Consider the following 72,089-nt stretch of genomic DNA (forward strand, 5'->3'; position numbering starts at 1 on the left):
GACGTCGCGGCTCGAGCTGAGCAGAAACCACCTTGAGAGCCCTGCTGATTGGATCGCGGCTCTCCACGAACTATACGCCAGAGCTCTGCGGACGCCGTCGCGGCTCGACCCCTCCGAGATCCGGAGGTCCTCCAGCTTGAGGATAAGAACTGGGCCCCAGGTACCCTCGTACCACACCCCTGCCAAAGACTGTCCCGCTACCCCTACCCTTCCAAAGAGACACTGAGACTTTTGGTGGATCCCTCGATCCCTTCGTGTAAATATTGACCTCGTAACCTTTTTATTGCTGATAAAGAATTGCTTGTCTGAGACAACCTCCTTGAGTCCTGTGTGGTGGGGTTACTGTGCTAGTACGTGATAGGAGAAGGATCTCTCAGGAGACTTCTCGGCAGCGCTCGGCTACTTCGTACAGTGTGAGGGCCCCCCTTGGTGGTCTCGCCGACTCCTCGGGGTCCGCCTTCCAACAGAAATTGTAATGTATAAGTTTTTTTTAGGTGATAGTTTAATTCTTTTAAAAAAAATAATTCTGTAAATATGTTTCTCTTTTTATTCAAAATTTGTACTGCTTTTATGATATTTCAATATCGAATAAAGCTTATACTACTACTACACTACTACTACTACTACTCTAGGGACCCACCTATGGGAGGGTTTGGAAAGAGGGGTGGTTACACCCATTTCCTTTGTCCAGTTTCATGCCAGAGCAGGGGCAGGTCGCCCCTGCAACTGGTTTGAACTGGACTATGCACAGGGACACCAAGTGTGCCCACAGTGCAGGACTTCAAAGCACCAGAAAGTGATCCCACCCAGCCCCAATACACATCTGCCTGTCTGGGGAGATGGTTACACCTCCCTGGGACAGGAAACCTTTTGTCCAGGCCTCCCCTGCCGGAGTTCTGGTCAGCAGCAGAAGGCCAGACCCGTGTCTGTGGTAGTGGCATCCATTTTGTGATGCCAGGGCTGTAGAAAGTCCTACCGGGTTAGACCAGTGTGAACATGTCTCTCTCTCTAGAAGGGTGGAATGCTACCCCCGCCGCCAGAACTGGCGGGGGTAGTATTCCAAAGCGTTTGACACCAAACATAACATGTTTCCGTGCAGCCATCCCAAAGTTAGCATTTACCGCGAGGTTATAATGCACTTAAGAGTATATGGTCTGGCTGCACCACAAACAGCATCAGAGGAGGCACTCCGAACGCTGCAGAGGGGCTCTGCTCATGCAGGGGCACCCTCTCACATAAAAACCAAGCACTCTGCCTTCAGAATTGTTAAGGCCTGCCATAGGAGTGACTTATAGGTTTTATATGTGTGTGCAATGGTATTGGTAGCCTATACCACTGTAAGGGGTGCAAGCACCACCTTACCCAGGCTGCTGTAGCAGACCCGTGGTGTCATTTTGGAGTTCTTCCCAGGGGTGGCATAATATACATGCTTCAGCCCCTGGTAGGCCTCTGAGGTACCTATGCCCTAGGTACATAGTATACCATATACTAGGGGCTGATAATGCACTCCAGAATCCAATTAGAAATGTACCTAATGTACATGGAAACCATTTTAGAGAGGAATCAGATAGGCTGGGGTCCTGACTAGCAGGGCCGCAGCCAGCCCACCAGCAAAAAGTGGGGGTACCCATGTGAAGCAGATCCTACTCTCCTACAACAGTCACTACCTTTGCACTCATCCGTTGACTCAGGCAGTACCCTTGTACTCATCCAATCACTCAGACACTACCTGTGCACTCACGCAATCACCCAGGTACTTTCCTTGCTCTCATACACTCACCCAGGCACAATCTATGCAATCATTTGTTTACCCAGCCATTATCAAGGCACTAAGGCACTAGCCTTGCACACATCCATTCACTCTGGCACTACACCTGCACTCATCCATTCACTCAGGCACTACCCTTGCACTCAACCATTCACTCAGGCACTTCCCTTGCACTCATCCATTAACTCAGTCACTATGCATGAGCTCATCTATTCACTCAGGAACTACCAATTTGCTCATTCAATCACTCAGGTACTACCCTTGCACTCATCCATTCACTCAGGCACTACCCATGCAGTCATCCATTCACTCAGGCACTACCCATGTGCACATACAATCACCTAGTTACTACCTTTGCACTCATGCATCCACTCACTCATGCAATGCCCATGCACTCATCCAATTACAAAAGGCACTATCATTGTACTCATTCATTCAATGATGTGCTACCAATGCACTCATTCAATCATCCAGGTGCTGCTCTTGCACTCAACCATTCACTAACCGGCAATACTCATGTACTCATCCAATGACCCGACCGCTACCCTTGCACTCATCTATTCACCCAGGCTCTACCCATGCACTCCTCCATTCAGTCAGGCACTACTCATGCACCGATCCATGTACCCAGGCAACACCCAGGCACACATCCACTCACCCAGGCACTGCCCTTGCACTCATCCATTCACTCAAGACAATGCATGCGCTCAATCATTCACTCAGGCACTACCCACATGCTCATCCAATGACCCAGGCACTAACGTTGCCCTCATCCATTCAGTCACGCACTACACATGTACTCATCCTTTTACTCGGGCAATACCCATTAACTCATCTATTCATCCAGGCCTTAACAATGCACATATCCTATCACCCAGGCACTAACCTTGCACCCATTCATTCACCCAGGCACTCCCCAATCACACAGGCACTATACTTGCACTCATCTGATTACCCAGGCACTACCTTGCACTAATCCAATCCCTCAGATACTATCCTTGCACACATCCATTCACTCAGGCACTATCCTTGCACTCATCCATTCACTCAAGCAGTATCCTTGCACTCATCCATTTACTCAGGCACTGCCCATTAACTCGTCCATTCACCCAGGCACTACCTATGCACACATACAATCACCCAGGTGCTACCCTTGCACTCATCCATTCACTCAGGCACAAAGTATGCGCTCTTCCATTCACTCAGGCACTACCCATGCGCTCATCCAATGAGCCAGGCACTACTCTTGTGCTCATCCATTTACTCAGGCACTACCAATGCACTCATCCTTTTACTCAGGCACTACCCATTCACTCAGCCATTCATCCAGGCACTACCTATGCATACATCCATTCACCAAGGCACTGCCCATGGAACACATTCAATCACCCAGGCACTACCCTTGCACTCACCCATTCACTCACTCACCATCTATGTGCTCATCCATTTACCCAGTAAATAGCCATGCACTTCCCAATCACCCAGGCATTACACGTGCACTCTTCTGATTACACAGGCACTGCCATGCTCTCATCTAATCACTCAGGTACCACCCTTGTACTCATCCATTACCCCAAGCACTTTCCATGAACACATCCAGTCACCCAGGCACTAGACATGCACTCATTCGTTCCCCCAGCCTCAATCCATGCACTCATGCGTTCACTTAGGCATTACCTTTGCAAACATTCATTCACTCAGGCACTACCAATGCACTCATCCAATTATACAGGCACTACCCTTGCACTCATCCAATCACCCAGGCACTAACCTTGCTCTCATTCATTCAATGAGGTGGTATCCATGCAATCATCCAATACCCAGGCACTACTCTTGCTCTCATGCAGTCACCCAGGCAGCACCTATGCACTCATCCAATCAGTACTACACTATGAATGCACTCACCCAATCGCCCAGGCACTTCCCTTGCACTCATCCACTCACCTAGGCACAACAAATGCAGTCATTCATTTACCCAGCCATTATCAATACACTCATCAATGCACTCACGCACTAGCCTTGTACACATTCATCTACTCTGGCAGTACACCTGCACTCATCCATTCACTCAAGAACTACCCTTGCACTCATCCATTACACAGGCACTACCCATGTTCACATCCAATCACCCAGGCATAACACTTGTGCACATCCTTCAACTCAGTAACTATGCATGCGCTCATCCATTCACTCAGGGACTACCCATTTGCTCATTCAATCACCCAGGCACTACCCATGCACTCATCCATTCACTCAGGCACTACCCATGCACGCATCCAATCAACAGATCACTACCTTTACACTCATCCATCCACTCACTCATGCAATGCACATGCACTCATCCAATTACCCAAGCACTATCCATGCACTCATTCATTCAATGATTTGCTACCCATGCACTCACTCAATCATCCAGGTGCTGTGCTTGCACTCAACCTTTCACTAAACGACAATACCCATGCACTCATCCAATGACCCAGGCACTACCCTTGCACTCATCCATTTACCCAGGCTCTACCCATGCACTCCTCCATTTAGTCAGGCATAACTCATGCACTCATCCATTCACCTGGGCACTACGTAGGCACACATCCAATCACCCAGGCACTGGCTTGCACTCATTCCTTCACTTAAGAACAATGCATGTGCTCATCCATTCACTCAGGCACTACCCATGCACTCATTCAATGACCCAGGCACTAACGTTGCACTCATCCATCCATCCACTCAAGCACTACCCATGTACTCATCCATTTACCCAGGCACAATCTATTTACTCATCTATTCATCCATGCACTGTCAATGAGCACATCTTATCACCCAGGCACTAACTTTGCACGCATCCATTCACCCAGGCACTGCCTATGCACTCATCCAATCAGCCAGGCTCTACCCATCTGTTGGAGCCGGCCTCGTGGCGTGGTCCTGTTCCCCCTCGCTAAGCCGCACGAGGTCCCATGCACCTCGGGGCTCCTCCATTTTGGATTATACGTCACTCCACGTGACCACCTACATGACTCTGCTCTACCCGGCCTCGGTCCCAGCGAGGCCCGACATCGAGGCGCCAACCCCTGGCCTGGGGGATACCACGTGAGCCCTTCCCACTCCCGGCAGAGGGCAGTATCGATGGGACCCCCAACCGTCCTCCCACACCTAGGTGCGATCGCCCCACAGCTCTCTGGGGCCTGGCGCCTCTCCTGCTGGGCGTCTGGCCGCACCCTACCCGGCCTCTCCGCCCTCCTGGGCGCAAGGGTCCGGACATCAAAGGGCTCCAGACCTATATCTGGGGCGACCCGGCAACAAGACGACAGTTGTATCCCGGAGTCAAGAGCCCTGCTGATCGGATCGCGGCTGACCCTACGGTGAAAGACTCTTCCTGAACCGACACTCTGAGCCCTGCTGACGACGTCGCGGCTCCATCGTGCTTACAAGACCTTCACGAACCTTTGGGGCCCTGCTGACGCTGTCGCGGCCCGACCTTGTTGAAACGTACCACCAGAGCCCAGCTGACCTCGTCGCGGCTCGACCGAAGCGGACCTACCACGGAGCCCTGCTGACTGTGTCGCGGCTCGACCCAAGCGGAACTACCACCTGAGCCTGCAGACGCCGTCGCGGCTCTCCACGTCCGAGCCGCTCTGAGACCAGCACCCAAGGTCCGGTGCAGAGCCTTCCCGTACCTGGCTGGTACTAAGACTGTCCCGCTACCCTATCCCTCCAAGAACATTGAGACTCTTACCGGATCACTCGATCCCATTGTAAATATTGAACCGTGCTCCTTTTTATATAAAGAACCAAGATAAGCAACTGATACGGAGTCCTGTGTGGTGGTGTTACTGGGCCTAGTACGATCATAGGAGAAGGACCTCTCCTAGGAGGCTTCTCAGCGGCGCTCGGCTATAACCTTGCGGTAGGAAGGTGCCCCGGAGTAGTCCCCCCGACTCCCCGGTGACCCTCCCGCCAACATTTGGTGGCCAGCGACAGGATCCGAGCCAGACGCAATCGTACAGGCAAGTAACGCACCCACTACCTAACCAGACGGAAAAAGAAAAAGGGAACCATGGATGGCCAAGAAGCAACCGTAGCCGCAACCTTCCTGCTGGAAAAACTAGAAGAATACACCCACAAAGAACTCAAACAATTCTGCAAGGACAAAGGGATCCCAACCAAGGGATTGGGCACCAAGGAGGAAATGCAGAAAGCCCTGAAAGCCTGGGCAGAAGCCGAGGCCACTCCACCCCGCACCGAAGGGACCTCGGCCCGGGACGAAAACCTGCCGACCACAACCCCGACAGATGGGGGGCGAGGCATTCCCGAAGCAAGCCTATCCCACGAAGAAATGCGAGAACGAGAGAGGGTCCGGGCACACAAAATGGACCTCGCACGACTCCGGCTGGACGGCGAGCTCCAACTGGCGGAGAAGAAAATTGCCCTGGAGCAACTACGGCTGCAAGAGGAAATTGAAGAAAAAAACGGCATCGGGAACTCGAAGAGAGACGGCTAACCCTCGAGCACGAGAGGAGCCTCAAAGAACTCGAACTGAAAGCCAAAATGGGGGAGACCAGCACCCCCGGGACCCGGGACGCTCCGCCACTGACCGAGCCAAAGGTTCATATCCCCAAGGATGTCGTCAAAGAATACTACAAGAACGACGACATCCAGCAGTGGTTCCGAGCCTACGAGGTAGCCATGACCTCCCATCGGGTACCCCGGAAGGATTGGGGTGCCGGCCTATGGGGGAGGTTCCTCAGTGAGGGCTGTGATACCCTGCTGCAACTCCCCGACGCAGTGATGACCTCCTACGACCACATGAAAGAAGCCCTACTCACCCGCTACGGACTATCCGCCGAGATGTACCGGCAGCGCTTCCGAGACTGCAAGAAGCTCCCCGGTACCACATGAGTCGAGTACGTGGACTTCTTCAGCCGGGCCTTTGAAGGGTGGATAAAAGGGAGCAAGGTCACATCGTACAATGAACTGTTCGACCTCATTGTCTGGGAGCACCTCGCCAACAACTGCTTTGTGGAACTAAGGCAACACCTCCTGGACAGTAAACTGACCGAGCCCCGTAAGCTCGCCGCCGAAGCAGACCGATGGGTCAACACCCGGGTCCCCCGGAACCCCGTGGGGGACTACCAACGGAGTACCACGGGTCCTCCTTGCCAGCAGGGCGGAGGAGGGGGGTCCCACCGCGGTCGAGAATTCCCGACCGGACCGCCCAGAAATCCGCCACGAGGCCAAGCCGCCAACCACACGTCCCCGACCATGGGCCGAAGGGGGACCCCCATCGCCCGGCCTGGACCCCGACCACCAGTGACCTGCTTCGGCTGCCAGCAGACCGGCCACTATGCCAGCGACCCGGCCTGCCCCGTGAACCAACGGAACGGGACCGCTGGGCCCCCTCCCCGACAAATAGCAGCCGCAGCCCTGGGGGAAGGAGAGGACGTGGAGGAAAACCGCGACGACAGATCCCCCGAGTGGGAACCCGCTGCCATGTCGCTCGTATGCCTGGGCTCCCGAGAAATGGTGCCCCGAGCGGCCATCCCCAGCAACACCCAGAAGTACCAGCAGTGGGTCACCATCAATGGACGACGGGCCGAAGCCCTCCGGGACACTGGGGCCAGCGTGACCGCTGTCCGCTGCCACCTGGTGACCCCCGAACAAATCCTGCCACATGTCCTATGCCCTGTCCGGACCGCGGACAACACCGAGAGCATGTGCCGGATGGCCAGGATCCCCTTCGAGTGGGGAGGAGTGTCCGGCACCCTAAAAGTGACTGTCCGCGACGACGCCCCCGTGGACTGCCTCCTGGGGAATGACCTAGAGAGCTCCCCCTAGGCCCAGGTGGAGCGCCGCGAGCATCTGGGGATGCTAGGGCTGCCCGAGTGGGCCTGCGCCACCACCCGGTCCATGACCGCCCAACGAGCCGCTGCCGCGGCCACCGACAAGCCTACGGGCCCAGAGCTATCACCATCCTCCGGCACGGAGGAACCCGACGATGAGGCCGGGCCATCCGAACTTTCTCCCGACGAGGCCGCCTCCCTCAGCAAGATCCCCAAGCTGGCCCAGTGGCGCCACGATGGGGGCCCCACCCGCGAACAATTCCAGCAAGAACAGAAGGCCTGCCCGTCCCTCGAGGGGGCCCGACAGCAAGCGGCCGCCCAGGCCTCGGGGGACCCCACGGGAACCCACTGGGTCTATTGGGACAATGACTTACTATACAGCGAGCAGAAAATCGCCGAACTGGGAGCCGGCCGGGTGTTGGTGGTTCCCCTCCGGTTCCGGGAGTTCCTCCTGAACCTGGCGTATGACGTGCCCCTCGCCGGACACCTCGGGCGGGACAAGACTTACAGCCGCCTAGTGACCCATTTCTATTGGCCCCGAATGCGGAGAGACGTGGACCACCACTGCCGGTCCTGCCAGACCTGCCAGGCTAGCGGAAAGACTGGGGGTCGAGTTAAAGCCCCCCTCCAACCATTACCAGCCGTCCACACCCCGTTCGAACGAGTGGGGATCGACATCGTGGGGCCCCTCGACCCCCGAACCGCCCTGGGACACCGCTTCATCCTGGTACTGGTCGACCACGCCACCCGATACCCCGAGGCCATCCCACTCCGCACTGTGACAGCTCCAGTGGTGGGCCGGGCCCTGATGGGCATCTTCTCCAGGGTGGGGTTCCCCCGAGAAGTGGTGAGCGACAGGGGTACGAAATTTATTTCAAAGTACATGAAATCCCTCTGGCAACAATGTGGGGTCACCTACAGATTCACCACCCCTTACCACCCCCAGGGGAACGGACTGATCGAGCGGTTCAACAGAACCCTAAAAGGGATGATCCAGGGCCTGGAAGAGCCCCTGAGGAGGAGGTGGGATGTCCTGCTACCCTGCCTCCTGTTCGCCTATCTGGAGGTACCACAGAAATCCCTGGGCTTCAGCCCCTTCGAACTATTGTATGGGCACCCCGTCCGAGGGCCCCTCAGCCTGGTCAAGGAGTGCTGGGAGGCGAACGTCCAAGATGCCCCCCCCCCCCGATGTCTACCGGTACCCCCTGACCCTGCGGAACCAGACTCGGAAGTTCCGGGCCCTGGCAGAAGCCAACCTCGAAGCCAGCCAAGAGGACATGAAGCGCTGGTATGACGCAAATGCCTCGACCATCGAGTTCGGGCCGGGCCAGCAAGTCTGGGTCATGTCACCCGTGGACCCCTGCGCCCTGCAGGACAAGTGGACTGGGCCCTTCAAGGTGGTTGAGAAGAAGAGCCCCGTCACCTACCTGGTCGACATGGAGTCCCCGAGGAACCCCCTCCGGGTCCTACACGCCAACCGGCTCAAGCCCCACTTTGCCCGAACTGAACTAAGCCTGCTGCTGGCTACTGACGATGGGGGCGAAAGCGACTCCGAGCCCCTACCAGACCTCCTGGGGTCCTCGGGCCAAGACGGCTCCTTGTAGGGCGTCCACCTTTCCGCCACACTGACCCCGGAACAGCGCCATGACTGCCGGAGGCTGCTGCAACCCTTCGCTGCCCTCTTCTCTCTCACGCCCGGGGTGACCCCCTGGTGCGTCCACGACGTGGATACCGGGGACAGCCCCCCTGTGCGACACCGAGCCTACAAAGTACCTGACCGAGTCCGAGCCTGCATACAGACCGAGGTCGCCAAGATGCTCGCCCTCGGAGTCATCGAGCCCTCCGACAGTCCGTGGGCCAGCCCGGTGGTCTTGGTGCCGAAGGCCGCCGCCCCCGGCACCTCTCCGGAACTCAGATTTTGTGTAGAGTACCGGTGCCTGAACGCAGTCACCAAGACCGATGCCCACCCCCTGCCACGGGCAGACGAGCTGATCGACCGCTTAGGGGCCGCCCGCTACCTAAGCACCTTTGATCTTACCGCTGGGTACTGGCAGATCAAGCTCACTCCCGGCGCCCAGGAACGATCCGCCTTTTCCACCCGCGATGGGCACTACCACTTTCGGGTGATGCCCTTCGGTATGAAGAACGCCCCAGCGACCTTTCAGAGGCTGGTGAACAAGGTCCTGGCCGGGCTAGAAGCCTTCAGCGCGGCCTACCTCGATGACATTGCAGTCTTCAGCGACCAGTGGGCCGCGCACCTAGGGCACCTCGGAGAAGTCCTGGCCGCTCTCCAAAGGGCCGGGCTCACAATTAAGGCCAGCAAGTGCCAGATCGGTCAAAGATCTGTGACCTATCTGGGCCACCAGGTGGGGAGTGGCCAGGTAGCGCCCCTCCAGTTGAAGGTCGATGCCATCCAGGCGTGGGAGCCCCCAGCAACCCAAACCGCTGTCCGGGCCTTCTTGGGCCTCACCGGCTACTACGGCGTTTTATTAAAAATTATGGCAGCATTGTGGGCCCCCTTACGGAGCTCACTTCCAAGAAACAGCCCAAAGTAGTGCACTGGACGCCCCGCTGTCAGACCGCTTTTGAAGCCCTCAAGGCGGCCATGTGTGCTGCCCCGGTGCTACAGGCCCCTGACTACAGCAAGGAATTGTGGTGCAGACCGACGCATCAGAGTACGGGGTCGGGGCGGTCCTCTCCCAGATGGACGCCGAGGGCCTCGACCGACCTGTGGCCTTTATCAGCCGCCGACTGCTGCCCCGAGAACAGAGGTGGAGCACCATCGAGCGGGAGGCTTTCGCTGTGGTATGGACTCTCAAGAAGCTCCGGCCCTACCTTTTCGGCGCCCACTTCAGGGTCCAGACTGACCATCGGCCCTTGCGGTGGCTCATGCAAATGCGGGGCGAGAACTCCAAGTTGTTGCGATGGTCCATCTCGCTGCAAGGGATGGACTTCACCGTGGAACACCGGCCCGGCAACGACCACGCCAATGCTGACGGCCTGTCCAGATTCTTCCGCCTCGGCGAGGAGAACCCCCAAGGAGATGGGTGACTCTCCCTGCCTTCAGCTGGGGGGGACGCGTGTTGGAGCCAGCCTCGTGGCGTGGTCCTGTTCCCCCTCGCTAAGCCGCACGAGGTCCCATGCACCTCGGGGCTCCTCCATTTTGGATTATACGTCACTCCACGTGACCACCTACATGACCCTGCTCTACCCGGCCTCGGTCCCAGCGAGGCCTGACATCGAGGTGCCAACCCCTGGCCTGGGGGATACCACGTGAGCCCTTCCCACTCCCGGCGGAGGGCAGTATCGATGGGACTCCCAACCGTCCTCCCACACCTAGGTGCGATCGCCCCACAGCTCTCTGGGGCCTGGCGCCTCTCCTGCTGGGCGTCTGGCCGCGCCCTACCCGGCCTCTCCGCCCTCCTGGGCGCAAGGGTCTGGACATCAAAGGGCTCCAGACCTATATCTGGGGCGACCCGGCAACAAGACGACAGTTGTATCCCGGAGTCAAGAGCCCTGCTGATCGGATCGCGGCTGACCCTACGGAGAAAGACTCTTCCTGAACCGACACTCTGAGCCCTGCTGACGACGTCGCGGCTCCATCGTGCTTACAAGACCTTCACGAACCTTTGGGGCCCTGCTGATGCTGTCGTGGCCCGACCTTGTTGAAACGTACCACCAGAGCCCAGCTGACCTCGTCGCGGCTCGACCGAAGCGGACCTACCACCGGAGCCCTGCTGACTGTGTCGCGGCTCGACCCAAGCGGAACTACCACCTGAGCCTGCAGACGCCGTCGCGGCTCTCCACGTCCGAGCCGCTCTGAGACCAGCACCCAAGGTCCGGCGCAGAGCCTTCCCGTACCTGGCTGGTACTAAGACTGTCCCGCTACCCTATCCCTCCAAGAACATTGAGACTCTTACCGGATCACTCGATCCCATTGTAAATATTGAACCGTGCTCCTTTTTATATAAAGAACCAAGATAAGCAACTGATACGGAGTCCTGTGTGGTGGTGTTACTGGGCCTAGTACGATCATAGGAGAAGGACCTCTCCTAGGAGGCTTCTCAGCGGCGCTCGGCTATAACCTTGCGGTAGGAAGGTGCCCCGGAGTAGTCCCCCCGACTCCCCGGTGATCCTCCCTCCAACACCATCACTCTCTCATTCACCCAGGCACTATCTATGCACTCCTAATCACACAGACACTACGCTTGCACTCATCTGATTACCCAGGCACTGCCTACGCACGCATCAAATCACCCAGGTGCTATTTTTGCACTCATCCATTCACCCAAGCACACATCAAATCACCCTTGCACTCATCCATTCGCTCCGGCATGACACATGTGCTCTTCTATTAACATAGGCACTACCGATGCGCTCATCTAATGACCCAGGCACTACCATTGCACTCATCCTTTTACTCAGGCACTACCCATTCACTTATCCATTCACCCTGGCACTACCTTTGCACACAACCATTCAACAAGGCACTGCCCATTGAACACATTCAATCACCCAGGCACTACCCTTGCACTCATCCATTTACTCACACACTTCCTATGCACTCATGCCTTCATCCAGTTAATAGCCACGCACTCCCCAATCACCCCGGCACTACACTTGCACTCATCTGATTACCCAGGCTCTACCATTCAGTCATCCAATCACTCAGGTACTACCCTTGCACTCATCCATACACTCAGGCACTATCCATTCACTCATCCATTCACCAAACATTACCCATGAACACATCCAGTCACCCAGGCACTACCCATGCACTCATTCATTTCCATAGCCTCTATCCATGCACTCATCCATTAACTCAGGCCCCAACTGTGCAAACATTTATTCACTCAGTGTTGGACCCGGCCTCGTGGCGTGGTCCTTACCCCCGTGGATTGTGCCCGTTCCCCGGCCCGGCCTTCACGGGCCACCCTTCTGAACTGCACCGAGGCCCTTCATCCTGAGCTGCACGAGGTCGCATACCCCTCGTGGCTCCGCCATCTTGTTGGCATCCACGTGACTCTGTGCACCAGCCCGCGCGACCCCGCTCAACCCGGCCTCAACCCCAGCGAAGCCCCGACATCGAGGCACCACGAACTGGCCAGGGGGTGCCGCAGGACCCATTCATCGCCCCCGGCGGAGGACAGTATCGATGGGACCCCCAACTGTCCTCCCCTCTCGAGGTGTGATCGCCCTGCAACTCCCTTGGGCCTGGCGCCTCTCCTGCTGGGCGTCTGGGCACCTCCACCCGGCCTCTCCGCCCCCCCCGGGCGCCTGGGTCCGGACATCAAAGGGCTCCAGACCTATATCTGGGGCGACCCCGCCACAGATCGGCAGTTGTATCCCGGAGTCGAGAGCCCTGCTGATTGAATCGCGGCTGACCCTACGGAGAAGAACTCTTGTCGGAACCATCACGAGCCCTGCGGACTGCGTCGCGGCTCCTTCTTGTGAACACTTTGAAACCACCTGGAACATCGGAGCCCTGCTGACGCTGTCGCGGCCCAACCTCGCTGAAACCTCCCTCGGAGCCCTGCGGACGACGTCGCGGCTCGAGCTGAGCAGAAAACATCTTGAGAGCCCTGCTAATTGGATCGCGGCTCTCCACGAACTGTACGCCGGAGCCCTGCTGACGCCGTCGCGGCTCGACCCCTCCGAGATCCGGAGGTCCTCCAGCTTGAGGATAAGAACTGGGCCCAGGTACTCTCGTACCGCACTCCTGCCAAAGACTGTCCCGCTACCCCTACCCTTCCGAAGAGACACTGAGACTTTTGGTGGATCCCTCGATCCCTTCGTGTAAATATTGACCTCGTAACCTTTTTATTGCTGATAAAGAATTGCTTGTCTTGAGACAACCTCCTTGAGTCCTGTGTGGTGGTGTTACTGTGCTAGTACGTGATAGGAGAAGGATCTCTCAGGAGACTTCTCGGCAGCGCTCGGCTACTTCGTACAGTGTGAGGGCCCCCCTTGGTGGTCTCGCCGACTCCTCGGGGTCCGCCTTCCAACATTTGGTGGCCAGCGGCGGGATCCGAGCCGAACGCAGTACGTACCAGCCAGTTCCCACTAGCTACCCATCCAAACGAACAGTAATCATGAGCAGCCAGGAAAACAACGCGACAATGGAGTTCCAGCCCGAACGGCTGGAAGAATATACGCACAAAGAGTTAAAACAGTTCTGCAAAGACAAAGGCATTGCAACCACCGGCCTAGGTACCAAAGAGGAGATGCAGAAAGCTCTGAGGACATGGCTGGAGGCCGGGGCGGGCCCCTCCCAGGAAGAAGGTCCCTTGCCCCTGACTGAGACCACACCAACCGCACTGACTCCGGCAACCGGAGGAAGAAAGAGCCTAGAAACCGGCCTCTCCGAAGAAGAAATACGAGAGCGGGAGAAGGTCCGGAACCACGAGCTAGAGCTCGCACGACTGCGGCTGGACGGCGAACTCCAGCTGGCGGAAAAGAAACTGGCCCTAGAGCAGCTACGGCTTCAAGAGGAGATAGAGGAGAAGAGACGACACCGGGAGTTGGAGGAAAAGAAACTGACCCTTGAGCACGAGCGCAGTCTCAAGGAACTGGAAATCAAGGCCAAGAACGGAGGGACCAACGCCCCCGGTACTAGAGACACTCTACCGCCTCCCAAGACCAAGGTACATATCCCGAAAGAGGTCGTCAAGGAGTACTACAAGAATGACGACATCCAACAATGGTTCAAGGCCTACGAGGTGGCCATGACCTCTCATCGGGTGCCCCGAAAAGACTGGGGCGCGGGCCTATGGGGGCGGTTCCTGAGTGAGGGTCGAGACACACTGCTCCAGCTGCCGGAGGAGGTGATGACCTCCTACGATCACATGAAGGAGGCCCTGCTCACCCGCTACGGGCTAACCGTGGAAATGTACTGCCAGCGGTTCAGAGACTGCAAGAAAATCCCGGGTACCACCTGGGTGGAGTATGTGGACTTTTTCAGTCGGGCCCTAGAAGGATGGATCAAAGGTAGCAAAGTAACCACCTACAGGCAGCTGGTCGACCTCATCGTGTGGGAACATCTCTCCAACAATTGCTTCGTGGAACTGAGACAGCACCTCCTCGACAGCAAAATGACCGACCCGCGAAAACTCGCCGTCGAGGCCGATCGATGGGTCAACTCCCGGGTCCCCCGGAACTCAATGGGGGAGTACCAGAGGAACACCACCGGACCCCCCCGCCAACGCGGGGGAGGGGGAGGGCCGAACAGGAACCAAGACCCTCCCGCCGGGGCCCCCAGGAGCCCCCCTCGAGGGCCACCGCAGCAACAACTCTCCCCGAGCCTAGCCCGAAGGGGGGCGCCCCCGGCCAGACCCGGACCACGGCCACCAGTAACGTGCTACGGCTGCCAACAAACCGGACACTATGCCAGCGATCTGGTCTGCCCCCTGAACCAAAGAAACGGGGCCGGCGGGCCCCCGCCCCGACAGCTGGCGGCCGCCGCCCTGGGAGAAGGAGAAGAGGAAGAGGAGACACTCGACCGAGGGACCACTGAATGGGAGCCGGCAGCCATGTCCCTGGTCTGCCTGGGTAGCCGAGAAATGGTACCTTGCACCCCCATCCCAAGCAACACCCAGAAGTACCGGCAGCAGGTCACGGTCAATGGACAACGGGCCGAAGCCCTTCGTGACACCGGCGCCAGTGTCACCGCTGTCCGCTGCCACCTGGTGACCCCCGAACAGATCCTACCGAATGTGCTGTGCCCCGTCCGGACGGCCGACAACAGCGAAAGCCTGTGCCAGATGGCCCTGGTCCCCTTCGAGTGGGGAGGGGTGAAGGGCCTGCTGAAGGTGACGGTACGCAACGACGCCCCCGTCGACTGCCTCCTGGGGAACGACTTGGAGAGCTCCCCCTGGGCTCAGGTAGAGCGTCGAGAGCACCTCCGAATGCTGGGACTATCTGACTGGGCCTGCGCCATCACCCGGTCCATGACCGCCCGCTCATCCTCGGCCTCCGGGGCCGCCCAGCCCGAGGGGCTCGCACCCCCTCCCGCCAGCAGCGAGGGGGAGGCGGACACCGACCCTGGACCTAGTGAATCCTCCCCCGAAGAGATGGTTTCCCGGTGCGCCCTACCAGAGCTGACACAATGGCGACACGAAGGGGGCCCCACCCGGGAGCAGTTCCAACAAGAGCAGCAGTCCTGCCCCACTCTCGAAGGGGTCCGCCAACAAGCGTCCGCCCAAGCCAACGGGGACCAGACCGGCACCCACTGGGTCTACTGGTCCGAGGGCCTGCTGTACAGTGAGCAAAAAGTGGCAGAACTCGGGGCCAGCCGAGTGTTGGTGGTCCCCCTCTGCTTCCGGGAGTTCCTGCTCAACCTGGCACATGATGTGCCCCTCGCCGGACACTTGGGGCAAGACAAAACGTACAGCCGTCTGGTGATCCACTTCTACTGGCCCCGGATGCGGAGAGACGTGGACAACCACTGCCGGTCCTGCCAGACCTGCCAAGCCAGTGGGAAGATGGGGGGTCGGGTCAAGGCCCCCCTCCAACCCTTTCCAGCCGTCAGCACCCCGTTCGAACGGGTCGGAATCGATATCGTGGGGCTCCTGGACCCCCAGACCGCCCTGGGCCACCGCTTCATCCTGGTCCTCGTGGACCACGCCACTAGGTACCCGGAGGCGGTCCCGCTAAGAACTATAACGGCCCCCGTGGTAGGCCGGGCCTTAATGGGGATCTTCTCCCGAGTGGGATTTCCCCGCGAAGTGGTGAGCGACAGAGGCACAAACTTTATTTCCAGGTACATGCGGTCCCTGTGGCAGCAGTGCGGGGTCACATACAAGTTCACGACCCCCTATCACCCTCAGGGGAACGGACTGGTTGAGCGGTTCAACAGAACATTAAAGGGAAGGATCCAGGGCCTGGAAGAGCCCCTCAGGCGGAGATGGGATGTCCTGCTGCCGTGCCTCCTGTTTGCCTATCGGGAGGTCCCGCAGAAGTCCCTGGGGTTCAGCCCGTTTGAACTATTGTACGGACACCCGGTCCGCGGACCGCTCAGCCTGGTCAAGGAGGGCTGGGAGACGAAGCCCCAAGGCGCCCCTCCTGACGTCTACCGATACCTCCTGACCCTCCGAAACCAGACCCGCAAGTTCCGAGCCATGGCCGAGGCCAACCTCGAGGCCAGCCAGGAGGACATGAAGCGGTGGTACGATCGGAACTCCTCTACCATAGAATTCGAGCCAGGTCAGAAAGTATGGGTCACGGCCCCGGTCGAACCCGGCACCCTCCAGGACAAGTGGACCGGGCCCTTCAAGGTAGTGGAGAAGAAAAGTCTCGTCACCTACCTGGTCGACCTGGAGTCCCCCCGGAACCCCCTCCGGGTCCTACATGCTAACAGGCTAAAACCCCACTTTGCCTGGACCGAACTGAGCCTGCTACTGGCGACCGACGAGGGGGGCGAGGACGACTCCGAGCCCCTGCCCGACCTCTTGCAGTCCAACGTCCATGATGGATCAATAAAAGGTGTCCAACTCGCCTCTTCCCTGACTCCGGAACAGCGCAACGACTGCCAGCAACTGCTGCAGGACTACGCAGCCCTCTTCTCCCTCACCCCGGGGGTGACCCACTGGTGCGTCCACAACGTCGACACCGGGGAGAGCCCCCCCGTGCGACACAGAGCCTACCGGGTACCCGACCGAGTGCGGGCGTGCATCCAGGCCGAAGTAACGAAGATGCTGGCCCTGGGGGTCATCGAGCCCTCCGACAGCCCGTGGGCCAGCCCTGTCGTCCTGGTGCCAAAGGCCGCAGCTCCCGGCCACCCCCCGGAGTTACGATTCTGCGTGGACTACCGAGCTCTGAATGCAGTGACCAAGACGGACGCCCACCCTATACCCCGGGCCGACGAACTCATCGACCGCTTAGGGGCCGCTCGCTACTTGAGCACGCTGGACCTCACCGCCGGGTACTGGCAGATCCAGCTCACCCCCGGCGCCCAAGAAAGATCCGCCTTTTCGACCCCGGATGGGCATTACCACTTTCGGGTGATGCCCTTCGGAATGAAGAACGCCCCGGCCACGTTCCAAAGACTGGTGAACAAGGTTTTGGCCGGGCTTGAGGCCTTCAGCGCGGCCTACCTAGATGACATTGCCGTGTACAGCAACCACTGGGCAGAGCACCTCCTTCACATTAAAGCCGTCCTGGCCGCCCTCCAGCGGGCGGGGCTCACAATCAAGGCCAGCAAATGCCAGATCGGCCACGGATCCGTGACCTACCTGGGCCATCAAGTAGGGAGCGGGCAGGTGGCCCCTCTCCAACCGAAAATAGATGCCATCCAGGCCTGGGAACCCCCCACTACCCAGACCGCTGTCTGGGCCTTCCTGGGTCTCACCGGATACTACCGGCGGTTTATCCGGGACTATGGGAGCATTGTTGGCCCCCTCACAGAGCTAACGTCCAAAAAGCAGCCCAAGAAGGTGCACTGGACACCCCGCTGCCAAGCAGCCTTTGACACCCTAAAGACAGCCATGTGTACTGCCCCGGTGCTGCAGGCCCCTGACTACAATAAGGAGTTCGTGGTGCAGACGGACGCCTCCGAGTATGGGATCGGGGCCGTCCTGTCTCAGGCCGATGAAAAGGGGCTCGACCGACCAGTGGCCTTCATCAGCCGACGGCTACTGCCCCGGGAGCAACGATGGAGCACCATCGAGCGCGAGGCCTTCGCTGTAGTGTGGGCCCTCAAGAAGCTCCGGCCCTACCTCTTCGGTACCCACTTCCGGGTCCAGACTAACCACCGGCCCCTGCGGTGGTTAATGCAAATGCGGGGCGAGCACCCCAAGCTGCTGCGATGGTCCATCTCGCTACAAGGAATGGACTTTGATGTAGAACACCGGCCCGGCCATGACCACGCCAACGCCGACGGCCTGTCCCACTTCTTCCGCCTTGACGAGGAGAATCCCCAAGGAGATGGGTGACTCTCCATGCCTTCGGCTGGGGGGGACGCCTGTTGGACCCGGCCTCGTGGCGTGGTCCTTACCCCCGTGGATTGTGCCCGTTCCCCGCCCCGGCCTTCACGGGCCACCCTTCTGAACTGCACCGAGGCCCTTCATCCTGAGCTGCACGAGGTCGCATACCCCTCGTGGCTCCGCCATCTTGTTGGCATCCACGTGACTCTGTGCACCAGCCAGTGCAACCCCGCTCAACCCGGCCTCAACCCCAGCGAAGCCCCGACATCGAGGCACCACGAACTGGCCAGGGGGTGCCGCAGGAACCATTCATCGCCCCTGGCGGAGGACAGTATCGATGGGACCCCCAACTGTCCTCCCCTCTCGAGGTGTGATCGCCCTGCAACTCCCTTGGGCCTGGCGCCTCTCCTGCTGGGCGTCTGGCCACCTCCACCCAGCCTCTCCGCCCCCCCGGGCGCCAGGGTCCGGACATCAAAGGGCTCCAGACCTATATCTGGGGCGACCCCGCCACAGATCGGCAGTTGTATTCCGGAGTCGAGAGCCCTGCTGATTGAATCGCGGCTGACCCTATGGAGAAGAACTCTTGTCGGAACCATCACGAGCCCTGCGGACTGCGTCGCGGCTCCTTCTTGTGAACACTTTGAAACCACCTGGAACATCGGAGCCCTGCTGACGCTGTCGTGGCCCAACCTCGCTGAAACCTCCCTCGGAGCCCTGCGGACGACGTCGCGGCTCGAGCTGAGCAGAAAACATCTTGAGAGCCCTGCTGATTGGATCGCGGCTCTCCACGAACTGTACGCCGGAGCCCTGCTGACGCCATCGCGGCTCGGCCCCTCGAGATCCGGAGGTCCTCCAGCTTGAGGATAAGAACTGGGCCCAGGTACCCTCGTACCGCACTCCTGCCAAAGACTGTCCCGCTACCCCTACCCTTCCGAAGAGACACTGAGACTTTTGGTGGATCCCTCGATCCCTTCGTGTAAATATTGACCTCGTAACCTTTTCATTGCTGATAAAGAATTGCTTGTCTTGAGACAACCTCCTTGAGTCCTGTGTGGTGGTGTTACTGTGCTAGTACGTGATAGGAGAAGGATCTCTCAGGAGACTTCTCGGCAGCGCTCGGCTACTTCGTACAGTGTGAGGGCCCCCCTTGGTGGTCTCGCCGACTCCTCGGGGTCCGCCTTCCAACACTCAGACACTACACATGCACTCATACATTCACTCAAGCTCTACCCATACACTCATCTATTCACCCAGGCACTACCCACGCACTCATCCAAACACCCAGTCACAACCTTTGCACTCATCCATTAATTCAGTCAGTACCCATGCACTCATCCATTTACTCATGTACTACTCTTGCACCCATGCAGTCACCCAGGCAGTACCCATGCACTCATTCAATCACTCAGACACAACTAATGCACGCAGGCACTAGCCTTGCACACATCCGTTCTCTCCAGCACTACACCTGCACTCATCCATTCACTCAGGCACTACCCTTGCACTCATCCATTCACTCAGGCACTACCCATGTACACATCCAATCACCCTTGCACACATCTATTAACTCACTACGCATGCGCTCTTCCATTCACTCATGGACTACCCTTGTGCTCATGAAAATGACCCAGGCACTACCCTTGCACTCATCCATTCACTCAGGCACAACCCATGCACTTATACATTCACTCAAGCTCTACCCATACACTCATCTATTCAACAAGGCACTACCCATGCACTCATCCAATCACCCAGTCACTACCTTTTCACTCATCCCTTCTTTTAGGCAGTGCCCATGCACTCATCCATTCACTCATGTACGACTCTTGCACCCATGCAGTCACCCAGGCAGTACCCATGCACTCATTCAATCACTCAGACACTACTAATGCACGCAGGCACTAGCCTTGCACAGATCCGTTTTTTCTGGCACTACACCTGCACTCATCCATTCACTCAGGCACTACCCTTGCACTCATCCATTCACTCAGGTGCTACCCATGTACACATCCAATCATCCGGTCACTACCTTAGCATTCATCCATCAACTCACTCATGCAATGCCATACACTCATCCAATTACACAGGCACTATCCTTGCACTCTTCCATTCACCTTGGTTCTACCCATGCACTCCTCCATTCAGTCAGGCACTACTCTTGCACTCATCCATTCACTCAGGCACTAACCTTGCAGTCATCCATTCAATAAGGCACTGCCAATGCACTCATCCAATCACCCAGTCACTACATTTGCACTGATCCATTTACTCAGTCAGTACCCATGCACGTATCCATTAACTCAGTCATTTCCCATGTACATATCCAATCACACAGGGACTGCCCTTGCACTCATCCATTCACTCAAGAACAAATACATGCGCTCATCCATTTACTTAGGCACTACCCATGCACTCATTCAATGACCCAGACACTAACATTGCACTCATCCATCCGCTGATGCACTACCCATGTACTCATCCATTTACTAAGGCACTACTGATTCACTCATCCAGGCACTACCAATGCACATATCCTATCACCCAGGCACTAACCTTGCACTCATTCACTCACCCACTACCCATACACTCATCCTTTTACTCAGGCATCCTTTTACTCAGGCACTACCCATTTACTCAGTCATTCACCCAGGAACTACCCATGGAATGCATCCAATCACCCAGGCACTACCCTTGACATCACCATTCCACTAACCCTCTACCCACGGACTCACCCATTCACCCAGGTACTACCCACCCATGCACATATCCATTCTCCCAGGCACTACTCTTGCACTCTTCCATTCACCAAGGTACTGCCCATGCACTAATCTATTCACGTAAGCACTACCTATGAACACATCCAGTCACCCAGACACTACCCATGAACTCATTCATTTACCCAGCCTTTATCCATGCACTCATCCATTCACTCAGGCACTACCTTTGCAAGCATCCATTCACTCAGGTACTACACATGCACTCGTCTATTCACTCAGGCACTACCATGCATTCATTCATTCAATAAGGTGCCTCCAATGCACTCATTCAATCACCCAGGTGCTACTCTTGCACTCGGCCATGGTCCATGCATGCATCTATACACCCAGGCACTACCCATGCACACATCCAATCACCCAGGTTCTATCCTTGCACTCATCCATTCACCTTGGCACTACCCATGCACATAAGTATTAACCCAGCCATTATCCATGCACTCTTCCATTTACTCAGGCACTATCCTTGCTCTCATCCATTCACTGAGGCACTACCCATACAATCATTCATTCTCTGTGCACTACCCATGCACTCATCCATTCACCCAGGCAGTACCCATGCACACATCTCATCACCAAGTCCATAACTTTACACTCATCCATTCACTCAGGAAGAAACCATGCACTCATCCAAAAACTCAGTCACTACACATGCACTCCTCCAATGACACAGGCACTACAGTTGCACTAATCCATTCACTCACACTGTGTCCATGCAGTCATGTATTTACTTAGGCACTACTCATGTACTCATCCAATCAGTCAGGCTCTGCCCATGCACTCATGTGATCACACAGGCACTTTCCAGGCACTCATCAAATCCCCAAGACCTAACCTTGCACTTCTCCATTCAATGAGGTGCTACCCATGCACCCATTCAATCACGCAGGAGCTACTCTCACACTAATCTATTAACCCAGGCACTACCCATGCACACATCCAATCACCCAGGTACTCCCTTGCACTCATGCAATCACCCAGGAATTACCCCTACACTAATCTAATCACCTAGGCACTATGCATGCACAAATCCATTCAATAAGGTGCTGCCCATGGACTCATTCACTCACCAAGGCACTAACTTTGCACTCATTCATCCAATCAGTTTCTACCCATGCACACAATTATTCACCCAGGCACTACCCATGCACACACCAAATCACCCAGGCACTAACCTTGCACACATTGAATCACCTAGGCACTACCCTTGCCCTCATCCATTTACTCAGGCACTATGCATGCGCTCATCCATTCACTCAGGCACTACCCATGAATTCATCCAATGACTCAGGTACTACTCTTACACTCATCCATTCACTCATGCACATACCATGCACTCATATATTTACTCAGGCACTATCCATGCACTCATCCATTCAATAAGGTGCTGCCAATGCACCCAGGCATTACCCCTACACTAATACCATCACCAAGGCGCTACCCTTGCACTCATTCATCCACTCAGGTACTACTTATGCACACATCCATTTACCCAGGCACTACTCATGCATACACCCAATCACCCAGGCACTACCCTGGTGGTCATCCATTCACCCGGGCACTACCCATGCACACAATGAATCACCCAGGCACTACCCTTGCACTCCTCCATTCACTCAGGCACTATGCATGCGCTCATCCATTCACTCAGGCACTGCCCATGCACTCATCTAATGACCCAGGTACTACTCTCACACTCATCCATTCACTCATGCACTTCCAATGTACTCATCCATTTACTCAGGCACTATCCATGCACTCATCCATTCAATAAGGTGCTGACAATGCACTCATTCAATCACCCAGGTGCTACTCTTGTACTCATCCACCCACTCAGCCATAACCCATGCACCTATCCATTCACCCAGGCACTACACATGCACAGATCCAATCGCCCAGGCACTATCCTTGCAGTCATCCATTCACCTAGGCACAATCCATTCACTTATTTATTTACCCAGCCATTATCCATGCACTCATCCATTCAATCAGGCACCACCCATGTACACATCCAATCCCCCAGGCACAACCCTTGCACACACATTCATTAACTCAGGCACTACGCATGCACTCAATTGACTCACTTATGCTCTGCACATGCACTCATCCAATTACCCAGGCACTATCTTTGCACTCATCCATTCAATGATGTGTTAACCATACAAAATTCAATTACCCAGGTGCTAGTCTTGTACTCATCCATTCACTAAAAGGCACTACCCATGCACTCATCCAATAACTCAGGAACTAACCTTGCACTCATCTATTCAGCTAGGCTCTACCCATGCACTCCTCAATTCAGTCAGGCTCTACTCATATACTCACCCATTCACCCAGCACTACCAACGCACACATCCAATCACCCAGTCACTTCATTTGCACTCATGAATTCATTTAGGTAGTAGCTGTGCACTCATCCATTAACTCAGGCACTACCCATGTACGCATCCAATGATCCAGGCACTACTGTTGCACTCATCCATTCATTCAGGCACAACCCATGCACTCATCAAATCACCCAGACACTACAAATGCACTAATGCAATCTCCCAGGTACTACCCATGCACTCATCACATCACCCAGGCTCTACCCATGCACTTGTCCATTCAATAAGGCACTGCCAATGCACTCATTCAATCACCCCGGTGCTACTCTTGCACTCACCCATCCACTCAGCCAGGACCCATGCACACATCAATTCACACAGCCATTATCCATGTACTCTTCCATTCACTCAACCACTACCCTTGCACTCATCCATTCACTGAGGCACTACCCATGCACTCATCCATTCACTCAGGCACTACCCATGCACTTATCTGTTAAATAAGGTGCTGCACATGCACTAATTCAATCACCAAGGCACTACCTTTGCACTCATTCACCCACAGAGGTACTACCCATGCACACATCCATTCACCCAGGCACTACAAATGCACACACCAATACGGCACTACACTTGTGCTCATCAATTCACCCAGGCACTACCCATGCACATATTGAATCACCCAGGCACCACACTTGTCCTCATTCATTCACTGAGGCACTATGCATGCACTCATCCATTCACTCAGGCACTACCCATGCACTCATCCAATAACCCAGGTGCTACTCTCACACTCATCCATTCACTCGCTCACTCCCATGAACTCATCCATTTACTCAGGCACTATCCATGCACTCATCCATTCAATAAGGTGCTGCCAATGCACTCATTCAAGCACCCAAGTGCTACTCTTGCACTCATCCATCAACTCAGACACGACCCATGCACGTATCCATTCACCCAGGCACTACCCATGCTGTTAGACCTGTCAGCCTTGCCTCATTTTTTTCCACCCTCTTTTTCGTTGGCCTTAGGTCTCCGAGCGCCTTCCCATTGCTAATCAATGCTAAGGGGCAGGTACTCTCTTCTTCCAACATGGCTGCCACAGGCCCCTCCTACTGCAGAGTGGTCTTTTTAGTAGCACCCTAGTTGCCAGGAGCTGGCTGAGACCCTAAACATTGTTGCAACACCAGTCTGCCTTTTTCCCCCATAGTTAGAATAGGGAAGCTCCTGGAACCTTCCAGAACAGGGGAGGGGTCTGCTTTTTGCCGCCTGAGAGTGTGGTCACCTGACCTGGGCATATCTAATGGAAGGAGGGAAACTTTTTAGTCAGTTGGGCATCACTGACCTGGGGGAACCTACGCAGGAGACTTAGGCGGTAGGGCCTAGTCAGGAACCTATACCACTGGGAGTGACAGGGCTTAGGTGCTGCCTTCCAAACTGAGTGAGGAACACTGGACTACCCCACTGATCTGGCCCGGCGGGAGGGGAACCCAGGGACCATCTGCAGTGACCTACTGAGACTATCCTGCCTTCAGCCACCAACTCAACACCCCCCCTCAAGAAATCCCCTACCAAGGGCACAGGAACCACCACACGCCGAGAAGACCCTCTAACTGCCCACAGGACTACTGGGGGATCAACCAGGTATTGGCGCTGTGTCACCCCTGCGCTCCCTGACTCCACCTGCGTCCCCTTTGCTGAACTGCCACTGTCGGGTTGCATGTCCTGCCTTGCCTGAACTGCTAACTTGCCTAAAGCTGAACCGAACTGCGCTGCTTCTCAGCACTCCCCTGCTGTGCCTGGAGAAGCGCTGGACTCTTGCCCAGAACTGCTGTGCCAAGAAAGCGCTGTATTTTCCCCCGAGCGCTGTGTTACCAGCGATACTGCCAGAACTGTTGAACTGTCCCCGAAGCCCCCCTGCCGAGGCGCTGCAGGCAAACTCACCGTCGCAGCCCGGTGCCGCGTGGGCGGAGTGCCTCTGTCATCCCCGGGGCCTCTGAGGGGTTCGGGGCTCCACCATCGCTGTCGCGACCTGGGCGCTTCCCCCGACGTGGGCCCGGCCGCTGTTCGTCCCTCGCTGCGGCCCTCGGTCAGGAGAGGGCCGCCGGAATCCAGAGTGGGCCGCGCTAGGCCCTGAGGCCGTCATCCCGCCTCATGGGACGGGGGCGTCCTCCGGACTCCGCCCCCACCGCACACCCATTGGCCCTCGCAACCGCGCCCCACAGGCCGCACTGCCATTGGCGGCTGCGGGTGCGCTTTCACCGAGGCCTGCTGCAATTGGTCCCAGGGCCCCAGGAGCTATCGGAGGGCCCGGGACCGGCTCCTTGACAGCGTGGGGCTCCCGGGCCTAATCCAGACCCGCCGGAGGCCCCACGTAACCCCTGCTGATCCCGGGCACTGCCAGGAAGCCCGCACTGCTTGCGAGAGGGGCTCCAGGGAGAGCGAGCCCCCGATCTGCCCGCAGTACGCTGCAAGGGCCTCGAGGGGGCCAAAGAAAAAGGTAACCCCCGGGGAGGAGGGCAGAAGAGCGGAGGGAGGCCCCGAGATCGCCCCTCCCCTGGGGATGACTGTAGTTGGGCCCTGTAGGCCCCCAATTGCTGTGGAAGGCATCCTGAACGGGGCCTGAACTTAGTAGAGTTAGCCCTGGCTGGGGAATAGTTCCTTACAGGCTATTGCCAGGCCCTGATTAGGGAAAAGTTGTTCTTGCCCCAGGAACTGTGGGCATTCCGGCCCGAAGCCATGTTGATTCTTGCTTCATGAAATGCTCATCCTTGCCTGATGAGCTGGTTAATTTTTGCCTAAGGAAATACTGTTTGAGAGAGCTAATGCTACCCAGGTTAAATGAAATGTTTATTCCTGCCTGGCGAAAGGTTTTATTCTTGCCTAATGAGATGTTGTCTGATTTAGACTGAAATGTTTAGTACTGCAAAAGGAGTTGTTTACTCTTGCAGAGGGAGATGTTGATTAGTTGCCTCCAATGACCCAATGACATGTTTATCCTTGATGAAATGCTTTGATGAAATAGAGATACCGTGATTATTGATTACCCTGATTCTGATCTAGATAAAAGCTATTTGATTTTTAATCAAACTCACTGGTGTGGTGTCAGTCATGGCGTGCATTTCCTGTCTCAGTGGTTTGTGTGCTGTATGGTCACTTTACACCTAAGCTTTCGGGTGCCTGCCTGCTCGCACCAAGCTACCCCCCCGGGGAACTGGTGACCCCAGTTCCTACATTGGTGGCAGCGGTGGGATAAGGACCTGTGGCTATACAGCACCCTCCAGTGAGACGGTGTGCGCTGCAATTGGACACCTATCGTGTATGCGAGCTGCATCAATTGACCTCCCTACTGTCTAAGTTGAGTGTGCGGAGTGCTGTTTTAACCCGATACTGTTACCTACATCCTAGTGTCTTTCCCTTTGATTTATCTGGGCCCCCACCTGTCAAAATGGAGTTCCAGCTAGCCAACCTTGAGAAGAATACAGTGGTGCAGCTGAGGGAATTCTGTCAGGGGATGGGGTGCCTGTTGGGCGGAGAGCCAAAGGAGAGGATCTCCGTACAGCCTTGAGGGCATGGGTAAGGTCCCACCCAGAGGGGAGAGGGGATGGGGGACAGGAGGGGCAGGGCACACAGCAGGAGGTGGGCGCATAGGAAGAGCTAGACCTACTGCGTATTGATGTTACTGAAAACTTGCTACAACAGAGACGTTCCGGGGCAGGCAGTAGTGTAGTGTCTAGGAGGAGTGCGTCGCCAGAAGAATATGAGGACAGGAGGGAGGAGAGGCAATTGAGATGGGAGCTTGCCAAGCTGGACCACGAGAGGGAGAGAGAAAGAGAAGATAGGAGATTTGCAATGGAGGAGAAGAAGCTGGTGCACGAGCTTCAGCTTAAAGAGTTGGAGCTGCGAGCATTGCAGTTAAGTGCGCCAGGGAATGCTAATGGTGGCAGCGTACCAGAGGCTCTACATGAGCCTAAGTTTTATTTACCCAAAGATGTGATCTCGAGTTACACTGTGGGGGATGACATCGCCAAGTGGTTGGAGGCGTATGAGGTGGCCTTGACAGCCCATGTGGGGCCTGAGAGCTACTGGGGAGGTGGCCTGTACCGATACATACATACCTTCCAATGTCAGGGACACCCTCCTGTACCTAGTGAAGGCGGACCAATTCAGATATACCCCCATGAAGGAGGCGCTACTTAAAAAGTTTGGCCTCAACCCAGAAAGGTATCGCCAGAGGTTCCGTGGCAGCCATAAGCTGCCCACGCAAAATTGGGTAGACTTTTTTGACTATGCCCGTAAGGCTCTGGATGGTTGGGTGCGTGGCAGCGAGGTGCATGATTATGAGCGCCTGTACAATCTATTTTTGAGAGAGCACCTTTTGAATAAATGTTTTCCGGAGCTGCGCCAACATCTGGTGGACCGCAAGCTGACTGATCCCCGTGCACTTGCGGAGGAGGCGGATACTTGGGTTAGCACCCGGGTGTCTCACAAGGGCCCCGGGGGAGATGGCCCAAAAGGCGGACAGGGTTTCCCCCAGAAGAGAGAGAGGGGAGATAAGAAGAAGGAGTTCTCACGAGGCCCACAAACTAGACAGTTTGGGAGAGAAGTAGGTACCCCACCTCAGTCCAGTTCCCCAAAGCCCACTTGCCCTGACACGAGTCACCAGCCAAGAACTGTCCGGTGCAACGAATGTGGGGAGGTTGGACACTACAAGGGCGATCCTCAGTGTCGCAAGAGACCCCCAGCCCCCACAGGAGGTAAGAGCCCCGGGGTGGCTAGTGTAGCGCTTGGGATGGAGCTGCCCCTAGATAGGGAAGGGGAGTGGACAGGCCTGACCCTGGTTTACTCGGGGATAGAGAGATGGTCCCAGTGACGCCCTTACCATCTAACACCGCTAAGTACCAGCAGAGGGTGAAGGTTAACGGGGAGGAGGTGGAGGCTCTGAGGGACACAGGTGCCAGCATGACCACCGTAGTGAGGCGGCTGGTGTCCCCTGAGCAAGTGATTCCTGATGTGTTCCATCCGGCCGTATTGGCTGACGGTAGTGTGTGTCACTATCCTGTGGCTCAAGTTCCCTTTGAGTGGGGAGGAGTTAAAGGCCCGTTGAGAGTTGCTGTGAGCCCTGCCTTGCCTGTGGAGTGTCTACTAGGAAACGATCTGGAACATACCGCCTGGAAGGAAATGGAGTTTAGAGCCCACACTGAGATGCTGGGGTTACCAGGATGGACTTGCGTGGTCACGAGGTCCATGGCTGCCCGGCAAGGAACTCAACATGGGTTGGAGCCGGAGACAACGGCCCAACCCAATGCTGGTCATGAAGAGGAGAATGTTGTGGAGGACACACGCCCCGTGTGATGGATGGGGAGGCCGCGGAGGTACCCCTGGAGTCCGCGGAGGTGGATGTTGTTCCCGTGGGGACTTGCCGACCCTTGCCGAGTTGCATGTGGAAGGAGGGCCTACCCGGGAGGAATTCCGTCGGGCGCAGAGAGAGTGCCCCACGCTTGACGGCATGCGGCGGCAGGCCGAAGCCCAAGCGACCAACCAAGAGACCGGCAGTTATCATGTGTACTGGGAGGATGGCCTCCTTTACAGTGAGCCTAAGGTTCCGGTGCAGGGATCCTCGAGGGCCTTAGTGGTCCCCCAATGCTACCGGGCCTTCCTATTGGAATTGGCGCATGACCTCTGCGTGACACCGGTTCATTTTGGTGTTAGTGGACCATGCCACTCGGTACCCGGAGGCTATTCCTCTGAGGACCATCACTGCACCCGTGGTGGCGCGGGCCCTGATGGGGATTTTTACCCGAGTGGGATTCCCCAAGGTCATGGTGTCAGATAGGGGCACTAACTTCATGTCGGCCTACATGCAGGCCATGTGGAAGGAGTGCGGAGTGACCTATCGGTTCTCCACTCCTTACCACCCCCAGACTAACGGGCTCATAGAGCGCTTTAATAAAACTCTGAAGGGGATGATCCGGAGCCTGCCAGAGGACTTGAGGCGGAAGTGGGACGTCCTCCTCCCTTGCCTGCTGTTCTCGTACCGCGAGGTGCCGCAGAAGGGAGTCGGGTTCAGCCCTTTTGAGCTGCTCTATGGCCACCCCGTTATGGGGCCCCTCAGCCTGGTGAAGGAGGGGTGGGAGAAGACTTCGAAGAAGCTTCCCCGTGATGTCGTCAGCTACATGCTGGCATTCCGCAGCCAGATGGCCAAGCTGTGGAAGGAAGCCTCAGACAACCTGGAGGCTAGCCAAGCCATCATGAAGGAGTGGTATGACCGCAACGCTCGGACGGTGGAGTTGGATGCTGGACAGAAGGTGTGGGTCATGGAGCCTGGGGAGCTTAGTGCCCTCCAGGACCGGTGGACTGGTCCATACGAGATTGTGGAGCGACGAGGCCAGACTACCTATGTCGTTGATTTGAAGACCCCCCGACAGCCCCATCGGGTGCTCCACGTCAACCACCTGAAGCCACATCATGAGCGATCTGAGCTTGCTTTCCTCATGGTGACGGATGGGAGCGAGGAGGAAGAGAGTGAGCCTCTTCCTGACCTTCTAGCGGCCCAGGAGAAGGATGGATCGGTGGAGGGAGTGGTCCTCTCCCCATCCTTGACCCCAGAGCAACAGAGGGACTGCCGCCAGGTGTTGGAGCAGTACGCCTCGTTGTTCTCCCTCATGCCTGGAATCACCCATCTGTGTACGCATGATGTGGACACAGGGGACAGCCCACCTGTAAAAACCAAGTCTTACCGGCTGTCCGATAGAGTCAAGAACAGCATCCAGGGTGAGGTGGCCAAAATGTTGGAGCTGGGGGTGATCGAACCTTCCAGCAGCCCGTGGGCTAGTCCGGTAGTGTTGGTGCCGAAAGTGGCCCCACCGGGCACCACACCAGAACTTCTTTTCTGTGTGGATTATCGGGGATTGAACTCTGTCACCAAAACAGAGGCTCACCCGATCCCACGGGCAGATGAGTTGATTGACCGGCTGGGAGCAGCCCGGTACCTCAGCACCATCGACTTAACATCAGGGTACTGGCAGATTGCCATGGCCGAAGGAGCAAAGGAGAAAACAGCGTTCTCCACCCACGAGGGCCACTTTAAATTTAGGGTGATGCCCTTCGGACTCAAGAATGCTCCGGCCACTTTCCAGCGGTTGGTGAACCAGGTGCTGTCTGGCCTGGAGTCCTTCTCAGCGGCGTACCTGGATGACATAGTTGTCTTCAGTAGCACCTGGGAGGACCATCTGCAGCATCTCCAGGAGGTGCTACAGACTCTGCAACGTGCTGGCCTGACCATCAAGGCTAGCAAGTGCTAGATTGGACAGGGATCGGTTGTCTACCTGGGACACCTGGTGGGCGGGGGTAAGGTGCAACCCTTCCAGGCCAAAATTGAGACCATCCTGGCCTGGGAGCCCCCCAAAATCCAAACTGAGGTCTGAGCTTTCCTCGGCCTCACTGGATATTACCACCGGTTTGTCAAGGGGTATGGTACCATCGTAGCCCCCTTGACTGAGTTGACGTCCAAGAAGCAGCCACGAAAAGTGATCTGGACGGCTGCTTGCCAAGAGGCCTTCGAGACCCTGAAGCACGCGATGTGCACCGCTCCGGTGCTTGCAACACCTGACTTCACGAAGGAATTCATCGTGCAGACGGACGCCTCTGAGCACGGCATAGGCGCTGTGCTTTCGCAACTGAAAAACGACGGCCAAGACCAAACTGTGGCCTTTATCTCTAGAAGACTCCTCCCTCGGGAACAACGGTGGAGTACCATTGAGCGAGAAGCCTTCGCTGTGGTCTGGGCTCTGAAGAAGTTGAGGCCATACCTTTTTGGCTCTCACTTCCTGATTCAGACAGACCACCGACCCCTTCGCTGACTCATGCAGATGAGAGGCAAAAATCCCAAGTTACTAAGGTGGTCCATTTCCCTACATGGGATGGACTTTCGGGTGGAACATCGGCCCGGAGTTGACCACGCCAATGCTGACAGTCTCTCCAGATTTTTCCGCCTTAGTGACGAGAACTCCCTAGAGGTTGAGTAGCTCTCCCCACTATCGGCTGGGGGGGACGCGTGTTAGACCTGTCAGCCTTGCCTCATTTTTTTCCACCCTCTTTTTCGTTGGCCTTAGGTCTCCGAGCGCCTTCCCATTGCTAATCAATGCTAAGGGGCAGGTGCTCTCTTCTTCCAACATGGCTGCCACAGGCCCCTGCTACTGCAGAGTGGTCTTTTTAGTAGTACCCAGGTTGCCAGGAGCTGGCTGGGACCCTAAACATTGTTGCAACATCAGCCCGCCTTTTTCTCCCATAGTTAGAATAGGGAAGCTCCTGGAACCTTCCAGAACAGGGGAGGGGTCTGCTTTTTGCCACCTGAGAGTGTGGTCACCTGACCTGGGCATATATAAGGGAAGGAGGGAAACTTTTTAGTCAGTTGGGGCATCACTGACCTGGGGGAACCTACGCAGGAGACTTAGGCGGTAGGGCCTAGTCAGGAACCTATACCACTGGGAGTGACAGGGCTTAGGTGCTGCCTTCCAAGCTGAGTGAGGAACACTGGACTACCCCACTGATCTGGCCCGGCGGGAGGGGAACCCAGGGACCATCTGCAGTGACCTACTGAGACTATCTTGCCTTCAGCCACCAACTCAACCCCCCTCCTCAAGAAACACAGGAAACACCATGCGCCGAGAAGACCCTCTAACTGCCCACAGGACTACTGGGGGATCAACCAGGTATTGGCGCTGTGTCACCCCTGCGCTCCCTGACTCCACCTGGGTCCCCTTTGCTGAACTGTCACTGTCAGGTGGCCTGTCCTGCCTTGCCTGAACTACTAACCTGCCTAAAGCTGAACCAAACTGTGCTGCTTCTCAGCGCTCCCCTTCTGTGCCTGGAGAAGCGCTGGACTCCTGCCCAGAACTGCTGAGCCAAGAAAGTGCTGTATTTCCCCCCGAGCGCTGTGTTACCAGCGATATTGCCAGGACTGTTGAACTGTCCCCGAAGCCCCCCCTGCCGATGCGCTGCAGGCGAACTCACCATCGCAGCCCGGTGCCGCGTGGGCGGAGTGCCGCTGTCATCCCCGGGGCCTCTAAGGTGTTCGGGTCTCCGCCATCGCCGTCGCGAACTGGGCGCTTCCCCCGACGTGGGCCCGGCCGCTGTTCGTCCCTCGCGGCGGCCCTCGGTCAGGAGAGGGCTGCCGGAATCCAGAGTGGGCCGCGCTGGGCCCTGAGGCCGTCATCCCGCCTCACGGGACGGGGGCATCCTCCCGGACTCCGCCTCCGCCGCACACCCATTGGCCCTCACGACCGCACCCCCCGCAGGCCGCGCTGCCATTGGCGGCTGCGGGCGCGCCTTCACCGAGGCCTGCTGCAATTGATCCCAGAGCCGCAGGAGCTATCGGAGGGCCCGGGACCGGCTCCCTGACAGCACTGGGCTCCCCGGCCTAATCCAGACCCGCCGGAGGCCCCACGTAGCCCCTGCTGATCCCGGGCACTGCCAGGAAGCCTGCACTGCTGGCGAGAGGGGCTCCAGGGAGAGCGAGCCCCCGATCTGGCCGCAGTATGCTGCAAGGGCCCCGAGGGGGCCGAAGAAAAAGGTAACCTCCAGGGAGGAGGGCGGAAGGCCAGAGGGAGGCCCCGAGATCACCCCTCACCTGGGGAAGACTGTAGTTGGGCCCTGTTGGCCCCCAATTGCTGTGGAAAGCATCCTGAATGGGGCCTGAACTTAGTAGAGTTAGCCCCTGGCTGGGGAATAGTTCCTTACAGGCTATTGCTAGGCCCTGATTAGGGAAAAGTTGTTTTTGCCCCAGGAACTGTGGACATTCCGGCCCGATGCCATGTTGATTCTTGCTTCATGAAATGCTCATCCTTGCCTGATGAGCTGGTTAATTTTTGCCTAAGGAAATACTGTTTGAGAGAGCTAATGCTACCCAGGTTAAATGAAATGTTTATTCCTGCCTGGCGAAAGGTTTTATTCTTGCCTAATGAGATGTTGTCTGATTTAAACTGAAATGTTTAGTACTGCAAAAGGAGTTGTTTACTCTTGCAGAGGGAGATGTTGATTCGTTGCCTCCAATGACCCAATGACATGTTTATCCTTGATTAAATGCTTTGATGAAATAGAGATACCGTGATTATTGATTACCCTGATTCTGATCTAGATAAAAGCTATTTGATTTTTACTCAAACTCACTGGTGTGGTGTCAGTCATTGCATGTGTTTCAGTGGTTGTGTGTGCTGTATGGTCACTTTACACCTAAGCTTTCGGGTGCCTGCCTGTTCGCGCCAAGCTACCCCCCCCCCGGGGGAACTGGTGACCCCAGTTCCTACACATGCACACATCCAATAACAAAGGCACTATCCTTGCACTCAGCCATTCACCTAGGCACTACCCATGCACTCATTCATTTACCCAGCCATTATCCATGCACTCATTCATTCAATCAGGCACCACCCATATACCCATCCAATCACCCAGGCACAACCCTTGCACACATCCATCAGCTCAGGCACTACACATGCACTCATCCAAATACCCAAGCACAATCCTTGCACTCATTCATTTAATGACGTGCTACCCATGCAAACTTCAATTATCAAGGTTCTAACCTTGCACTCATCCATTCACTAAAAGGCACTACCCATGAACTCATCCAATGACCCAGGCACTAACCTTGCACTCATCTATACAGCGAGGCTCTACCCATGCACTTCTCAATTCAGTCTGGCACTACTCATACACTCATCCATTCACCCAGCACTACCAACGCACACATCTAATCACTCAGTCACTGCCTTTGCACTCCCAATTCGCTTAGGCAGTACCAATGCACTCATCCATTCAGGCACTACCCATGTACGCATCCAATGACCGAGGCACTACCGTTGCAATCATCCATTCACTCATGTAGTACCCATGCACTCATCCATTCACTCAAACACTACCCATGCAATCATCCAATCACCCAGGAACTGCAAATGCACTCATGAAATCTCCCAGGCACTACCCATGCACTCATCACATCCCCCAGGCACTACTCATGCACTCATCCGTTCAATAAGGCACTGCCAATGCACTCATTCAATAACCAAGGTGCTACTCTTGCGCGCACCCATCCACTGAGCCAGGACCCATGCACAAATCTATTCACACAGCCATCATCCTTGCATTCTTCCATTTACTCAGACACTACCCTTGCACTCATCCATTCACTGAGGCACTACCCATGCACTCATACATTCACTCAGGCACTACCCATGCACTCATCTGTTCAATAAGATGCTGCCCATGCACTAATTCAATCCCCAAGGCACTACCCTTGCACTCATTGATCCACTCAGGTCCTACCCATGCACAAATCCATTTACCCAGGCACTACACATGCACATATCCAATCACCCAGGTACTACCGTTGCACTTATACATTTACCCACACACTACCCATGTACACATTGAATCACCCAGGCACTACCCTTGCCCTCATCCATTGACTCAGGCACAATGCATTTCCTCATCCATTCTCTCAGGCACTACCCATGCAGTCATCCATTTACTCAGGCACTAAACATGCACTCATCCATTCAATAAGGTGCTGCCAATGTACTGATTCAATCACCCTGGCACTTCTCTTGCACTCATCCATCCACTCAGCCATTTCCCATGCACCTATCCATTCACCCAGTTACTACCCCGGCATACATTCAATCACCCAGGCACTATGCTTGCACTAAGCCATTTACTCATGCAGTACCCATGCACTCATCCTTTCACTCAGGCGCTACCCATGCACTCATCACATCACCTAGGCACTACCCATGCACTCATCCATTCAACAAGGCCTTGCCAATTCATTCATTCAATCACCCAGGTGATACTCTTGCACACACCCATCCACTCATCCAGGACCCATGCACACTACTATTCACACAGCCATTATCCATGCACTCTTCCATTTACTCAGACATTACCCTTGCACTCATCCATTGACTGAGGCACTACGCATGCTCTCATCCATTCACTCATGCATTACCCATGCACTCATCCAATGACCCAGTCACTACTCAAGCACTCATCCAATGTCCCAGGAACTACAGTTGCACTAATCCATTCACTCATGCAGTGCACATGCACACATCCATTCACTCACACACAATCCATGCACTGATCAAATCAGTCAGGCTCTACACATGCTGTTGGACCCGGCCTCGTAGAATGGCCCTCCGTGCCCCCGCACCACCGAAACCTGGGACATACAGCCCAAGCCCCCGGCCCCGCCGAACCTCCCCACCAGGACACACGCACCGACCCGGACATCCCCGTCCCTGGCCTCTCCCCTTTCGGCCACCCCGGGCCCGCGTGCCCACTTCATGCACCAAGATGGCCGCCTGGCCCCAGCGCGACCCGGGCATAGAGGCGCCACTCCGGCTGGAGGACATCCCGCTTCCAGGGGATGAGAGAGGGAGGAGCAGTTTCTATCGCACCTCTGAACTCCCCCGGGACGATGGGTTTCGATCGGCCCTCCGGCCTCCCTGAGGGCTGGCTCCACGCCTGCTGGGTGTCTGGGACTCCTCCCGACCCGGCCCTGAAAGAATCAAAAGACTATAGCAGGAAATCCCGACAAGCGACCCCCAGGTGACAAGACCCCTGCCTGCACAGACTCTGGACATCAAAGAGGGGTCGAACTATAACAAGGGGTGCTCTGGGGCTGTCCGGCAGATTCGACGCTGGAACAACGAGAGCCTGCTGACGTGGTCGCGGCTCCTGGAACTGGAACTCACCTGAGCCCTGCTGAGTGACTCGCGGCTCCCTGAAGATTGTAAGACCTCCGAACTTGTACCTGAGCCCTGCTGAGTGACTCGCGGCTCCCTGAAGATCGTAAGACCTCCGAACTTGTACCTGAGCCCTGCTGAGTGACTCGCGGCTCCCTGAAGATCGTAAGACCTCCGAACTTTTACCTGAGCCCTGCTGAGTGACTCGCGGCTCCCTGAAGATCGTAAGACCTCCGAACTTGTACCTGAGCCCGCTGAGTGACTCGCGGCTCCCACAGACTCCACCGGTCCCGCCGGACCCCACGACAACCAGCCTACCCCCCAGCTCGAGGATTGTGAGCTGTGCGCCGGGTACGTCCCTCCTGTGAACCGTTACCAGAGACAGTCCCGCTACCCCCTACCTTTCCGAGACTCTTGAGCCCGTGCTCACCTTGTACATATTTGCTGTGATACCTGTTTGATAAAACTTGTTCTGAGAATACCCAGTGTGGTCCCTCTGTGTCGTGTGGTGCCAGATGTACGATCCTAGTTGCGAGAGTCCCCCCCCTGGGGAATCTCCCGCCAGTGCCCGGCTACGATACTTGAGGGTGGGTCTCAGGGTAGTCAGGACCCCTTTCCGGGCTCCTCTGAGGTCGCCGTCTAACACATGCACTCATGCAATCACTCAGGCACTGCACATGCACTCATCAAATACCCCAAGCACTACCCTTGCACTTATACGTTCAATGAGGTGCTACCCAGGCACCCGTTTCAACCACCCATGTGCTGCTCTTGCACTAATCCATTAGCTCACAAACTACCTATGCACACATCCAATCACCCAGGCACTACCCTTGCCCTCATACAGTCACCCAGGCACTACACCTGCACTAATCTCATCACCCAGGCACTATGTATGCACTTATCCTTTCAATAAGTTGCTGTCCATGTGCTCATTTAATCACCAAGGAGATATTATTGCACTCTTTCATCCACTCAGGCACTACCCATGCATGCATCCATCCTCCCATGAACTACCAATACACACACCCAATCACCCAAGCACTACCCTTGCACTCATCCATTCACACAGGCACTACCCTTGCACTCATACATTCACTCAGGCACTATGCAGGTGCTCATCCATTCACTCAGGCACTACCAACTGACTCATCCAATGACCCAGGAACTACTCTCAAACTCCTCCATTCACTCACGCACTTCACATTCACTCATCCATTTACTCAGGCATACTTATGCACTCATTCATACAGCCAGCCATTATCCATGTACTCATCCATATACTCAGGTACTAACCATTTGCTCATCCATTCACTCAGGCACTACCCATGTATGTATCCAATGACCCAGGCACTACTGTTGCCCTCATCAATTTGCTCATGCAGTACCCATGCACTCATCCATTCACTCAGGCACTACGCATGCACTCATCCAATCACCTAGGCACTACAAATGCACTCATGCATTCTCCCAGGCACTACCCATGCACTCATCACATCACCCAGGCACTACCCATGCACTCATCCATTCAATAAGTGTTAGACGGCGACCTCAGAGGAGCCCGGAAGGGGTCCTGACTACCCTGAGACCCACCCTCGAAGTATCGTAGCCGGGCACTGGCGGGAGACTCCCCAGGGGGAGGAATCTCGTATCTAGGATCGTACTTCTGGCACTACACGACACAGAGTCACCACACCGTGTGTTCTTAGAAATCAATCTTTATCAATTAGGTTATCACTGCAAATATGTACAAGGAGAGCGCGGCCTCAATGAGTCTCGGAAGGGATAGGGGGTAGCGGGACAGTCTTTGGCAAAGGTTCAAGGCAGGGACGTACCCGGCGCACAGCTCACAATACTCGAGCTGGGGGATACGTTGTTGTAGTTGGGGTCCGGCGGGACCGTGGGAGTCTGTAGGAGCCGCGAGTCACTCAGCGGGCTCAGGTACAAGTTCGGAGGTCTTACGATCTTCAGGGAGCCGCGAGTCACTCAGCAGGCTCAGGTACAAGTTCGGAGGTCTTACGATCTTCAGGGAGCCGCGAGTCACTCAGCGGGCTCAGGTACAAGTTCGGAGGTCTTACGATCTTCAAGGAGCCGCGAGTCACTCAGCAGGCTCAGGTACAAGTTCGGAGGTCTTACGATCTTCAGGGAGCCGCGAGTCACTCAGCGGGCTCAGATACAAGTTCGGAGGTCTTACGATCTTCAAGGAGCCGCGAGTCACTCAGCAGGGCTCAGGAGGGTCCAAGTTCCAGGAGCCGCGACCACGTCGGCAGGCTCTCGTTGTTCCAGCGTCGAATCTGCCGGACAGACCCAGAGCACCCCTTGTTATAGGTCGACCCCTCCTTGATGTCCGGAGTCTGTGCAGGCAGGGGTCTTGTCACCTGGGGGTCGCTTGTCGGGATTTCCTGTCATTGTCTTTTGATCCTTTCAGGGCCGGGTCGGGAGGAGTCCCAGACACCCAGCAGGCATGGAGCCAGCCCTCAGGGAGGCCGGAGGGCCGATCGAAACCCATCGTCCCAGGGGAGTTCAGAGGTGCGATAGAAACTGCTCCTCCCTCTCTCATCCCCTGGCGAGTGTGATGTCCTCCAGCCGGAGTGGCGCCTCTAGGCCCGGGTCGCGCTGGGGCCGGGCGGCCATCTTGGTGCATGAAGTGGGCACGCGGGCCCGGGGTGGCCGAAAGGAGAGAGGCCATGGACGGGGATGTCCGGGTCGGGTGCATGTGTCCTGGTGGGGAGGATCGGCTAGGCCGTGTGCTTGGGGCTGCAGGTACCAGGTTTAGGTGGTGCGGGGGCACGTAGGGCCATACTACGAGGCCGGGTCCAACACGCGTCCCCCCCAGCTGAAAGCCGGAGAGAACTGCCCATCATCTTGGGAGGTTCTCTTCGCTGAGGCGGAAGAACCGGGAGAGGCCGTCAGCGTTGGCATGGTCCGTACCAGGGCGATGTTCTACGGTGAAATCCATCCCCTGGAGGGAGATTGATCACCGCAGTAGCTTGGGGTTTTCTCCTCGCATCTGCATGAGCCATCGCAAGGGCCGATGGTCAGTTTGGACTCTGAAATGGGTGCCGAACAGGTAGGGTTGTAGCTTTTTGAGTGCCCAGACCACGGCAAAGGCTTCGCGCTCTATGGTGCTCCATCTCTGTTCTCGGGGCAACAGCCGCCGACTGAGGAAGGCGACGGGCTGGTCTAGGCCTTGGTCATTCACTTGGGACAGGACGGCCCCAATGCCATGCTCGGAGGCATCGGTCTGGACTACAAACTCCTTGGAGTAGTCGGGAGCCTGGAGGACGGGGGCAGTACACATGGCTTTCTTTAGGGCATCGAAAGCTTCCTGGCAGGCAGCCGTCCACTGCACCTTCTTTGGCTGTTTTTTGGACGTGAGTTCTGTGAGGGGGCCGACAAGGCTGCCATACCCCCGAATGAATCAGCGGTAGTAGCCAGTGAGGCCCAGAAAGGCTCGGACCTCCGTTTGGGTGATGGGTGGTTCCCAGGCTAGGATGGCGTCGATCTTTGGCTGTAGAGGGGCGACCTGGCCGCTCCCGACCTGGTGCCCCAGGTAGACTACTGATCCTTGTCCGATCTGGCACTTGCTGGCTTTTACTGTGAGGCCTGCCTGGCGCAGGGCGGTTAGCACCCCCCGGAGGTGCTGGAGGTGCTCATTCCATTCTGAACTGAAAACAGCGATGTCGTCTAGATAGGCCGCGCTGAACTGTTCTAGCCCGGCCAGGACTCTATTCACCAGTCGCTGGAAAGTGGCCGGGGCATTTTTCATTCCGAAGGGCATTACGCGGAAGCGGTAGTGCCCATCTGGGGTGGAGAAGGCGGACCGCTCCTTGGCTCCCTCGGTGAGCGCAATCTGCCAGTATCCGCAGGTGAGGTCGAATGTGCTGAGGAACCGGGCTGCCCCTAGTCGGTCAATGAGTTCGTCGGCTCGTGGAATGGGGTGGGCATCGGCTCGGGTAACGTCATTGAGTCCCCGGTAGTCCACGCAGAATCGGAGCTCGGGGGCGACACCGGGGGCCGCTGCCTTCGGGACCAGGACCACAGGACTGGCCCAGGGACTGTCAGATGGCTCGATCACCCCCAGGGTCAACATCTTCGAGACTTCAGCTTGAATGCAGGACCGGACCCGATCAGGGACTCGGTATGCTCGGTGTCTCACCGGCGGGCTGTCCCCGGTGTCCACGTCATGAACACACCAGTCGGTGACCCGGGGGGTCAGGGAGAAGAGGTCGGAAAATTGTCTTAGGAGCTGGCGGCAGTCCGCTTGTTGCTGGGCAGTGAGGGCTGGGGAGAGGTTCACTCCTTCCACGGAGCCATCCTGCTCCTTGACACACAGGAGGTCCGGGAGGGGATCAGACTCATCTTCGGCCCCGTCATCGGTGGCCAGCAGGAGGCTCAGTTCTGTCCGCACGAAGTGAGGCTTGAGGCGGTTCACGTGAAGGACCCGGAGGGGATCCCGAGGCGACTGGACGTCCACCAAGTATGTGACTTGACTCTTCCGCTCAACCACTTTGTAGGGCCCAGTCCACCTGTCCTGGAGGGCGCAAGGCTTCACGGGGGCCATGACCCACACCTGCTGGCCCGGCTGGAATTCGACCAGAGTGGCATTCTGGTCGTACCAGCGCTTCATCTCTTCTTGGCTGGCCTCCAGGTTGGCCTCGGCCAGTTCTCTGAACTTCCTGGTCTGGTTCCGGAGGGCCAGGACGTACTGGAACACATCTCGGGGGGTGGTCTGGGGTGCTGCCTCCCACCCTTCCTTAACCAAACTGAGGGGACCTCGGACGGGGTGTCCATAGAGTAATTCAAACGGGCTGAACCCTAAGGACTTCTGGGGGACCTCCCGGTAAGCGAACAAGAGGCAGGGGAGCAGGACGTCCCACTTACACCGGAGGGGCTCTTCTAGGCCAGCGATCATCCCTTTCAAAGTCCTGTTAAACCTTTCTACTAGGCCGTTCCCTTGGGGATGGTACGGGGTGGTGAACTTATAGGACACCCCACATTGTTGCCACAGGGACGTCATATATTTCGAGATAAAATTAGTGCCGCGATCGCTCACGACCTCGCGGGGAAAACCCACCCTGGAAAAGATCCCCATCAGGGCCCGGCCCACCACGGGGGCCATGATGGTGCGTAGGGGAATAGCCTCAGGATAGCAGGTGGCGTGATCCACTAGGACCAGGATGAAACGGTGACCTTGGGAGGTGGGGGGGTCCAGTGGTCCCACGATGTCGATTCCGACTCGTTCGAAAGGGGTACTGACGACCGGGAAGGGTTGGAGGGGGGCCTTGCGCTTCCCTCCACTCTTCCCACTAGCCTGGCACGTGGGGCAGGACTTGCAGTGGGCTTCTACCGCTGCTCTCATTCTAGGCCAGTAAAAGTGGGTCACGAGACGGCTGTAGGTCTTGTCCTGACCCAGGTGGCCGGCGAGGGGGACGTCGTGGGCTAAGCCCAGGAGGAAGTCTCGGAAGCGGAGGGGTACCACCAGTACCCGTCCGGATCCCAGCTCCACGGACTTCTGCTCACTGTACAAGATGTTATTCTCCCAATAGATTCGGTGCGTTCCGGTCTGGTCACCTGCGGCTGGGCCCTCGGCCTGGCGCCGCAGCCCGACCAAGGAAGGACAAGTGGCTTGCTCCCGGCAAAATTCTTCCCGGGTCCGGCCTCGTGGCGCCATTGGGCCAATTTGGGTAGATCTCCCAACTCGGGGACCGGGGCGGGGTCGGACGGTGCGGGTTCGTCGCTGGCGACGGACCCTTCTGATGGGGGGATGGGAGGACCCTCGGAGGGGACTGTTCTGATCTCTTCGATCGGGGTGTTTTCGACCTCTCCCTGGGGGGTGAGTCGGGCTGACATAGATCGGGTGGTGGCGCACACCCACTCGGGGAGTCCCATCATTCCTAGGTGGGCCTTGCGCTCGACGTGCTTCCAGGGAGAACTCTCCAGGTCGTTCCCTAAGAGGCAGTCGACCGGCTGGGAGGTTCTTACGGCAACCTTGAGTTTACCTATCACCCCTCCCCACTCAAACGGCACCAGGGCTACCTGACACATACTTTCTCTATTGTCTGCGGAAATTACGGGGCAAAAGACGTTGGGGAGGATCTGCTCCTCGGGGACTAAGTGCCTGAGGACACCGGTGTGAGAAGTTGGCCTGATATGTAGTGCTCACTATTCTAGTGATCACTGTGTATCATTCCAAACGACCCTTATTGATGATTGGTTGTAAGTCAACCTTTTAGACCAGCTATCCTAGTAGCGTGGATACGAGCAGTCTTTAGGCTAAACTCTAGAGGGCGTGTTAAGCCAGCTGTTTACCATCACATATACCCCTTGAACACCAAGTGAAAGGACACCACACAAGTTGTTATGAAAATAAAAGGATATTTATTTATAACAAGACTACCCTGGCTCTTTATGAGTCAGGGAGCTAAGCACACTACAAAACTCTTAGGAAAATACTTCAGTTGCACAATTTACACAAATGCCCGAGGGGCACGAGAAACCATCTACACTAACAGTGAAATGCGAATGGTTAGAGTCTGGAGGTACTGATTCCGGAGTGATCCGATCAGTGGGACTAAACGAAAAAGGAACTGGACACTTGTAGAGCGAACCTGCGATGGAGCACCGAGATGCTCGAGTTACCTAGCCCGGAGGCTGCGGCTGCATGAAGTTCGTCAAGATGTCGGGAGTCCTCGTGTAGTCTCAGGAGCCTGAAAGAAGAAGTTGCTGGCAGGCGACCAGTGACGATGTTCGGAGCGATCCAAGCCTGGATCGGTGATGAAGGAAACCTGAAAGCAGAGGGGACTCAGTTCTCAACCGCTAGCCAGCGATTGTGTGGGTACCAGGAGGGTACCGGCTGAAGTCACCTCGACCAGGTGAGTGGGTGACGTCGGACTCGGCTGTTCCTCGGACCAGGAGGCGCGGCGGCGACCAGGATGGAGGGCGAGCTGTCCCACGAAGGTGTCTGCTGTCGATGATGCTGGGCCCAGGCAGGGGCAGCGGATCTTGGCAGTGGCAACCCAAGCGGGGGAGTCAAGATGGCGTCGGGAGTGGACCAGGAGGGTCCGTGGTACTCCTCTGTTGAAGGGGAGCAAGAGCCAGTCTGGAGCAACCAGACTAGTGATGAAACAATCGTGGTGCGTCGTGAAGAGGGCCACAAGCCGGTCGGCAAGTGGTCGAACAACGCGGTGAACAACAAGGAGCGGAAGGGCCCCCACGCAGATCTCGGGGATGCTGGGGAGGCAGACTTCGATGCTGGAGCTGCTCAGGGTTAGGGCTTCTCAAACCCTAGGTGCACTCACTCGAGGGTCCCTCGGTGGGCGTGCTAGATAAGCGTCGTGCAGGTTCTGAAGATAGCCGGTCCCGCAGGTCTCGTCACACCTACGACTCTCAGCTGAGCTGATGAGGGAGGTAAAAGGTCAGAGATGGCAGGGAACTCGGGTCTCGTCGAGCTGGGCAGTCTTGATCCGTAGGAGAGACTTACAGCAAACCGCAAGCGCTTAGATGGTGCCTGCTGGTGCAGGGTGGCTACTCCTTAGCCACAAGGGAGAGTCTTCAGAAATAGTCAAGAGTTCCTTTCGTGGAAAGTAGTTCGTGATTCGGAGTTATCCGATTATCTGATTATCCAATTTGGGAAGGGGACTCGCTCCTACCTTTATTCTAAGAAAAAGGGGCTGGCCCATGACTAGGTTCTACCTATGGGTGGAGCCAGGAGGGGGGTGGCTACACCCCTATCCTTTGTCCGGCTTCGCGCCAGCTCAGGGGCTGGTGTGCCCCCGAAACTGGTTTGAGCCGGGCTATGCACAGTGAGCACCGGGGTGCCACTTGCAATCACCTTCCTTTCAGCCCTGCCTACCTGGGATACACAAACCCTGTCTGGGACGGTGCTAACACCGCCCTCGACAGGAAACCCTTTGTCCAAGCTCCCTTTGCTGGAAGGTCCCCCAGCAGCAGGAGGTCAGACTTGTGTCTGGTGGCAGCATCCATTTTGTGATGCTGAGGCTTAAGTCAACTTTAACCGGGGTTCAAGGTTACTTCCATGTCATGTCCCTCTAAAAGGGGGGAATGCTAACCCCGTCACCAGGACTGGCGAGGGGTTCGTATTCCCATTCGTATGACACCTTACTCGACATGTATAGGTGATGCGATGCCAAAGTTAGCAAATAACCGCAAGGATTATAATGCCTTAAAAGTAGTTGGCCCGCGTCACCATGGAACGGCTATTAGGGCTTGGTTCCGCAAGCCGTCGACGGGCTCAGCTCGCGCCAGAGCACCGTCCCACATGATTCCCTGCACTCTGCCTTCAGGATTGATAAGGCCTGCTATAGGAGTGACTGATAGGAATCCATGTGTCCATTTTAGGGTTTAGGTGTAGGAATACTACACCTACAGCAACGGGTGATTACACCACGTGGCCCCAGCTGTCGTGCAGCCAGTTGTGTCAGATTTGGGCGGCCATTCAAGGGGTGGCATAATACATGCTTCAGCCCCTGGTAGGCCCTGGGTACACCGATGCCCTGGATACCTGTGGTATGCTGAGACAGGGACTGACAAGGTGGCCCAGTTCCAATTAGTGGATGCACCTAACGTACATGTGTGTTAATTTCGAGAGAGAACAGCTAGGCTGTGGGTCTGATTGGCAGGCCCACAGCCGGGGAAAGTCGTAAACCAATGAAGCAAAAGCAAAAAATCTGGGTGATCATAGGATTGCAGACCCTACTCTCCTACATGACCCCCCCCCAAACTTTGGGACAATAAGCTAACCTTGACCAGGTGAGTCTTCTTGCTCTAAGTGGAAATACCTGGAGAGCCCATCTGCATTGCCATGATCAGTGCCAGGTCTATGCTCCACTGTGAAGTCCATACCCTGTAGGGAAATGGACCACCTAAGTAGTTTGGGGTTTTCACCCTTCATTTGATTTAGCCACAAGAGGGGCTTATGGTCGGTCTGAATCTTGAAGTGAGTGCCAAACAAGTATGGCCTCAACTTCTTCAGGGCCCAAACCACAGCAAAGGCCTCCCTCTCAATAGCTGACCAATTCTTCTCTCTGGGGGTCAGCCTCCTGCTAATAAAAGCTATGGGCTGGTCATGACCATCAAAATTCAGTTGCGATAGAACAGCTCCCACACCCAGCTCCGAAGCGTCTGTTTGGACAATGAATGGTTTGGAGTAGTCTGGACTCTTTAGGATAGGTGCTGTGCACATGGCCTGCTTTAGGTCATCGAATGCCTTCTGACAGCTTGCTGTCCACTGAACTTTTTTTGGCATCTTTTTACTTGTCAGGTCGTTTAGCGGGGTCACAATGGATCCATAATTTCTGACAAATTTCCGGTAATAACCAGTCAGGCCCAAGAAAGCTCGAACCTGAGTCTGGGTGGTTGGAGGAGCCCAGTCCTGGATGGCCTGTATTTTGCTCTCCAATGGTTGAACCTGGCCTCCACCTACAAGGTGGCCCAGGTATACAACCTGTGTCTGCCCTATCTGGCACTTGGTGGCCTTGATAGTGAGGCCTGCCTTCTGCAGGGCCTCTAACACTTTCCTCAGGTGGACCAGGTGATCCTCCCAGGTGGAGCTAAAGACAGCGATATCGTCCAGATACGCCGCACAGAAGTCGTCCAACCCAGTGAGAACTCGATTCACCAGCCTTTGGAAGGTGGCAGGTGCATTTTTCAAACCAAAGGGCATTACCACGAACTGATAATGCCCACCCGGGGTAGAAAATGCTGTTTTGGGCTTGGCCTCCTCAGCTAACCTGATTTGCCAATACCCAGCTGTCAGGTCAAACGTACTTAAGTAGTTGGCCGAGGCCAACCGGTCGATAAGTTCGTCTGCTCTTGGTATCGGGTGGGCGTCGGTCTTAGTGACCGCATTGAGACCTCTGTAGTCCACGCAAAACCTCATCTCTTTCTTACCGCCCTGGGTGTGAGGTTTCGGCACGAGCACTACGGGACTAGCCCAGGGGCTGTCCGAGGGTTCAATGACTCCCAGCTCCAACATTTTCTGCACCTCTGTCTTGATGCAGTCTCTGACATGATCAGGTTGCCGATAGATTTTACTCTTTACGGGCAGACTGTCCCCAGTGTCGACCTCGTGGGTACACCACTTGGTCTGACTGGGTGTCAGAGAGAACATATGTCGAAAGGATTGAAGAACCTGTTTACAATCCTCTTGTTGATGTCCAGAGAGGCTGCCACAAAAGACAACACCATCTACTGATCCATCGTCAGGGTTCTGAGAGAGCAGGTCTGGGAGAGGGTCACTCTCCTCCTCCTGTCCCTCATCTGTGGCCATGAGCAAGCCCATGCCCTCCCTGTCGACATATGCCTTGAGCCTGTTTACATGGAGCACCCTGTGGGGGCTCCGGGGAGTTCCCAGGTCTACCAGGTAGGTGACCTCTCCCTTTTGCTCAATGATCGTGTGGGGCCCAGACCATTTGTCTTTGAGTGCTGCTGGGGCCACTGGCTCCAGCACCCACACCTTCTGTCCAGGCTGGTACACAGTCAGGACAGCCTTTTGGTCGTGCCAAGCTTTCTGTAATTCTTGGCTCGCCTCAAGGTTTTTAGACGCCTTTTCCATGTACTCCGCCATCCGCGAGCGGAGACCGAGCACATAGTCCACAATGTTTGATGCCGGCTTTCTGAGAGGTCTCTCCCATCCTTCCTTTACCAAACAAAGGGGTCCCCTTACAGGATGTCCGAACAGAAGCTCGAAAGGGCTGTAGCCAACCCCCTTCTGCGGGACCTCTCTGTAGGCGAACAAGAGGCAGGGTATCAGGACATCCCATCTCCGCCGAAGCTTTTCAGGTAGTCCGTGAATCATCCCTTTTAGGGTCCGGTTGAATCTCTCAACCAGCCCATTGCATTGTGGGTGATAGGGTGTGGTGAACTTGTAGTTGACACCACATTCCTTCCACATAGCAGTCAGATATCCCGACATGAAGTTTGCACCTCTGTCTGAGACGACCTCCTTAGGGAAGCCCACTCTGGAGAACACTCCAAGCAGGGCCCGTGCCACCACAGGTGCTGTAGTGGTCCTAAGGGGAATAGCTTCAGGATACCTGGTGGCGTGGTCCACCACCACCAGTATAAACTTGTGCCCTGATGCTGTCTGGGGTTCCATTGGTCCGACAATGTCGATCCCCACTCGTTCAAAGGGTACCCCCACCACTGGTAGTGGTATGAGGGGGGCCTTTGTCGTGCCACCTGACTTACCACTGGCTTGGCAAGTGACACAGGAGCGGCAAAACTCCTTCGTATCTTCGGACATGTGGGGCCAGTGAAAGTGTGGAACAATTCTGTCCCAAGTCTTATTCTGGCCTAAGTGACCTGCAAGGGGAATCTCGTGGGCCAAGGTGAGAAGGAAACCTCTCAGAGACAAGGGGATGACCAGCCTCCTGGTCGCACCAGGTTTGGGGTCTCTTGCCTCAGAGTACAGGAGTCCATCGTCCCAGTACACTTTGTGGGTACCTGTGGCGTTCCCTGCAGCCTCAGCAGCGGCCTGCTGTCTGAGGGGTTCAAGTGAGGGGCAGTCTAACTGTGCCTTCCCCAGGTCTTCCCTGGAGGGTCCCCCTGAGCCCAGAAACTCAACCTGACCAGGTTCAAGCTCTTGCGGCTCAGTTTCCCTCAGTTCTTTAAGGTCAGCCTCCTCGGAGACTTGATCCACGACCTGGGGCAAGGGGGAAGGCGAAGCCTTACCCTTACTGCTCCTTTTCTTGGAAGGTGTCTGGTCCGTTCTTCCAGGATCCAGCACCTGTTCAGTGGGGCATCTTTTGGCCTGTGACCTGGTCACAGCAAGGACATGTGCTGGCAAACCTAACATTTCCATGTGAGTCCTCTGCTCCACTTCTGACCATTGTGACGTTTCCAAATCATTGCCCAACAGACATTCTACGGGGAGGTCTGAACTAACCACAACCTTTTTCGGGCCACTTACCCCTCCCCAGGAGAAATCAACAACTGCCATACTGTGATTGGTAGTGACGTTGCTGGCATTGGTCACTAGGTAACTGGTACCTAGCATGATCTGTCCAGGGTCCACGAAGTTAGGCGTCACCATGGTGACACTGGCACACGTGTCCCTGTAGGCCTGAGCCACTTTTCCATTTATCAAAGGTGTCTGCCTGTATTTGCCCAAAGTATTGGGACTGGCATCAGGGGACATATCCATATCCCCTGTACAGACAAGGACGGCCTGAGTGAGCGTGCCGACTAAGTCGTCACTCCCCTCGGTTCCCAAGGTTAACCCAACTAATGCCTTGGGAGGCGCACTACCACTGCTGACTGTACTAGGGGGCGCAGGTGCCTTAGGGGCTGCAGTGGTAGGAGTTTGCCCTCCTTTCTTGGTGCACTCACTAAACCAGTGAGTCTTACTTTTACAGTATTGGCACCACCTTTTTGACTGGCCTTCTTGAGTCTTCTTCTTCTGTGAAGCCTGACCCCCACCCTCTTTGGTTTGTTGGGGACCTGTCGAAGACTTCTGGTCATTTTGTTCGTTCTTGTTACCCTTTTGGTCTGCTTTCTTCTGACCACCCTGGTTCTGATTCTGGTTCTGCTTGACCCTTGTTCTGACCCATCTGTCTGCCTTCTTTCCCAATTCTTGGGGAGAGGTCAGATCCGAGTCGACAAGGTGCTGATGCAACAATTGGTTCTGACAGTTGTTTAAAATCTGTTCTCGCATGATAAGATTGTACAATCCTGTGTAATCAGTAACCTTGCTACCCAGCAACCAGCCTTCCAAAGCCTTAGTGGCACAATCGACAAAGTCAGCCCAATCCTGAGACTGAATTTTCTGGGTGTCCCGGAACAGCACCCGGTACTGTTCCGTGGTTAAGCCGAACCCATCAATCAGTGTGTTCTTCAGGACTTGGTAGTTGTTAGCATCCTCAGCTCTTGTAGTGAGGAGCTTGTCCCTTCCTTTACCTTCAAAGGAAAGCCACAGTATAGCTGCCCACTGACTTGGGGGGACGCACTGGACAGTGCAGGCCCTCTCCAAGGCAGTTATCCACTTGTGGATGTCGTCCCCTTGTTTAAAGGGGGGCACTATTTTACTCAGGTGTCTAGTGTCTATACCCCTGTCTTTCTCTCTATTGAGAATGCTGCCACCAGTGGGATCTAACCCACTTAATTTCTGCTCTCGGGCTAAGGCAAGTCTTTCTTTGGCGAGGGCAAGTTCTTCCCGCTCGATCCTCAGATTGACCTCCCGCATCTTCGCTTCATGCTCCCTCCTCTGAGGGGAAGTCATTCCTCTCTGAGAAGGTGCCTGAGAGACATGTGTATGAACCGATCTGCCAGAGCCTCTGGAGAGAGACCTAGCTCGTCCGTTCCCAAGGTTAAGCCTGCTTGAGCGTGGGCCCGGGGCTCCCCCAGTTCCATTCTCATGCCTGCTTAAGTTGGTCCTTGTAAGCCTGCCGACTACCACTGGACCTTTGTCTGCCTCGTCTCCCGATAACTCGTCCTCGTCCTCCTCCTCTGTGTGGAGGTCGAGGTCTGGGTCACCGAGGGTTCCCTCTAAGGGAGGCATGTTCCCATCTGCACTGGGGGGACCTGGGTTAGAGGACCTCCTAGCATCGTACGCCTCTAAGAGACCTATCAGTATTGCGATGGTAGGGTTAGAACCCTGGTTTAGCTTCCTGGAGGCACACAGTTGTCTCATCTCCTTGAAGCTAAGAGTTGCATATCGTGACACGACCTGTGGAGGGTCACTGACCACTAGGGGAGTCCCTGCAGACTCTCCGTGGACCGACATGCTTTTCTAGTGAGGTGTAAGTGTTGCACCTACCTACACTATGGGTTTACCTACTGATCCCTTGCTAAGAGTTGTAGTCAGGGTGTGCTAAGCCCTGTTACACTACAACAGCCGGTTCAGTAGAACTCGGAGTATTCTAAGTTAAGTTATATGTACCTGGGTACTTATGTGATCTTTCACTGCGATATTCTTAGGATACGTGTGTGGTAAAACAACAGCAAGCTCAAATCCCAACCGCTGCTCACCAATGTGAGAAGTTGGCCTGATATGTAGTGCTCACTATTCTAGTGATCACTGTGTATCATTCCAAACGACCCTTATTGATGATTGGTTGTAAGTCAACCTTTTAGACCAGCTATCCTAGTAGCGTGGATACGAGCAGTCTTTAGGCTAAACTCTAGAGGGCGTGTTAAGCCAGCTGTTTACCATCACATATACCCCTTGAACACCAAGTGAAAGGACACCACACAAGTTGTTATGAAAATAAAAGGATATTTATTTATAACAAGACTACCCTGGCTCTTTATGAGTCAGGGAGCTAAGCACACTACAAAACTCTTAGGAAAATACTTCAGTTGCACAATTTACACAAATGCCCGAGGGGCACGAGAAACCATCTACACTAACAGTGAAATGCGAATGGTTAGAGTCTGGAGGTACTGATTCCGGAGTGATCCGATCAGTGGGACTAAACGAAAAAGGAACTGGACACTTGTAGAGCGAACCTGCGATGGAGCACCGAGATGCTCGAGTTACCTAGCCCGGAGGCTGCGGCTGCATGAAGTTCGTCAAGATGTCGGGAGTCCTCGTGTAGTCTCAGGAGCCTGAAAGAAGAAGTTGCTGGCAGGCGACCAGTGACGATGTTTGGAGCGATCCAAGCCTGGATCGGTGATGAAGGAAACCTGAAAGCAGAGGGGACTCAGTTCTCAACCGCTAGCCAGCGATCGTGTGGGTACCAGGAGGGTACCGGCTGAAGTCACCTCGACCAGGTGAGTGGGTGACGTCGGACTCGGCTGTTCCTCGGACCAGGAGGCGCGGCGGCGACCAGGATGGAGGGCGAGCTGTCCCACGAAGGTGTCTGCTGTCGATGATGCTGGGCCCAGGCAGGGGCAGCGGATCTTGGCAGTGGCAACCCAAGCGGGGGAGTCAAGATGGCGTCGGGAGTGGACCAGGAGGGTCCGTGGTACTCCTCTGTTGAAGGGGAGCAAGAGCCAGTCTGGAGCAACCAGACTAGTGATGAAACAATCGTGGTGCGTCGTGAAGAGGGCCACAAGCCGGTCGGCAAGTGGTCGAACAACGCGGTGAACAACAAGGAGCGGAAGGGCCCCCACGCAGATCTCGGGGATGCTGGGGAGGCAGACTTCGATGCTGGAGCTGCTCAGGGTTAGGGCTTCTCAAACCCTAGGTGCACTCACTCGAGGGTCCCTCGGTGGGCGTGCTAGATAAGCGTCGTGCAGGTTCTGAAGATAGCCGGTCCCGCAGGTCTCGTCACACCTACGACTCTCAGCTGAGCTGATGAGGGAGGTAAAAGGTCAGAGATGGCAGGGAACTCGGGTCTCGTCGAGCTGGGCAGTCTTGATCCGTAGGAGAGACTTACAGCAAACCGCAAGCGCTTAGATGGTGCCTGCTGGTGCAGGGTGGCTACTCCTTAGCCACAAGGGAGAGTCTTCAGAAATAGTCAAGAGTTCCTTTCGTGGAAAGTAGTTCGTGATTCGGAGTTATCCGATTATCTGATTATCCAATTTGGGAAGGGGACTCGCTCCTACCTTTATTCTAAGAAAAAGGGGCTGGCCCGTGACTAGGTTCTACCTATGGGTGGAGCCAGGAGGGGGGTGGCTACACCCCTATCCTTTGTCCGGCTTCGCGCCAGCTCAGGGGCTGGTGTGCCCCCGAAACTGGTTTGAGCCGGGCTATGCACAGTGAGCACCGGGGTGCCACTTGCAATCACCTTCCTTTCAGCCCTGCCTACCTGGGATACACAAACCCTGTCTGGGACGGTGCTAACACCGCCCTCGACAGGAAACCCTTTGTCCAAGCTCCCTTTGCTGGAAGGTCCCCCAGCAGCAGGAGGTCAGACTTGTGTCTGGTGGCAGCATCCATTTTGTGATGCTGAGGCTTGAGTCAACTTTAACCGGGGTTCAAGGTTACTTCCATGTCGTGTCCCTCTAAAAGGGGGGAATGCTAACCCCGTCACCAGGACTGGCGAGGGGTTCGTATTCCCATTCGTATGACACCTTACTCGACATGTATAGGTGATGCGATGCCAAAGTTAGCAAATAACCGCAAGGATTATAATGCCTTAAAAGTAGTTGGCCCGCGTCACCATGGAACGGCTATTAGGGCTTGGTTCCGCAAGCCGTCGACGGGCTCAGCTCGCGCCAGAGCACCGTCCCACATGATTCCCTGCACTCTGCCTTCAGGATTGATAAGGCCTGCTATAGGAGTGACTGATAGGAATCCATGTGTCCATTTTAGGGTTTAGGTGTAGGAATACTACACCTACAGCAACGGGTGATTACACCACGTGGCCCCAGCTGTCGTGCAGCCAGTTGTGTCAGATTTGGGCGGCCATTCCAGGGGTGGCATAATACATGCTTCAGCCCCTGGTAGGCCCTGGGTACACCGATGCCCTGGATACCTGTGGTATGCTGAGACAGGGACTGACAAGGTGGCCCAGTTCCAATTAGTGGATGCACCTAACGTACATGTGTGTTAATTTCGAGAGAGAACAGCTAGGCTGTGGGTCTGATTGGCAGGCCCACAGCCGGGGAAAGTCGTAAACCAATGAAGCAAAAGCAAAAAATCTGGGTGATCATAGGATTGCAGACCCTACTCTCCTACAACCGGTGATACTGGCCCCGGTGTCCCGCAGTGCCTCTACTTGGTGGCCATTGATCTTGACGAGCTGCCCGTATTTCTTTGTGTTGGAGGGTAGGAGGCTACCAGGGACCATCTCCCTATCTCCCAGGGATACTAGGGCCATCGCTGCGGGTTCCCACACCCCGGTTTCCACAACCTCCTCCCCCAGGGCTACGTTGGCTATCTGTCTCGCAGGGGTTGTAGGGGAGACTTGGGTGGCCATTGGGCACTCCGGGTCATTGGCGTAGTGCCCGGGTTTTTGGCAACGGAAACAAGTGACGGTTACCCGGTGTCCCCGTCTCCCAGGGGGCCCTGTTACTGGTGGGGGGGGCGCTGGGAAAGGTGGAGGTTGTGTTTTCGGGGGGCTAGGCTGGGACTCTCTCGGCCCTCCCTGGTTCCCTCCCCCTCTCTGGCGGGGTGGTCCCTGACTGGCTCGGGGGTACTCTCCTACCATGCCCCGGGAGACCCGGGTGTTGGTCCAGCGGTCGGCTTCCACAGCCAGCTTCCTGGGATCTGTGAGCTTGCTGTCAAGCAGATGCTGACGTAGTTCTATGAAGCAGTTCGCAACCAGGTGTTCCCACAACATGAGGTCGGTGAGTTCGGCAAGGGTGGTGACTTTGCTGCCCTTGATCCACCCATCGAAGGCCCGACTGAAAAAGTTTACATACTCCACCCAGGTGGTGCCCAGGATCTTCCTGCAGTCCCGGAATCACTGACGGTACATCTCTGGGGTCAGGCCGTATCTTGTGATTAGAGCCTCTTTCATGTGGCTGTAGGAGGTCTGCAGGGAGAGGGGTAGGTCGAGCAGGGTGTCTCTTCCTTCGCTCAGAAACCGCCCCCACAACCCAGCCCCCCAGTCCTTCTGCGGGACCCGATGGGAGGTCATGGCGACCTCGTAGGCCCTGAACCATTGTTGAATGTCATCGTTTTTATAATATTCTTTGACCACGTCCTTGGGGATGTGGACCTTCTGTTCCGCTGGGGAGGCCGTCTCTCGGTTTCCCGGGGGCCTCCCTTCCTCGTTTCTGGCCTTGAGCTCGATTTCCTTCAAGCTGCGTACGTGCTCCAGTTGGAGCTTCCTTCCTTCGTGCTCCCGTTGGAGCTTCTTTTCTTCCAGTTCGCCTTGTACAGGCATTTGCTCTACTGTTAGCTTTTTTTCCGCTAACTTCAATTCGCCTTCGATTTTGAGTTTGGCTAACTCGAGTTCATGATTGCGACTTCTCTCTCTGTCCGCGAGTTCTTCCGGGGATAGGCCCCCGTCTGGTACGATGCCTCGCACCTGATTCCTGCTGCTTTCGCTTTGGGGGGGTTCGGCTTCGTCGGGGCGCTCCCCTGTGCCTTCCAGGCGGGAGGCCCCGGCATCCACCCAAGCTTTCAGTGCTTTCTGCAAATCTTCTTTAGTGTTGAGACCGGTGGTAGCGATTTTAAGTTCTTTGCAAAATTGCTTTAGCTCTTTGTGTGTGTATTCTTCTAGTTGCTCCACCTGGAACACCCTGTTGGCGTTGGTTTCTGCGGGGCTCATGGCGCTTCCTTCTGCCATCTTTGTCGGTAGTGCGTCCGTCGTTCACGGTACGATCTCTAGGTGATGGGCCCGAATCCCGTCGCTTGCCACCAATGTTAGACGGCGACCTCAGAGGAGCCCGGAAGGGGTCATGACTACCCTGAGACCCACCCTCGAAGTATCGTAGCCGGGCACTGGCGGGAGACTCCCCAGGGGGAGGAATCTCGTATCTAGGATCGTACTTCTGGCACCACACGACACAGAGTCACCACACCGTGTGTTCTTAGAAATCAATCTTTATCAATTAGGTTATCACTGCAAATATGTACAAGGAGAGCGCGGGCTCAATGAGTCTCGGAAGGGATAGGGGGTAGCGGGACAGTCTCTGGCAAAGGTTCAAGGCAGGGACGTACCCGGCGCACAGCTCACAATCCTCGAGCTGGGGGATACGTTGTTGTAGTTGGGGTCCGGCGGGACCGTGGGAGTCTGTAGGAGCCGCGAGTCACTCAGCGGGCTCAGGTACAAGTTCGGAGGTCTTACGATCTTCAGGGAGCCGCGAGTCACTCAGCAGGCTCAGGTACAAGTTCGGAGGTCTTACGATCTTCAGGGAGCCGCGAGTCACTCAGCGGGCTCAGGTACAAGTTCGGAGGTCTTACGATCTTCAAGGAGCAGCGAGTCACTCAGCAGGCTCAGGTACAAGTTCGGAGGTCTTACGATCTTCAGGGAGCCGCGAGTCACTCAGCGGGCTCAGATACCAGTTCGGAGGTCTTACGATCTTCAAGGAGCCGCGAGTCACTCAGCAGGGCTCAGGAGGGTCCAAGTTCCAGGAGCCGCGACCACGTCGGCAGGCTCTCGTTGTTCCAGCGTCGAATCTGCCGGACAGACCCAGAGCACCCCTTGTTATAGGTCGACCCCTCCTTGATGTCCGGAGTCTGTGCAGGCAGGGGTCTTGTCACCTGGGGGTCGCTTGTCGGGATTTCCTGTCATTGTCTTTTGATCCTTTCAGGGCCGGGTTGGGAGGAGTCCCAGACACCCAGCAGGCATGGAGCCAGCCCTCAGGGAGGCCGGAGGGCCGATCGAAACCCATCATCCCAGGGGAGTTCAGAGGTGCGATAGAAACTGCTCCTCCCTCTCTCATCCCCTGGCGAGTGTGATGTCCTCCAGCCGGAGTGGCGCCTCTAGGCCCGGGTCGCGCTGGGGCCGGGCGGCCATCTTGGTGCATGAAGTGGGCACGCGGGCCCGGGATGGCCGAAAGGAGAGAGGCCATGGATGGGGATGTCTGGGTCGGGTGCGTGTGTCCTGGTGGGGAGGATCGGCTAGGCCGTGTGCTTGGGGCTGCAGGTACCAGGTTTAGGTGGTGCGGGGGCACGTAGGGCCATACTACGAGGCCGGGTCCAACAATAAGGCACTGCCAATTCATTCATTCAATCACCCAGGTGCTACTCTTGCACACACCCAGCCCCTCATCCAGGACCCATGCACACCTCTATTCACACAGCCATTATCCATGCACTCTTCCATTTACTCAGACACTACCCTCGCACTCATCCATTCACTGAGGCACTACCCATGCACTCATCCATTCACTCATGCACTACCCATGCACTCATCCAATGACCCAGTCACTACTCATGCACTCATCCAATGACCCAGTTACTACAGTTGCACTCATCCATTCACTCATGCAGTGCTCATGCACTCATTCAATCACTCAGACACTGCCCGTGCACTCATCAAATATCCCAAGTACTACCCTTGCACTTATTCATTCAATGAGGTGCTACCGAGGCACCCGTTTCAACCACCGAGGTGCTGCTCTTGCACTGATCCATTAACTCACAAACTACCCATGCACACAATCAATCACCCAGACACTACCCTTGCCCTCATGCAGTCACACAGGCACTATCCCTGCACTAATCCCATCACCCAGGCACTATGTATGCACTCATCCATTCAAAAAGGTGCTGTCCTTGTGCTCATTCAATCACCAAGGAGCTATTATTGCATTCATTCATCCACTCAGGCACTACTCATGTATGCATCCATCCTCCAAGGCACTACCAATGCACACACCCAATCACCCAAGCACTACCCTTGCACTCATCCATTCACACAAGCACTATCCTTGCACTCATACATTCACTCTGGCACTCTGCATGTGCTCTTCCATTCACTCAGGCACTACCAATTGACTCATCCAATGACCCAGGTATTACTCTCAAACTCATCCATTCATTCAAGCACTTCCCATTCACTCATCCATTTACTCAGGCACTACCCATGCACTCATCCATTCACCCAGGCACTACTCATGCACACATCCAATCACCCAGGCACCATCCTTGCACTCTTCCATTCACCCAGGCGCTACCTATGCAATCATGTTTCCACCCAGGTACTACTCATGCACTCATCCATTCACCGAGACACTATCCATGCACTCCTCCATACACTCAGGTACCACCTATGAACTCATCCATTCACCCAGGCACTACACATGCACAGATCCAATCATCCAGTCACTACATTTGCATTCATGCATTCACTCAGGCAGTACCCATATGCTCATCCACTCACTCAGGTACTGCCCATGCACTCATCCAATGATCCAGGCACTATACTTGCATTCATCCATTCAATGAGGGGGTACCCATGCACTCATCTAATGACCCAAGCACAACCCTTGCCCTCATTCATGTACGCAGGCACTAACCATGCACTCATTTATTTACCAATGCACTACCCATGCACACATTCAACCACCCAGGCACTACTTATGCACTCATTCATATAGCCAGCCATTATCCATGTACTCATCCATATACTCAGGTACTACCCATGTGCTCATCTATTCACTAAGGTAATACCCATGTATGCATCCAATGACACAGACACTACTGTTGCCCTCATTCATTCACTCATGCAGTACCCATGCACTCATCCATTCACTGAGGCACTACCCATGCACTCATCCATTCACCGAGGCACTACCCATGCACTCATTCAATCACTGAGGCACTACAAATGCACTCATGCAATCTCGCAGGCACTAACCATGCACTTATCACATCACCTAGGCACTACCCATGCACTCATCCATTCAATAAGGCACTGCCAATTCATTCATTCAATCACCCTGGTGCTAATCTTGCACACACCCAGCCCCTCATCCAGGACCCATGCACACCTCTATTCACACAGCCATTATCCATGCACTCTTCCATTTACTCAGACACTACCCTTGCACTCATCCATTCACTGAGGCACTACCCATGCACTCATCCATTCACTCATGCACTACCCATGCACTCATCCAATGACCCAGTCACTACTCATGCACTCATCCAATGACCCAGTTACTACAGTTGCACTCATCCATTCACTCATGCAGTGCTCATGCACTCATTCAATCACTCAGACACTGCCCGTGCACTCATCAAATATCCCAAGTACTACCCTCGCACTTATTCATTCAATGAGGTGCTACCGAGGCACCCGTTTCAACCACCGAGGTGCTGCTCTTGCACTGATTCATTAACTCACAAACTACCCATGCACACAATCAATCACCCAGACACTACCCTTGCCCTCATGCAGTCACACAGGCACTATCCCTGCACTAATCCCATCACCCAGGCACTATGTATGCACTCATCCATTCAAAAAGGTGCTGTCCTTGTGCTCATTCAATCACCAAGGAGCTATTATTGCATTCATTCATCCACTCAGGCACTACTCATGTATGCATCCATCCTCCAAGGCACTACCAATGCACACACCCAATCACCCAAGCACTACCCTTGCACTCATCCATTCACACAAGCACTATCCTTGCACTCATACATTCACTCTGGCACTCTGCATGTGCTCTTCCATTCACTCAGGCACTACCAATTGACTCATCCAATGACCCAGGTACTACTCTCAAACTCATCCATTCATTCAAGCACTTCCCATTCACTCATCCATTTACTCAGGCACTACCCATGCACTCATCCATTCACCCAGGCACTACTCATGCACACATCCAATCACCCAGGCACCATCCTTGCACTCTTCCATTCACCCAGGCGCTACCTATGCAATCATGTTTCCACCCAGGTACTACTCATGCACTCATCCATTCACCGAGACACTATCCATGCACTCCTCCATACACTCAGGCACCACCTATGAACTCATCCATTCACCCAGGCACTACACATGCACAGATCCAATCATCCAGTCACTACATTTGCATTCATGCATTCACTCAGGCAGTACCCATATGCTCATCCACTCACTCAGGTACTGCCCATGCACTCATCCAATGATCCAGGCACTATACTTGCATTCATCCATTCAATGAGGGGGTACCCATGCACTCATCTAATGACCCAAGCACAACCCTTGCCCTCATTCATGTACGCAGGCACTAACCATGCACTCATTTATTTACCAATGCACTACCCATGCACACATTCAACCACCCAGGCACTACTTATGCACTCATTCATATAGCCAGCCATTATCCATGTACTCATCCATATACTCAGGTACTACCCATGTGCTCATCTATTCACTAAGGTAATACCCATGTATGCATCCAATGACACAGACACTACTGTTGCCCTCATTCATTCACTCATGCAGTACCCATGCACTCATCCATTCACTGAGGCACTACCCATGCACTCATCCATTCACCGAGGCACTACCCATGCACTCATTCAATCACTGAGGCACTACAAATGCACTCATGCAATCTCGCAGGCACTAACCATGCACTTATCACATCACCTAGGCACTACCCATGCACTCATCCATTCAATAAGGCACTGCCAATTCATTCATTCAATCACCCTGGTGCTAATCTTGCACACACCCAGCCCCTCATCCAGGACCCATGCACACCTCTATTCACACAGCCATTATCCATGCACTCTTCCATTTACTCAGACACTACCCTTGCACTCATCCATTCACTGAGGCACTACCCATGCACTCATCCATTCACTCATGCACTACCCATGCACTCATCCAATGACCCAGTCACTACTCATGCACTCATCCAATGACCCAGTTACTACAGTTGCACTCATCCATTCACTCATGCAGTGCTCATGCACTCATTCAATCACTCAGACACTGCCCGTGCACTCATCAAATATCCCAAGTACTACCCTTGCACTTATTCATTCAATGAGGTGCTACCGAGGCACCCGTTTCAACCACCGAGGTGCTGCTCTTGCACTGATCCATTAACTCACAAACTACCCATGCACACAATCAATCACCCAGACACTACCCTTGCCCTCATGCAGTCACACAGGCACTATCCCTGCACTAATCCCATCACCCAGGCACTATGTATGCACTCATCCATTCAAAAAGGTGCTGTCCTTGTGCTCATTCAATCACCAAGGAGCTATTATTGCATTCATTCATCCACTCAGGCACTACTCATGTATGCATCCATCCTCCAAGGCACTACCAATGCACACACCCAATCACCCAAGCACTACCCTTGCACTCATCCATTCACACAAGCACTATCCTTGCACTCATACATTCACTCTGGCACTCTGCATGTGCTCTTCCATTCACTCAGGCACTACCAATTGACTCATCCAATGACCCAGGTACTACTCTCAAACTCATCCATTCATTCAAGCACTTCCCATTCACTCATCCATTTACTCAGGCACTACCCATGCACTCATCCATTCACCCAGGCACTACTCATGCACACATCCAATCACCCAGGCACCATCCTTGCACTCTTCCATTCACCCAGGCGCTACCCATGCAATCATGTTTCCACCCAGGTACTACTCATGCACTCATCCATTCACCGAGACACTATCCATGCACTCCTCCATTCACTCAGGCACCACCTATGAACTCATCCATTCACCCAGGCACTACACATGCACAGATCCAATCATCCAGTCACTACATTTGCATTCATGCATTCACTCAGGCAGTACCCATATGCTCATCCACTCACTCAGGTACTGCCCATGCACTCATCCAATGACCCAGGCACTATACTTGCATTCATCCATTCAATGAGGGGGTACCCATGCACTCATCTAATGACCCAAGCACAACCCTTGCCCTCATTCATGTACGCAGGCACTAACCATGCACTCATTTATTTACCAATGCACTACCCATGCACACATTCAACCACCCAGGCACTACTTATGCACTCATTCATATAGCCAGCCATTATCCATGTACTCATCCATATACTCAGGTACTACCCATGTGCTCATCTATTCACTAAGGTAATACCCATGTATGCATCCAATGACACAGACACTACTGTTGCCCTCATTCATTCACTCATGCAGTACCCATGCACTCATCCATTCACTGAGGCACTACCCATGCACTCATCCATTCACCGAGGCACTACCCATGCACTCATTCAATCACTGAGGCACTACAAATGCACTCATGCAATCTCGCAGGCACTAACCATGCACTTATCACATCACCTAGGCACTACCCATGCACTCATCCATTCAATAAGGCACTGCCAATTCATTCATTCAATCACCCTGGTGCTAATCTTGCACACACCCAGCCCCTCATCCAGGACCCATGCACACCTCTATTCACACAGCCATTATCCATGCACTCTTCCATTTACTCAGACACTACCCTTGCACTCATCCATTCACTGAGGCACTACCCATGCACTCATCCATTCACTCATGCACTACCCATGCACTCATCCAATGACCCAGTCACTACTCATGCACTCATCCAATGACCCAGTTACTACAGTTGCACTCATCCATTCACTCATGCAGTGCTCATGCACTCATTCAATCACTCAGACACTGCCCGTGCACTCATCAAATATCCCAAGTACTACCCTTGCACTTCTTCATTCAATGAGGTGCTACCGAGGCACCCGTTTCAACCACCGAGGTGCTGCTCTTGCACTAATCCATTAACTCACAAACTACCCATGCACACAATCAATCACCCAGACACTACCCTTGCCCTCATGCAGTCACCCAGGCACTACCCCTGCACTAATCCCATCACCCAGGCACTATGTATGCACTCATCCATTCAAAAAGGTGCTGTACTTGTGCTCATTCAATCACCAAGGAGCTATTATTGCATTCATTCATCCACTCAGGCACTACTCATTGATGCATCCATCCTCCAAGGCACTACCAATGCACACACCCAATCACCCAAGTGCTACCCTTGCACTCATCAATTCACACAGGCACTCTCCTTGCACTCATACATTCACTCTGGCACTCTGCATGTGCTCTTCCATTCACTCAGGCACTACCAATTGACTCATCCACTGACCCAGGTACTACTCTCAAACTCATCCATTCATTCAAGCACTTCCCATTCACTCACCCATTTACTCAGGCACTACCCATGCACTCATCCATTCACCCAGGCACTACTCATGCACACATCCAATCACCCAGGCACAATCCTTGCACTCTTCCATTCACCCAGGCACTACCCATGCAATCATCTTTTCACCCAGGTACTACTCATGCACTCATTCATTCACTGAGGCACTATCCATGCACTCCTCCATTCACTCATGCACCACCTATGAACTCATCCATTCACCCAGGCACTACACATGCACAGATCCAATCATCCAGTCACTACATTTGCACTCATCCATTCATTCAGACAGTACCCATGTGCTCATCCACTCACTCAGGTACTGCCCATACACTCATCCAATGACCCAGGCACTATACTTGCATTCATCCATTCAATGAGGGGGTACCCATGCACTCATCTAATGACCCAAGCACAACCCTTCCCTCATTCATTTACGCAGGCACTAACCATGCACTTATTTATTTACCAATGCACTACCCATGCACGCATTCAACCACCCAGGCACTACTTATGCACTCATTCATACAGCCAGCCATTATCCATGTACTCTTCCATATACTCAGGTACTACCCATATACTCATCCATTCACTCAGGCACTACCCATGCACATATCCTCTCACCCAGTCACTACTTTTGCACTCATCCATTCACTCTGGCACTGCCCATGTACTCATCCATTCACTCAGGCACCTACCCATGTACGTAACCAATGACCCAGGCACTGCTGTTGCACTCATCTTTTCAGTGATGCAGTACCCATGCACTCATCCATTCACTCAGGCACTACCCTTGCACTCATCTATTCAATTGGGCACTGCCAATGCTCTCATTCAATCACCCAGGTGCTACTCTTGCACGCACCTATCCACTTATCCAGGACCCATGCACACATCTATTCACACAGCCATTATCCTTGCACTCTTCTATTTACTCAGACACTACCCTTGCACTCATCTATTCACTGAGGCGCTACCAGGCACTCATCCATTCACTCAGGCACTACTAATGCACTCATCCAATGACCCAGGCACTAGAGTTGCACTCATCCATTCACATATGCAGTGCATATGCACTCATCCATTCACACAGACACTATTCGTCATGACTGCACATGCACTCATGCAATCACTCAGGCACTGCCCATGCACTGAACAATTACCCCAAGCACTACCCTTGCTCTTATCCATTCAATGAGGTGCTACCCAGGCACCCGTTTCAACCACTCAGGTGCTACTCTTGCACTAATCCATTAACTCACAAACTACCCATGCACACAATCAATCACCCAGGTACTACCCTTGCCCTCATGCAGTCACCCAGGCACTATCCCTGCACTAATCCCATCACCCAGGCACTATGTATGCACTCATCCATTCAAAAAGGTGCTGTCCTTGTGCTCATTCAATCACCAAGGAGCTATTATTGCATTCATTCATCTACTCAGGAACTACCCATGTATGCATCCATCCTCCAAGTGTTAGACGGCGACCTCAGAGGAGCCCGGAAAGGGGTCCTGACTTCCCCGAGTCCCACCCGTGTAGTATTGTAGCCGGGCACTGGCGAGAGATTCCCCAGGGGGAGGAATCTCGCAACTAGGATCGTACTTCTGGCACCACACGACACAGAGAGACCACACTGGGTATTCTCAGAACAAGCTTTATCAAATAGGTATCACTGCAAATATGTACAAGGTGAGCACGGGCTCAAGGGTCTCGGAAAGGTAGGGGGTAGCGGGACTGTCTCTGGTAACGGTTCAAAGCAGGGACGTACCCGGCGCACAGCTCACAATCCTCGAGCTGGGGGATACGTGGTCGGAGTCGGGGTCCGGCGGGACCGTGAGAGTCTGGGGGAGCCGCGAGTCACTCAGCAGGGCTCAGGTACAAGTTCGGAGGTCTTACGATCTTCAGGGAGCCGCGAGTCACTCAGCAGGGCTCAGGTACAAGTTCGGAGGTCTTACGATCTTCAGGGAGCCGCGAGTCACTCAGCAGGGCTCAGGTGAGTTCCAGTTCCAGGAGCCGCGACCACGTCAGCAGGCTCTCGTTGTTCCAGCGTCGAATCTGCCGGACAGTCTCAGAGCACCCCTTGTTATAGGTCGACCCCGCTTTGATGTCCGGAGTCTGCGCAGGCAGGGGTCTTGTCACCCGGGGGCCGCTTGTCGGGGTTTCCTGCTATTGTCTTTTGATCCTTTCAGGGCCGGGTCGGGAGGAGTCCCAGACACCCAGCAGGCACGGAGCCAGCCCGCAGGGAGGCCGGAGGGCCGATCGAAACCCATCGTCCCAGGGGAGTTCAGAGGTGCGATAGAAACTGCTCCTCCCTCTCTCATCCCCTGGAAGCGTGATGTCCTCCAGCTGGAGTGGCGCCTCGAGGCCCGGGTCGCGCTGGAGCCGGGCGGCCATCTTGTTGCAGGGAGTGGGCACGCGGGCCCGGGGTGGCCGAAAGGAGAGAGGCCATGGACGGGGATGTCCGGGGTTGGTGCAGGTGTCCTGGTGGGAAAGGTCGGCTGGGCCGCGTGCTAGGGCTGCAGGCACCAGGTTTCGGTGGTGCGGGGGCACGGAGGGCCATTCTACGAGGCCGGGTCCAACACGCGTCCCCCCCAGCTGAAAGCCGGAGAGAACTGCCCATCACCTTGGGGGGTTCTCTTCGCTGAGGCGGAAGAACCGGGAGAGGCCGTCAGCGTTGGCGTGGTCCGTACCAGGGCGGTGTTCTACGGTGAAGTCCATTCCCTGGAGGGAGATTGACCACCGCAGTAGCTTGGGGTTTTCTCCTCGCATCTGCATGAGCCATCGCAAGGGCCGATGGTCAGTTTGGACCCTGAAATGAGTGCCGAACAGGTAGGGTCGTAGTTTTTTGAGTGCCCAGACCACGGCAAAGGCTTCCCGCTCTATGGTGCTCCACTTCTGTTCTCGGGGTAGCAGCCGCCGACTGAGGAAGGCGACGGGCTGGTCTAGGCCTTGATCATTCACTTGGGACAGGACGGCCCCAATGCCATGCTCGGAGGCATCGGTCTGGACTATGAACTCCTTGGTGTAGTCGGGAGCCTGGAGGACGGGGGCCGTGCACATGGCCTTTTTTAGAGCATCCAAAGCTTCCTGGCAGGCAGCCGTCCATTGCACCTTCTTTGGCTGTTTTTTAGACGTGAGTTCAGTGAGAGGGCCGACCAGGCTGCCATACCCCCGAATGAATCGGCGGTAGTAGCCCGTGAGTCCCAGAAAGGCCCGGACTTCCGTTTGGGTGATGGGTGGGTCCCAGGCCAGGATGGCGTCGATCTTTGGCTGTAGAGGAGCGACCTGGCCACTCCCGACTTGGTGCCCCAGGTAGACTACGGATCCTTGCCCGATCTGGCACTTGCTGGCTTTTACGGTGAGGCCTGCCTGGCGCAGGGCGGTTAGCACTCTCCGGAGGTGTTGGAGGTGCTCACTCCACTCTGAACTGAAGACAGCGATGTCGTCCAGGTAGGCCGCGCTGAACTGTTCTAGCCCGGCCAGGACCCTATTTACCAGTCTCTGGAAAGTGGCCGGGGCATTTTTCATCCCGAAGGGCATCACGCGGAAGCGGTAGTGCCCATCGGGGGTGGAGAAAGCAGACCTCTCCTTGGCCCCTTCGGTGAGCGCAATCTGCCAGTAGCCGCAGGTGAGGTCGAAAGTGCTGAGGAACCGGGCGGCCCCTAGTCGGTCAATGAGCTCGTCGGCTCGTGGAATGGGGTGGGCATCGGCTCGGGTAACGTCATTGAGCCCCCGGTAATCCACGCAGAACCGGAGCTCGGGGGCGACACCGGGGGCTGCTGCCTTCGGAACCAGGACCACGGGGCTGGCCCAGGGACTGTCAGAGGGCTCGATCACCCCCAGGGTCAACATCTTCGAGACTTCGGCTTGAATACAGGACCGGACCCGGTCAGGAACCCGGTAGGCTCGGTGTCTCACCGGCGGGCTGTCCCCGGTGTCCACATCGTGAACACACCAGTTGGTGACCCGGGGGGTCAGGGAGAAGAGGTCAGAAAATTGTCTGAGGAGCTGGCGGCAGTCCGCTTGTTGCTGGGCAGTGAGGGCTGGGGAGAGGTTCACTCCCTCCACGGAGCCATCCTGCTCCTTGACACACAGGAGGTCCGGGAGGGGATCCGACTCATCTTCGGCCCCGTCATCGGTGGCCAGCAGGAGGCTCAGTTCTGTCCGCACGAAGTGAGGCTTGAGGCGGTTCACGTGCAGGACCCGGAGGGGATCCCGAGGCGACTGGACGTCCACCAAGTAGGTGACTTGGCTCTTCCTCTCAACCACTTTGTAGGGCCCAGTCCATCGGTCCTGGAGAGCGCCAGGCTTCACGGGGGCCATGACCCACACCTGCTGGCCCGGCTGGAACTCGACCAGAGTAGCATTCTGGTCGTACCAGCGCTTCATTTCTTCTTGACTCGCCTCCAGGTTGGCCTCGGCCAGTTCTCGGAACCTCCTGGTCTGGTTCCGGAGGGCCAGGACATATTGGAACACATCTCGGGGGGTGGTCTGGGGTGCTGCCTCCCACCCTTCCTTAACCAAACTTAGGGGACCTCGGACGGGGTGCCCATAGAGTAATTCAAACGGGCTGAACCCTAAGGACTTCTGGGGGACCTCCCGGTAAGCGAACAAGAGGCAGGGGAGCAGGACGTCCCACTTACGCCGGAGGGGCTCTTCTAGGCCAGCGATCATCCCTTTCAAAGTCCTATTAAACCTCTCTACTAGGCCGTTCCCTTGGGGATGGTACGGGGTGGTGAACTTATAGGACACCCCACATTGTTGCCACAGGGACGTCATATACCTTGATATAAAATTAGTGCCGCGATCGCTCACGACCTCGCGGGGGAAACCCACCCTGGAAAAGATCCCCATCAGGGCCCGGCCCACCACGGGGGCCGTAATGGTGCGCAGGGGAATAGCCTCTGGGTAGCGGGTGGCGTGGTCCACTAGGACCAAGATGAAACGGTGACCTTGGGAGGTGGGGGGGTCCAGTGGCCCCACGATGTCGATTCCGACTCGTTCGAAGGGGGTACTGACGACCGGGAAGGGTTGGAGGGGAGCCTTGCGCTTCCCCCCACTCTTCCCACTGGCTTGGCACGTGGGGCAGGACTTGCAGTGTGCCTCTACCGCTGCTTTCATCTTAGGCCAATAAAAATGGGTCACGAGACGGCTGTAGGTCTTGTCCTGACCCAGGTGACCGGCGAGGGGGACATCGTGGGCTAAGCCCAGGAGGAAATCCCGGAAGCGGAGGGGTACCACCAGTACCCGTCCGGATCCCAGCTCCACTGATTTCTGCTCACTATACAGGATGTTATTCTCCCAATAGATTCGGTGCGTTCCGGTCTGGTCACCTGCGGCTTGGCCCTCAGCCTGGCGCCGCAGCCCGACCAGGGAAGGACAGGTGGCTTGCTCCCGGCAAAATTCTTCCCGGGTGGGCCCGCCCTCGTGGCGCCAATGGGCCAACTCGGCTAGATCCCCCAACTCGGGGACCGGGGCGGGGTCGGATGGTGCGGGTTCGTCGCTGGCGACGGACCCTTCCGATGGGGGAACGGGAGGACCCTCGGCGGGGACGGTGCGGGCTTCTTCGACCGGGGTGCTCTCGACTTCTCTCCGGGGAGTGAGTCGGGCTGTCATAGATCGGGTGGTGGCACACACCCACTCGGGGAGTCCCATCATTCCTAGGTGGGCCTTGCGCTCTACGTGCTTCCAGGGAGAACTCTCCAGGTCGTTCCCTAAGAGGCAGTCGGCCGGCTGGGAGGTTCTTACGGCCACCTTGAGTTTACCTATCACCCCTCCCCACTCAAATGGCACCAGGGCTACCTGACACATACTTTCCCTATTGTCTGCAGATATTACGGGGCAAAAGACATTGGGGAGGATCTGCTCCTCGGGAACTAGGTGCCTGAGGACACCGGTGATACTGGCCCCGGTGTCCCGCAGGGCCTCTACCTGGTGGCCATTGATCTTGACGAGCTGCCCATATTTCTGTGTGTTGGACGGTAGGAGGCTACCAGGGATCATTTCCCTATCTCCCAGGGATACTAGGGCCATAGCGGCGTGTTCCCACTCCTCGGCTTCCTCAACCTCCTCCCCCAGGGCTACGTTGGCTATCTGTCTCGCAGGGGTGACTTGGGTGGCCATGGGGCACTCTGGGTCATTGGCGTAGTGCCCGGGTTTCTGGCAACGAAAACATGTGACGGTCACCCGGTGTCCTCGTCTCCCAGGGGGCCCTGTTACTGGTGGGGGGGGCGCCAGGAAAGGTGGAGGTGGTGTCTTCGGGGGGCTAGGCTGGGACTCTCTCGGCCCTCCCTGGTTCCCTCCCCCTCTCTGGCGGGGTGGTCCCTGACTGGTTCGGGGGTACTCTCCTACCATGCCCCGGGAGACCCGGGTGTTGGTCCAGCGGTCGGCCTCCACAGCCAGCTTCCGGGGATCTGTGAGCTTGCTATCCAGCAGATGTTGACGTAGCTCTACGAAGCAGTTCGCAGCCAGATGTTCCCATAACATGAGGTCAGTGAGTTCGGCAAGGGTGGTGACCTTGCTGCCCTTGACCCACCCATCGAAGGCCCGACTAAAAAAGTTTACATACTCCACCCAGGTGGTGCCCGGGATCTTCCTGCAGTCCCGGAACCGTTGGCGGTACATTTCTGGGGTGAGGCCGTATCTTGTGAGGAGAGCCTCTTTCATGTGGCTGTAGGAGGTCTGCAGGGAGAGGGGTAGGTCGAGCAGGGTGTCCCTTCCTTCGCTCAGAAACCGCCCCCACAACCCCGCCCCCCAGTCCTTCTGTGGAATCCGATGGGAGGTCATGGCGACCTCGTAGGCCCGAAACCATTGCTGAATGTCATCGTTTTTATAATATTCTTTGACCACATCCTTGGGGATGTGGACCTTCTGTTCCGCTGGGGGGCCGTCTCTCGGTTCCCCGAGGGCCTCCCGTCCTCATTTCGGGCCTTGAGCTCGAGTTCTTTTAAGCTGCGTTCGTGCTCTAGTTGGAGCTTTCTTCCTTCGTGCTCCCGTTGGAGCTTCTTTTCTTCCAGTTCGCCTTGTACGCGCATTTGCTCTACCGCTAGCTTTTTCTCCGCTAACTTCAATTCGCCCTCGATTTTGAGTTTGGCTAACTCGAGTTCATGACTGCGGCTTCTCTCTCTGTCCGTGAGTTCTCCCGGGGATAGGCCCCCGTCTGGTACAATGCCTTGCACCTGATTGTCGCTGCTTTCACTTGGAGGGGGTTCGGCTTCGTCGGGGCGCTCCCCCGTGCCTTCCGGGCGGGATGCCCCGGTCTCCACCCAAGTTTTCAGTGCTTTCTGCAAGTCTTCCTTAGTGTTGAGGCCAGTGGTAGCTATTTTAAGTTCTTTGCAAAATTGTTTTAGCTCTTTGTGTGTGTATTCTTCCAGATGCTCCACCTGGAACACTCTGTTGGCGTTGGTTTCTGCGGAGCTCATCCTTCCTTCCGCCATCTTTGTTGGTCGTGCGTCCGTTGTTCACTGTACGATCTCTAGGTGATGGGCCCGAATCCCGTCGCTTGCCACCAATGTTAGACGGCGACCTCAGAGGAGCCCGGAAAGGGGTCCTGACTTCCCCGAGTCCCACCCGTGTAGTATTGTAGCCAGGCACTGGCGAGAGATTCCCCAGGGGGAGGAATCTCGCAACTAGGATCGTACTTCTGGCACCACACGACACAGAGAGACCACACTGGGTATTCTCAGAACAAGCTTTATCAAATAGGTATCACTGCAAATATGTACAAGGTGAGCACGGGCTCAAGGGTCTCAGAAAGGTAGGGGGTAGCGGGACTGTCTCTGGTAACGGTTCAAAGCAGGGACGTACCCGGCGCACAGCTCACAATCCTCGAGCTGGGGGATACGTGGTCGGAGTCGGGGTCCGGCGGGACCGTGAGAGTCTGGGGGAGCCGCGAGTCACTCAGCAGGGCTCAGGTACAAGTTCGGAGGTCTTACGATCTTCAGGGAGCCGCGAGTCACTCAGCAGGGCTCAGGTACAAGTTCGGAGGTCTTACGATCTTCAGGGAGCTGCGAGTCACTCAGCAGGGCTCAGGTGAGTTCCAGTTCCAGGAGCCTCGACCACGTCAGCAGGCTCTCGTTGTTCCAGCGTCGAATCTGCCGGACAGTCTCAGAGCACCCCTTGTTTAGGTCGACTCCGCTTTGATGTCCGGAGTTTGCGCAGGCAGGGGTCTTGTCACCCGGGGGCCGCTTGTCGGGGTTTCCTGCTATTGTCTTTTGATCCTTTCAGGGCCGGGTCGGGAGGAGTCCCAGACACCCAGCAGGCACGGAGCCAGCCCGCAGGGAGGCCGGAGGGCCGATCGAAACCCATCGTCCCAGGGGAGTTCAGAGGTGCGATAGAAACTGCTCCTCCCTCTCTCATCCCCTGGAAGCGTGATGTCCTCCAGCCGGAGTGGCGCCTCGAGGCCCGGGTCGCGCTGGAGCCGGGCGGCCATCTTGTTGCAGGGAGTGGGCACGCGGGCCCGGGGTGGCCGAAAGGAGAGAGGCCATGCACGGGGATGTCCGGGGTTGGTGCAGGTGTCCTGGTGGGAAAGGTCGGCTGGGCCGCGTGCTAGGGCTGCAGGCACCAGGTTTCGGTGGTGCGGGGGCACGGAGGGCCATTCTACGAGGCCGGGTCCAACACCAAGGCACTACCATTGCACACACCCAATCACCCAAGCACTCCCCTTGCACTCATCCATTCACACAGGCACTATCCTTGCACTCATACATTCACTCAGGCACTATGCATGTGCTCATCCATTCACTCAGGCACTGCCAATTGACTCATCCAATGACCCAGGTACTACTCTCAAACTCATCCATTCACTCAAGCACTTCCCATTCACTCATCCATTTACTCAGGCACTACCCATGCACACATCCAATCACCCAGGCTCCATCCTTGCACTCTTCCATTCACCCAGGCACTACCCAAGCACTCATGTTGTCACCCAGGTACTACTCATGCACTCATCCATTCACCCATGAACTACCCATGCACACATCCAATCACCCAAGCACCATCCTTGCACTCTTCCATTCACCCAGGCACTACCTACTCATCCATTCACCAAGGCACTATCCATGCACTCCTCCATTCATTCAGGCACTAACCATGAACTCATCCATTCACACAGGCACTACCCATGCACAGATCCAATCATCCAGTCACTACATTTGCAGTCATCCATTCAGTCAGTCAGTACCCATGTACTTGTCCACTCCCTTAGGCACTACCCATGCACTCATCCAATGAACCAGGCACTATCCTTGCATTCATCCATTCAATGAGGGGCTACCCAGGCACTCATCCAATGAGCCAGGCCCTACCTTGCACTCATTCATTTACCCAGGCACTACCCATGCACTCATTTATTTACCCATGCACTACCCATGCACACATTCAGTCAGCCAGGCACTACTTATGCACTCATTCCTACAGCCAGCCATTACCCATGTACTCATCCATATACTCATGTACTACCCATATGCTCATCCATTCACTCAGGCACTACCCATGTATGGGTCCAGTGACCCAGGCACTACTGTTGCCCTCATTCATTCACTCATGCAGTATCCATGCACTCATCCATTCACTCAGGCACTACCCATGCACTCATCTAATCACCCAGGCACTACAAATGCACTCATGCAATCTCCCAAGCGCTCCTCATGCACTCATCACATCACCCAGGCACTACCCATGCACTCATCCATTCAATAAGGCACTGCCAATTCATTCATTCAATCACCCAGGTGCTACTCTTGCAATCACCCATCCACTCCCCAAGCACACCTCTATTCACACAGCCATTATTCATTCACTCTTTCATTTAATCAGACACTACCCTTGCACTCATCCATTCACTGAGGCACTACCCATGCACTCATCCATTCACTCATGCACTACCCATGCACTCATCAAATTGCCCAGTCACTACTCATGCACTCATCCAATGACCCAGGCACTACAGTTGCACTCATACATTCACTCATGCACTGCATATGCACTCATCCATTCACTCAGACACTACACATACACTCATCAAATAAGTCAGCCACTGCCCATGCACTCATCAAATACCCCAAGCACTACCCTTGTACTTATCCATTCAACGAGGTGCCACCCAGGCACCTGTTTCAACCACCCAGGTGCTGCTCTTGCACTAATCCATTAACTCACAAGCTACCCATGTACACATCCAATAACCCAGGCACTACCCATGTACTCATCCAATCAC

The sequence above is a fragment of the Triturus cristatus genome, chromosome 8 (genome assembly GCF_964204655.1).
Source record: "Triturus cristatus chromosome 8, aTriCri1.1, whole genome shotgun sequence".
NCBI classification, from domain to species: Eukaryota; Metazoa; Chordata; class Amphibia; order Caudata; family Salamandridae; genus Triturus; species Triturus cristatus.